The sequence below is a fragment of the Lampris incognitus genome, chromosome 3 (genome assembly GCF_029633865.1).
Source record: "Lampris incognitus isolate fLamInc1 chromosome 3, fLamInc1.hap2, whole genome shotgun sequence".
NCBI lineage: Eukaryota > Metazoa > Chordata > Actinopteri > Lampriformes > Lampridae > Lampris > Lampris incognitus.
Genome location: NC_079213.1, coordinates 92802208 through 92874296, shown reverse-complemented (window position 1 = coordinate 92874296; position 72089 = coordinate 92802208). Strand labels below are relative to the sequence as shown.

The window sequence follows — 72089 nt, the reverse complement described above, 5'->3', positions numbered from 1 at the left end:
TTTAAGATATAGTCCACCTGTGTGCACATTCCTCCACTCTTGTACATCACCCTGTTTTCCTCCCTCTTCTTGAAATATGTATTCACCACAGCCATTTCCATCCTTTTTGCAAAATCCACCACCATGTCCTTCCACATTTCTCCCCTTGACACCATACCTACCCATCACCTCCTCATCACCTGTGTTCCCTTCACCAACATGCCCATTTGAAGTTCGCTCCAATCGCCACTCTCTTCCCCTTTGGTATCCTCTCCATCACGTCATCCAACTCACTCCAGAATTCTTCTTTCTCTTCTATCTCACACCCAACTTGCGGGGCATATGCACTGATAACATTCAGCAATACACCTTCGATTTCCAGCATCATACTCATCAATCTGTCTGACACTCTCTTCACCTCCAGCACACTCTTGACATAGACTTCCTCCAGAATTACTCCTACCCAATTTCTCCTCCCATTCGCACCATGGTAGAAGAGTTTGAACCCACCTCCGATACTCCTAGCCTTACTCCCCTTCCACCTGGTCTCTTGCACACACAGTATGCCTACCTTTCTTCTTTCCATCATGTCAGCCAGCTCTCTCCCTTTACCAGTCATAGTGCCAACATTCAAAGTTCCAACTCTCACCTCCACATGCCTACCCTTCCTCCTCTCTAGCTGCCTCTGGACATGCTTTCCCCCTCTCCTTCTCCTTCGCCCAAAAGTAGCATAGTTTCCACCAGCACCCTGCTGGTTAACAGTACCGGTGGCGGTCGTTGGTAACCCGGGCCTCGACCGATCCGGTATGGAAATCTTATTTATGACCCGCATATTTGATTTGGCAAAGATTTTACGCTGGATGCCCTTCCTGACGCAACCCTCCCCATTTATCCGGGCTTGGGACCAGCACTAAGAGTGCATTGGCTTGTGCATCCTGAGTGGCTGGGTTTGTCACCAGAACTAACTATACATACAGAATTTTTTTTAAAAGAATAGTAGGCAGTCTCCTGCACTTAGTAGTTTTTTTTAATGTATGTCGCCAGAACTAACTACGTACATAAAAAAAACCAAAACCTACGAAGTGCAGGAGACTGCCCACTATTCTTAACTAAAAAAGAAGTATCAGGGATTTTAAAGCCGCGAACTGCGAATTTTCTTATTATTCTATTCATCTGGAACTTGACAATATGACAGTGCTGCTAGACAATCAATATTACAGTAGATCAATGTTCTAATACATTTCGATGTAGGAGGCAGAGAGAAATATGCCTGTTGCAACTGATTTTCTTGAACTACAAACAAGGTGTAGCAGCTATTGTTGCTCCTCAGCCATAAACCCACCAGTAAATAACCCGCACCTATGTAAACATGGGATCCTCGGACCAAAACTAATGCAGGGTTTTATAAACTTCTTGATACTTCTTGTAGATGTTGGAGAGGTGGGTTTGTTGAGAGAATGGAATGGAGAGAACTGTGGTTGTTTGGGACGACTGGTAAAGTGAAAGGATCTAGCATTAATTTATTATGCAAGCTTTGCTGTCAAGCTATAAGGAGGAATATAGTCCATTAATATTGTAGCGAATTCGGGGGACAACGCAACCACAGTAATTGCCGCGGCCGGGAAGCGAACCCGTATCGCCCGTACCGCAGGAGGCATCGCTAACCGCTCGACTAAAGGGTCACACCCGCCAGTTGGCGTGTCTACTTATCCATCCACGTTACACTACCCCCCTCCTTCGGAAAGCGCGTCCCCGCGCTTAAACATATAAGCTTCTTCACGCCTCATACGATTCCGATGGTCTTACGGTCGCCCCATCCCACTTCTGACGTCAGTGTAGCGAATTTGGGGGGCAACGCAACCACAGGAACTGCCGCGGCCGGGAAGCGAACCCGTATCGCCCGCACCGCAGGGGACATCGCTAACCGCTCGTCTGAAGGGTCAGACCCGCCAGCCAACGGCCAGCGTGTCTGCATATCCATGCACGTTACACTATGTTGTATAGTTATGTTAGAGAAGATGAGTTTATTCGAGGATTTGTGGAGGGGAGCACTTTTATTGTGATTGGGGAAGGAGGGAGGGTGATGTTGGATTTTGGTTAAATAGCATAGTGTGTATGGTATATGTGTATTTTTGGTTTTGGTTTTTTTTTAAATTATTATTTGGTGGGAGGTCTGTAGGCTGGAAGCCATGCCAAAGCCTAGTTACCTCACTATTTTCTGTCTTGTCTACCTGTGTTTTGTTGTGGATTTTCCTTTATCCTTTTAATGGGCTCTTGCCCCAGCAACCTCTGGGGAGAATAATCATCGGACAAATATTAAAGCAAACAGAGAATCTTTAATGCATCTGCAGATGGAGAGACATAAGGCCACACAGAGGTTCGTCTGTGAGGATATGCTTTGCCCCTGAGCTGGAGATAGTGGTTTTTTATAGAACAGTCCGTCGCGTCATACACTATGTTTCCTGCATCAACTAAGGTGTAATCTTACAAAGGAATGCAGGAAACATCTACGTTAATCACGTTCTGTGCCTCGTGAGTGTCTGTAAGTTCGTTACACTTATCTTTGCTGTACCAGGCCGTTCCAGGGATGCGGCAACGGGGAGGCAAGCATGATGACAGTTGCTATGTGGCCCCATGGAAGGTACGCATGAGAACAATGGGTATGTGTGTCTGCAGTGAGTGAGAAGTTTTATACACACAGAGAAGTGGAAAACTACAGAGTACATACAGAGTGCATATGGAGTACATTTTGTACTCCACAGTTTTAATTTTAATTCTTATCCTCACTGATTCTATAGAGTTCGATGGGTGTGTGAAATATTTTATTTCTCAGTTGGTTTAATATATGTATGCTGTATTTTAAATGTTTTTTTCTATAAAATCAAAGAAAAAAAAAAAAGCTTCTTCAAAACACATCGTAAAACTGTTCTGCGGTAATATTAAATTGTTTGTCCAACAAAAGCAAGGCATCATGTTTCAATCATTTTTCCTGCTGGAGTTGTTTCCAACATGAATGTGTTTGCCACTGCACCAAGTGTTTGTCCAACCCAGTCAACAAAATTCAAAAGTGTAATACGGAAATTGGGAAGTGTCTTCAACCATGGCAAAGATGCTGGTTAGTATTATGTAAACCTGACTCCATAATCATGATGGATAAAATAACAATTTATCAAGGGTCAGCTTAAATATCATACAGGTATTATGATATAATATCAAATTTCAGCTTTAATTTCATACTGGTATTATGATATAATATTGAATTTCAGCTTAAATATCATACATGTATTATGATATAATATCAAATTTCAGCTTTAATATCACACCTGGTCTGGTGTCTGAGCCAGAGGCAACTTTCTGGACCTTCCTGACTGGTTTGGATAGCTTCCTTTCTTTGGACCGGTCTGCTGGCCTCTGTTCTCTCTGCTGTTGGTGCCTGGATCTGGGGCTTTCTGTACACAAATCAAACATAGGAATGAGCCACCGGCATCAGCGGGATAACCATGAATGTAAATAGAGGGATAGTAAACAAATACTTCTGCGTGGTATAAACAAATGAAATCAAACCAGAGCTGTTGGATGAAACACAGACTTTAAGCTCCGTTTAAAAAAGGCCCTGAAATTGGAAGCCAAATGATATGTGCAAGACATTTTTGTAAATGTAATTCTTGGCATGCTCAATTCTTCAATATAAAACAGCTGCTGATGGATTTGGCCACTGACACACAAATTTTGTGGGCTCCGGGCTGATTTACTATGGTGAACCAGCAGGACTTCGTTTTTTGTTTTTTGTTTTGCTCCCAAGACTTAAATCAGTAAGGCTACCAAAAAACAAACAAACAAACAAACAAACAAACAAAAAACACAATATGTACAAGATGGGCATGAATATTTTATGTTGTTTTGAGAGAAAACTTTTTTCATTTTGTTTTACAAGTTACAGAAATAAAATATAAAATCTTTTTTTCCATTGTCCCTCAGTGTTATTTGAGTTATAACTCAGCCACTGAGGACTCACAAGCCAGTGCATTCTTAGTGCTAGTCCCAAGCCCGAATAAATGGGGAGGGTTGCTTCAGGAAGGGCATCCGGCATAAAATCTTTGCCAAATCAAATATGCGGATCATAAATAGGATTTCCATAATGGATCGGTCGATTGCCTTCTCGTGCCGGATCCCACCTTTCATTACATCTGTCCAAAAATTAAATAACCTAATTAAATCAAGAAATATGGCTGACATCTGGAGACTACAACACCCAACGGACAGAGACTATTCGTTTTTCTCTCACGTTCATAAGTCATACGAGAATTGATTATTCTCTAGTGGACGCAAAATTAGTATCTAATATTGATCACACTAAGTATCACAACATATTAATATCAGATCATAGTCCAGTATCACTAAAACTGAAGCTGGATTTGCCCAAACAAAGTTATTATTGGCGCTTTAACCCATGGTTGCTCACAGACCAAGGATTTATTAAGTATATGACTGCATGATTCAAGGAGTTCCTTGACACTAATGATAGTGGGGAGGTGTCAGGTTCCATACTCTGGGAGACCCTCAAAGTAGTAGTGAGGGGTTATATAATTTCGTTTGAAGCCTCCAAAAAAAGGGAACAGTGTCATCAGTTGGTGGAGATTGAGAATATACTCCAAACTCTTGAACAGTCCTACAGGAACTCTCTTCTAAAAGATTATAATAAGATCTTGAAGTTAAAATACGAGTGGAACTGTATTCTCAGTGCAAACATTAGCAAACTCTTACTCAAGCTCAGACAGAGACATTTTGAGTTGGGTGACAAACTGGAGAGGTTGTTGGCCAGACAATTAAAGGGGGCGCAGGTGAGCCATGCAATTCACAAAATTAAATCCAAAACAGGTGATTTGTTAATTAACCGTAGAGAAATAAACAACCGATTTAAAGAATTTTATTCAGAATTATACACCGCTAAGTCTCAGGTCACTAGTGCAGACTTTGCCGGCTTCTTCGACTCTCTTAATTTGCCAAAACTGGATGAGTCAGCTAGGTTAGAATTAGATTCAAATTTTTCAGAGAGTGAATTAATAGAGGCAATTAAAACGTTTCCCTCTGGTAAAGCACCAGGCCCAGATGGGTTTAGTTGTGAATTTTACAAGGCATTTCATAAGACACGTGCCCCACTTTTACTCAGGATGATTAGCGACTCCATTAAAAATAATAGATTGCCTAAGTCCCTATACGAGGCAAATATATGTATTTTGTTAAAAAAAAGGTAAGGAGGAAACAGAACCCGGAAGTTACACACCCATCACTCTCCTCAACTTTGGTCAAAAGTTGGTTACAAAAATACCAGCCAACAGATTGGGGAGGCATATTTCATCAATTATACACCCTGATCAAACAGGGTTTATCCCAGGTAGATTCTGATTTTGCAGTGTACGTAGGCTTCTGAACAATTTATACACCAACCAGGTCGGGGACTCTGGAGCGGCCATCTTGTCCCTCAATGCTGAAAAGGGATTTGATCAGATAGAGTGGCCCTATATGTTTGAAACACTTCAAAGATTTAGGTTTGGGTATTCCTTTATTGCATGGGTCAAAATGCTGTATCTCTGCCTATCATCCTGTATCCTTAGCAATAGTGACAGATCTGGGCCTTTTGACTTACAATGTGGGGTCAGACAGGGGGATCCTCTCTCTCCCTTACTTTTTGACATAGCCCTTGAGCCCCTTGCAATAGGAATTAGGAATCATTCCAGTATCAGAGGTATTCAGATAGGAAACCTGAAAAGCCGCGTGAGCCTTTATGCTGGTGATACATTGGTATCTCACTGACCCAGAAACTTCTGTTCCTCCCTTGTTAGATTTTGTTAAATAATTTGGCAAACTCTCTGGTTACACAATTAATTGGGGTAAGAGTGAGTTCATGCCACTATCGGACAGTATAGATTCAGATTTCCTTAATGCTTTACCATTTAAACTAAAGCATGATCATGTGACATATCTAGGGCTCATAATACCACGAAATCCCAAACTGTTATTTAAACTCAATTATGCCGATATGCTCACAAAGCTTAAATTGAACATGGAGAAGTGGAGGATTCTGCCATTGTCTATGGTGGGGCGTATCAATGCAATTAAGATGGTGTCTCTCCCCAGATTTTTGTACTTATTTCAGAATCTGCCAATCTTTCTGATGTCATACTTATTTAAGAAACTGGACTCTATTATCTTTCCATTTGTTTGGGGATATAAAGCTCATCGCATAGCTAAAGCACATCTGCAAAAGCCAATAAGGGGGGGAGGCTTAGGCCTTCCTGTATTTAAGAACTATTATTGGGCAGCCAATGTAAGGGCTTTGATTTATTGGCAATGGGGATTCCCAGATAAGGCATCTCAGAAAGGAGACAATTCCCCCTTGTGGCTAAGCATCAAAACTATAGCAGTAAAAAACTCTTCTCTTTGTACTCTGCTTTTTTCCAAGACAGAATGCCCTGATAAACTGATTGGTAATAATTTTATTCTAAGAAACTCTCTTAGGATTCTGAATCAGATCAGAAGTGTTAGCAAACTGCCTAATGTCTCAATATACACTCCTATATGTAATAACAATTTCTTTTTGCCATCTCAGACGGATGGGGCATTTGCAGTCTGGAGGGACAGGGGTATTGTGACCCTTGGAGATTTATATATAGATAAAAAGTTTGGATCATTTAATCAGTTGAAAACAAATTTTAACATTCTTAACTCCCACTTCTTTCATTATCTCCAAATTAGGCATTATGTCAAAGACAAAATTCCAAATTTTGAAAACAGGCCAGAGAGTTGCCCATTCTATGACCTCCTGCAACTTCCTCCGGACTCCAAACATCTGATATCTCGCTTTGTGTGTCTTTCTACCACCTCTGTATCTACTAACCATCTGAAGGAAGCCTGGTCCACTGGGCTGAATCTTGGAAGTGTCTGACGACATTTGGAATAAAGGTTTGACTAGAATTCAAACTTGCTCGATCAATGTCAGATATAAACTGATCCGACTCAAAGTCATCCATAGATTCCACTATTCAAAGACCAAACTACACAAAATTTACCCATCTGTTTCTCCATTGTGTGATAGATGCATAGTTGAAGAAGGTTCTCTTGCACATCTTTTTTGGCTCTGTCCTCACTTATACAAATTTTGGTGTGAAATATTCCAGTAGTTCTCCAGAGTCTATGAATGGGACATTCCTCCTCATCCAGAACTGGCCCTCTTTGGATGCTCAGAGTCTGTGTTAAGCTATACACATGAGGAACAATCGCCATTGATGGTTGGCATGGTAGCTGCCAAGAAAATGATCCTAACAGATTGAAAATCACCTACACCCCCCTGCTTTCAGAAATGGCTCAATGCAACATGTCTGTGAATGTTCTCATTCATCCAGGTCATTGTTATCCAAAAGAATTGAATCAAGTGCAACTGGACTTGGTATATATCCGTGAAGACGTTTCGCCTCTCATCCAAGAGGCTTCATCAGTTGGCCACGCATATCAATAGCTTTGATAACAACTCCAAAGAGGATAAATATCAGAGTTTCCTCACCAGCCAGTCAGACTAGCTTGGTCTAGTCAGAAAGGCACGAACTGATAAAGGACAGACGTCTTCGTGGATATATAGCAAGTCCAGTTGCACTTGATTCAATTCTTTTGGATAGCTCAATACAACGTTGTCTTCGGGAGAGGGGCGGAGTCAGCTTGTGTTCGTCACATGAACACGTCTCTGTGTGTGTCGGAAAAAACAGTGGTTCGGCCTGGAGTCGCCTTGTCACGAAAGTGGGGAGGCGTCTCCTTCGAGACTGCCGGCCGGGGAGATGCAGTTGGCGAACGCACACAGTACGAGGGTGGGAGTTTCAACTAAAAATAGGGATCGATTGGCCACTAAATTGGGAGAAAAAGGGAAAAATCAGAAATAAATGTATAAGAAAAAAAGAGAAAAGAAATGGCTCAATGAAATGATCATAATCATGCAGATGGAGAGAATACGCTTCCATAAATCTAAAGCACCCAATAGATTCCTGAGCATATGGGGTCCATTCATTGACTATCTAAAAGAAAAATAATTTTTAATTACAGTCTGTAATGATGCAACCCGGTACTCTTTACCTTTTATCTGTACTCTTGTAATACCTGTGTGATTTCTTGAAAACTGCTGTGAACCAAGTTATATTATATACCTATATAAGCCTGCAGCTTTTTTTTCTCCTCCTTTTTGTTGTTTTTGTTTTTTGTCTGTTATCTTTTGTTTTGTTTTATCTTGTGTATGTCTTGAATATAGAACCGAAAAACTGAAAGAAAAAATCCATTGTTTTGCTGTAATATTCATCAAGGGCACACTAACGTTAAGAGTTTGGATAGGGTGCAACAGCCAGGATAACTCTGTATTCTGGTCCAGGTGACGCTACTGCTTCTTTCTGGATTTTAGCTGTAGGCATATTGGCAGTAACACCACTGTGTATTCCAGTACACGTAACAAAAAATGTCCTGATGCATGCTCAATAATCCAGGTACGGAATTCACAGAAAGTTGAATCAGTTCATCTGGACACAACGTTTTATTAGGAGAAATGTTTCATCACTCATCTAAGTCACTTCTTCAGTCTAAACTGACTGTGGGTATCCGCACCCTTATAAATATTACAGTTACATAATGACCGAACCAACGATCAGTGTCACATGAAAATGACCATGACCATTAACTAGAGTTACAATGGCCATGTGTACTATTCACAGAGGATTGGGGAATAGTTGCAATCACAGCATTGTAAGATGGCAACAGATGTACTCTTACCCCCAACCCCCCCCCACAGTTCAGGGATGGTCGTTCCCTCTTCACATAGATGGCCTCTTTGACTCCCTGTTCCAACCAGCGTTCCTTCATTTCAAGGATGATTCCTATGTGTGAACGAAGGGGTCGCCCCAAAGTTCTACAAGCCATGGCCAGTTCCATACACCATTAGAAAGAAAGTGGAGACTGAGTTGGAAAGGCTCACAAAGCAGGGCATAACTGAGCCTGTTAAATTTGCAGAATGGGCAGTACCCATTGTGCCCATACTTAAGCCTGACCATTCAGTGCGTATCTGTGGAGACTACAAGCTCACGGTCAATATAGTCTTCCAGACTTAAACAATATCCAATACCAAAATTGGAAGATTTGTTTGAAAAGCTGTCAGGGGGTAAACATTTAGCAAACTGGGCTGTTAAGACAGGCACTGGGTGGTAGTGAAGAGTTGCCGGATGGCTGGGCAAGCACTGCAGAAATAGTGAGGGAGACAGCTAGGAAGGTACTTGGTGTGTCATCAGCACTGAGGAAGAAAGACAAGGAGACTTGGTGGTGGAATGAGGAAGTACAGCAAATTATACAGAGGAAGAGGTTGGCAAAGAAGAAGTGGGATAATCAGAGAGATGAAGAAAGCAGACGGGAGTACAAGAAGACGCAGCATAAAGCAAAGAGGGAGGCGGCAAAGGTAAAGGAAAAGGCGTAGGGTGAGTTGTATGAGATGTTAGACACTAGGGAAGGCGAAAAGGACTTGTACCGATTGGCTAGACAGAGGCACCGAGCTGCGAAGGATGTGCAGCAAGTTAGATAGAGATGGAAATGTGCTGACGAGCGAAGAGAGTGTGCTGAGAAGGTGGAAGGAGTACTTTGAGGGACTGATGAATGAAGAAAATGAGAGAGAGAGAGAAGGTTGGACGATGTAAGGATAGTGAATCAGGAAGTGCAGTGGATTAGCAAGGAGGAAGTGAGGGAAGCTATGAAGAGGATGAAGAGTGGAAAGGCAGTTGGTCCTGATGACATACCTGTGGAGGCATGGAGATGTTTAGGAGAGATGGCAGTGGGGTTTTTAACTAGATTGTTTAACACAATCTTGGAAAGCGAGAGGATACCTGAGGAGTGGAGAAGAAGCACCCTGGTACCAACTTCGAGAACAAGGGCGATGTGCAGAACTGTAGCAACTACAGAGGTGTAAAGTTGACCAGCCACAGCATGAAGATATGGGAAAGAGTAATATAAGCTAGGTTAAGAGGAGAGGTGATGATTAGCGAGCAGCAGTATGGTTTCATGCCACGAAAGAGCACCACAGATGTGATGTTTGCTTTGAGAATGTTGATTGAGAAGTATAGAGAAGGCCAGATGGAGTTACATTGTGTCTTTGTGGATTTAGAGAAAGCATATGACAGGGTGCCGAGAGAGGAGGTGTGGTATTGTATGAGGAAGTCGGGAGTTGCAGAGAAGTATGTAGGAGTGGTACAGGATATGTGTGAGGGAAGTGTGACAATGGTGACATGTGCGGTTGGAATGACAGATGGATTCAAGGTGGAGGTGGGATTACTTCAAGGATCGGCTCTCAGCCCTTTCTTGTTTGCAATGGTGATGGACAGGTTGACGGACGAGATCAGGCAGGAGTCTCCGTGGACTATGAGGTTCGCGGATGACATTGTGATCTGTAGCAAGAGTAGGGTGCAGGTTGAGGAGAGCCTGGAGAGGTCGAGGGATGCACTAGAGAGAGGAGGAATGAAAGTCAGTAGGAACAAGATGGAATACCTATGTGTGAATGAGAGGGAGGACAGCAGAATGGTGAGGATGCAAGGAGTAGAGGTGACGAAGGCACATGAGTTTAAATACTTAGGGTCAACTGTCCAAAGTAACGGGGAGTGCAGAAGAGAGGTGAAGAAGAGAGTGCAGGCAGGGTGGAGTGGGTGGAGAAGAGTGTCAGGAGTGATTTGCAACAGAAGGGTACCAGCAAGAGTTAAAGGGAAGCTTTACAAGATGGTTGTGAGACCAGCTATGTTATATGGTTTAGAGACAGTGGCACTGATGAAAAGACAAGGAGGCAGAGCTGGAGGTGGCAGAGTTGAAGATGCTAAGATTTTCACAGAGTGACGAAGATGGACAAGATTAGGAACGATTATATTGGAGGGACTGCTCAGGTTGGACAATTTGGAGACAAAGCAAGAAAGGCAAGATTGAGATGGCTTGGGCATGTGTGGAGGAGAGATGCTGAGTTTATTGGGAGAAGGATGCTGAATATGGAGCGGCCAGGGAAGAGGAAAAGAGGAAGGCCAAAGAGGAGGTTTATGGATGTGGTGAAGGAGGACATGCAGGTGGCTGGTGTGACAGAGGAAGATGCAGAAGACAGGGAGAAATGGAAATGGATGATCCGCTGTGGCGACCCCTAACGGGAGCAGCCGAAAGTAGTAGTAGTAGATACTTAAATGTTCAATGTTGAGACATTTGGCTCATACTGGAAGCTTTTTCTCCTCCCTTACGAAATATATTGACTTTATGTCCTTGTCAGTCACAGTCCTCTTGCTCCTCTGACGTGTAACAGGGACCCTACAAAACAAGTGAATCACATCATTTACACTACGACAACTATAATTATCATCATTGTCAAGCTGCAGTTAATGGCTGTACAAATACATGGAGATGCAGGACATGTCATCTGAAGAGGATGTACCGTCAATACTGCATACAAACCGCTGCTGCTGCTGCAGAGCAGAGGGACTCAATTAAAGGAAGACGACAGCATATTCGACTTGGAGATAACGAAGGCTTTATTTACAATTTCAAAGTTCATTTTAGTTAACAAATATATACTATGTACACATTTGCAAAGTCGACAGTGTTTGTTTTACAACAACTGTTCAGGCTACAGTGAACTGTGAGTCAGACTGAACAGAGGACTGTTGTAACTATTTACACCCGTAAAGAATTGTACAAGTCTTCAAGCGCACTTGAACACACCGTTATAAATACTCATCAACATATTAAGAGATGGAAAAGGGACTTTTATAATCTACGTGGGTTAATTTGATTATCATCATTTGTGCACATCTTTAAAAAAAAATCAATTCCAAGGATCAAATTATACAATCTTTTGCAGGTTTAAGGTGACGCTACTTCATGGTATAGATTTAGGATACACTCTTTTTTGTCCCCCTTTCCTGGAGAAAACTGATCTCAGAGCAGCCCCACATTACATCAGAACAGGTTCAAGCTACACCGTGATTTTCTCTCTAATGTTATTTACAAACTACAGTAAAAGGCTGAGCCATTTGGTCCATACATATTCAATAATATGTATGACCAAATACTGCATAGTTACAAATGGAACCAGAACTTCCACCTACAATCAACTCAACAGGACAGTCCTACAGGGTATACAATAAAGCCTCGTGGAAAACAGTTCTTAGGTAAAAAACATGTCACCATTTACAGTTATGTACACCTACGGATCAGACACCGAGTCGTACAGCATTGGAGAGATTGGTATCAAAAGGTACATTTAAAGACCGGGTTTCACAACAGATAAGGTTACAGTTTAATCATCCAACCTAGCCGCTAGTAAAACAGACACTGGCGGGAAGACTTACTATGCCAAAAAAGAAAAGTCTCTTATTCCCACTGTTTTAAGGTCACTTGCGCTAAAAACTGACAGCACAGATTAACAAGCATTGCCACACATGCTAAAATAACTTCAAACACATCACAGTATTAATCTTGGTTCAATGTAGTGAAGACAATGGGGACCAAAACTAAGCCCTTGGACGTTGTTGACCAATCCAAATGTCTGGACAACCACATCAATCCATGACTCAAACAGGCCACGGTGTGAGCTCTGCCACTGTGTACGTATGGATTGGAGAGTTCTAGCTGTTTCTTGATACAGTCCGTCAATAACATGAATCAGCTCGAGTCTACACCGAGGCAAGAATGATGTCAATCAGAGGCAAATTAACATTTAGGGTCTGAGTCACTGGTTTGGAAACCATTAGCAATGCAAACATCTATCGGCTGAGTCAAGGAAAGGCAAATCCATCCATCCATTGTCTTAACCGCTTATTCTGCTCTCAGGGTCGCGGGGATGCTGGAGCCTATTCCAGCAGTCATTGGGCGGCAGGCGGGGAGACACCCTGGACAGGCCGCCAGGCCATCACAGGGCGCACACGCACGCACGCAAACACACACACACACACATTCATTCCTAGGGACAATTTAGTACTGCCAATTCGCCTGACTTACATGTATTTGGACTGTGGGAGGAAACCGGAGCCCCTGGAGGAAACCCATGCAGACATAGGGAGAACATGCAAACTCCACACAGAGGACGACCCGGGATAACCCACCAAGGTTGGACTACCCCAGGGCTCGAACCCAGGACCTTCTTGCTGTGAGGCGACCGTGCTAACCACGGTGCCACCGTGGGAAAGGCAAATGGGTTTTTAAAAAAAACAAAAAGAAAAATTATTCTTATACCTAAAAATAAGAGTTGGATTAATAAGGCAGAAATTGAGATTGATATAATGAATTAGAGGGAGGTGTTGTCCTTAAAGTGTCAATGACACAAAGGTAGTACATACCAGTTTAAGAAGAGACATTCAAAGGAAATAGGTCCAAAGGAAGAGGAGACATCAACTAAGGTCTTTATTACATGACCATGTGATCACTGTATGGAGTCTCTGATTCTTCATTTGACTACTAAACCTAAAAAGAGGCACTTAAACAAAGTGGTGAAAGACTACTAGCAATCATATTGCAATATATATATATATATATATATATATATATATACACACACACACACATTCTGAATGCTGTTTTGAACTGGCTGCTTGCTATTTACAGCACCAGCAGAGTGTTAAGTGTTGGGCTGACAGTAAAGCAACGCTTATACGTTGTCATTCAACTGCCAGTACGCAATGTTGCCCAAACGTTTTGCTGCAGCATTCTTTCCAACGATAACAGACATGGGAGCAAGACAACCATGGTCAACAACCAGCCAACATTTTCTGGTAGTTTCTCTAGAAATAAATGGACCACCTGTGACTGGTTTCTTGAATTTCTGGTACTGTGTAGGGGTGGCAAGTCAGGCTTGAATCCAGCATGTTGATACGAAATAATGATTCTAATACTATTAGGTAGAGCCTACTGTCATTTCAGTGGTGACTGACAGGACAATTTTAGACATAAAAAAGGAGGTTTAGAGCATAGTTTCAGTTAATTACTATTTTCATATTTAAATAATAAATAAAAAGTTAATTTGCTTTCTCTTTTCTGTTCCAATTACATTCCTCTTTCCTCCTATACAATGTATTGCTATGTCCACATACATATTTGTTTGTGCTTTAGTAATTTCATTAGGTTTGCTTTACAAAATATTAGAATATTCTTTTTCTACATGTTCTGCGAGATAACTTAGATATTTAAATGTTCATTTCTAATCTAATCAAAATTTTTTCAAACAATAAATATTACAATTCAGAAGGAAAAATTACAGTAATATGTTCTCCATGATTCCCCAACATTTTCATATGCTCTTTCATTGCCATTGTTTGGATGGCTCCATAAAAACGGACTAAAAAGCAAACCTACCCTCCTATTGCTCCAGTGGACATTACAATAGCGTTTGTCAAGGAACAATCATTTTAGCAGCATTGATGAACCTATGATGCTGTCAAGTGGCACAGTCCATTCTGTTTAAAAGTCCACTCACTCTCCAGCCAGTAGTTATTGAGGAACCAGCTCTGGAGGTAAGACTTGTAACAAGCAGATATTAAGGTGTAAGAAGGCTGGATTGATCAAGAGGTGTTTTGTGTGCAAGACAGGGTGCATGGTCACAATTCATCTGCTACCAGCTGGAGTGTACTTAGCAAATTCCACAATGACCATGTCAGAGAGAAATATTTAACTAGGAGTTATTAGCTGAGAGGTAATGGCTGGGAATGAAGGCATCTGGAGGTTGCTGTTGGCACATCAGCTATTGGAAGACCAGGTGGTGGTAGGTTGGCTGGAGGTTATAGGGATGAGAAAAGCCTGGAGATCGAGCTAGTGGCTAAGTTCAAATCCCAGGCTGAAATCTCTCATGAAAGGGCAGCTCTTTTGGCTCTCTTGTCATAGATTTGAGTCAAAACGTCTGCAGTGTCTTTCAGCAATGCATCAAAGACGCTGTTTGCAAGTTGCATCTTGACAAACAGCTCATCTTCATCATAGTTGACCCACTGAGCCTCCTCCTCATGGAGCTCCTGAACCTGAAAGCCAGAACCTGATTTGTTAATACTGTAGCAGATATGAAAAAATACTATTTGTGCAAATTACAAACACATGGAATAAAACGTTTTCAACTGACTTACTTTATAATTTTAAGTTTTAATTGTAAAATGTGCCAAACTAGGTTTAAGTGACTAGGAAAGGAAAGCAACTGCTTATAATGTGAATGCATGTCAAGTATGAGGTGCATATTTTTAAGATGAAAAATGTGTTGACTGCTGATCTTACCAGTATGTGATCCACTCGGTCTCGCTTCTTCCTGCCAAATTTGAGCATCTTCTGCCAGTCAGTCTTCTGGTTCTGGTCTTTCTTCAGACCATACAGCTTAAGTACTTCTGCTGTGATAAATTCCTGTAATAACAATGTAAAAATGTGAGTCCAGTTCACACCTTCAGCCACCAAGAAACTGTAGTTAGGCTATTTCTGATTCTGACTCTACCAGTCACCCTGGCTGGTTACCAACCATCCCTAGTTAGCTTTTAAAACACTGAGTGGCTGGTGATGTGACATTTGCTCTGTAGACAAAATTTATTTTCTTTCTTTGTTGTTGAATATCGGCCAACTGTACTTTACCTGGACTTTGGCAATATCTCTAGGTGACTTGACTCTGTGGAAGTAGGAGTTGACTCTCTGTGGTTTGACCCACTGAGGCTGATGGGCGTTGGGGTCTTCGGCATAGATCTCCTGAAGAATCTCCCAAGTGAGGTCATACACAGCCTATGGACAGAAGATAAAGTACGGTGTAAGGATTGGTTAGAGTTGATGAGTTAAAAACATGGTTTTAGACTGCTCAAGATTGAACAAATATGTAAATACAATTTTAAATAAAAAATGCATCTTTATATTAATTTCTTTGAAGTTGTCCTCCTTACTTGTCTGTAGCTGCGGATGCAGAGTGCATCGTGGTCCTGACTGTTGGCTTCTTTACCCAAGTAGACTTGTGAAGGCTTTGGGATGGGCAGCTGAGTCAGGGTCAGTGTACCTTCCTCTCCAAGCTTACAACTGTCCCAGATCTCCTGGGTGGCAGTGTGAACCAGCTTTTCCACCTCCGTGGCTGAGTGGGGCACTACCATGGCAGGCTGCTCAGGTAGTTTGGGTGGCAGGGGGAGAGGCATCTCAGGCCGGGGTGGGGTCTTGACCTGCTGCTCTCCACCTGGCGCTGTGACCAGCCCTCCCAGGGCTGTTGTGACTGATGACCCAGACCTTCCCCCTCCACCTCCCAGCTTTGCCTCCTCCTCGTCTTCTCTCTGCTTCTGTTTGAGTCTCTGTTGTTCCCGGCGTGAGCTGAGGCCAAAGTCTTCATCAAACCAGTCCTGTTCGTCACCCAAATCATCCAGTAGCTCACGACTCAGCTCTAGCTCTGCTAGACGCTTGGCAAGTTCCTCTTGACCACTGGGTCCCAACACTGGACTCTTCTATTGGTTAAAAAAAAATACAGAGGACATTCAATTTCAGATTTAGATCTAGATTAGAATTAGAATATCTATGAAATGATTATTATCTAATTGCTGAGTCACTAAAGTAGAACAAGATCCAATAGTATCTACATTATAAATCAGACATGCCTTTAATCTATGAAGGATTTCACTGATGTATAACACAGACCAGGAAAGAACATCAAATTCAATACTCTGTCAAGTTATTTGGACTTTGGATGTACACATCCTGAAATCTGGGGCTTATCAGGTCAAATCAACAAAAACTACATGTCGATATGGCTACGCAATGTGATAGCTGGTGTTTTCTATGAAATAAAGTTACATTCTCATAGCCATTTACCTCACTGTCAACGTCAATTTTGCTGAGTGATATAAACATTTCTATTTTTTGTAATTTGTTGAATATATTAAGAAAGTCGATCTATTCAATATCTAACATTTTCAATATGTTTTTGTGTTTCCATGATTTCTTATAAAACGAGTGAAAAACATGGACTCACTGGTTGGTTGCACAGCTCTGGAGAGGACAACTCATCCTTCTCTGCCTCCAAGAAGAATGGCAGACCATCCATCAGTTCCGCTGAGGAGAAAATCTCCTCATTGTCAACACCATCACCAAACATATCTCCATTCATCTGGTTGGCAGCAGCTATTTTCTGCTCTTTGGCCTTTTTAATCTCAGTGATCTGCTTCACCGCATCATTCACAAAGTTGTGGATAAGTTTGTCAGCAAAGGCATCTAGTCTTTCTTTGTCCTGTTTTTGACTCTTCACAATGTCTGTGGAGGCATCAACAGGAATGACAGAGTTTTGGTGGGAGTCTATGTCTTTCTTCTCAATGATGGTAGTAATCTCCTTCAGGCTCTGCTTCGCCCAGCCTATCTTGTCCATGTCGGAGATGATGAGAGGAGCTTGCCTTTCTTCAAACTCTAGGATGATGCCCTTCCCATTCGGCACTGGATGCCCAAGATCGCTGAGGTTATGGGTGTGGGACTTTGCCTTCAGAGTGTGCTGGTTCTTCAGATGTTCAGCTAGTTGATCAGACTCATCAGTAGGCTCTTTATCTTTGGAAGCAGAATCATTACCAAATGTTTCCTCTCTTTTACCCTGCCGGTCTCCTTGATTGCGCGCTTTCTTCTCATCAGCTTCACGTTTGTTCCCATCCTTATCTGACAGGTCGTCAAAAAATGAGTCCTCGTCCTCTGTGGTGTCCGTGTACATCTCAAACTTTTCTGGCAGGTGAGTGATCTTGTCTGGAGGAGCGAAGATACCATGCTGCTCTTCACACTCAAAGTATACCACCCCATCATAGATGCCATTGTTGCTCCCTTCAGACTTGTCCAGCTCCACACCAGCCCAGAAACCATTTGCAAACTTGGTTGGACCTTTAAATCTCAGTGTACCTGGTTGAATGTTGCTGACTAAGACCCGGTCTCCAATGTTGAAACTGGGCATCTCATCAATACTCAGAGGAGATGGAGTCTGTGAAGGGGAGATGATGGGTGAGTGGTTGGAGATGATGGTTTTTTCCTTGGTGTCATCTTTGGTATGGCTATGAAGGTCTAGCAGTCCTCCAGAGTGATGGCTACTGCCGTTAACTCCAGAGTGTTCACTTAATTCCTCAGCAATGTCCTCTTCCACCTCCTCCTCATCTTGGCGGCTGTAGAGTGGAGACTTGCTGTGGGAGCCCTCTCTTGACGCCTTCACCTCTGTGGGGGAGGGTAAAGATGTGGAGGCAGATTTGGAACTATGGTGGACCTCCCTGGGTGATGACTCCACGGAAGACTCAAAGTCATCATGGTAGCCATCTGCTAAAGGAGAGGAGGGCTCAGCATTCTTTATTGTAGCCTCTTTCTTAGAAGAGAGGGCAATAGAGTTAGGGATGTAGGAACGCCCAGGGGAAGGGGAGCTGTCATTAGGCTGCTCTAATGTTTTGGTTTCTCTTGCAACTGAATTAGACCTGTTTGAATGTGAATCAGCAGATCTGACATCCTCTCCTACTACAGATGATTCAATGGTCTTCATTTGCTCATCTGTCTCTAGACCACCAGATGGAGAATGTCTGCGCTCTTCACTCTTGGAGGATGGACCATGGTCAGTTACAGACAGCTTCGGCTGAGAGCTTGGCTTCTTTTCTTGGTCTAATTTGAAAAGACACTCAGAATGTTGATCCTCAGACTTGTCGCCCACAACAGTTCCCAACTCTTCCTTAATGTCTGATCTATGGTTTGACACAATACTCTCATTTCCTGACTCGATCTGTGGCTGAGCTTGTCCAATCAGTGGCTGGTCTTCCCTGGAAACTGGTCTGGAAAGACACTGGGGGGAGATGGATTCCCTGAGAGCGGAGGAGGGACGCTCTGGGCTGCCATATACTGGGGTTGGGGTGACTGTTGGTACATCCTCATCAGACAACCCTTCAGGCAGTGAGGTAGATCGACTGCGCCGAGGAGAAATGAAGTCATCTGCAAATGATACAATACGAGATCAGACCTTAATAGGATACAAATTAAAACAATTGTTTAAAGGATTAAAACTTAAATGTTGTGAAATCTAATTGTGGTGGGGAAAAAAACCCTACCATGGACCAATGGTGAATCAGGGCGTGTCCTCTCTGAGTCTGAGACAATCTTGAAACCTTCGCTTGAATCAGACCTGTAGAGGGGATTTTTGTTATCCCAACACTGTTAATCTCTCCTTTACATTAAAGTACAAGGCAGCTGTATTATGTAAACAATTGTGTACCTGTATGGAGGAAGTGGTTTGATTTTGGTCTTTCCTGAGGCAGCAGTGAGAGTCTTAACTTTGGCCTTATCAGCAGGTGTTGTGTCCTGCTCACTGTTAAGCTCTGCCTTGGTCTTCTGGATGAAGTCATTATAGGACTAAGAACAAAACAAATCAAAGACAAGAAAAAAAATCTATTGTGGCTTCAACTTAATGAGTGCCAGTTTTTGCTATGCCTCGACTGTGTGTGTACATTGATTGCTGCAATGGGACAAACACACAGATGCACATCCATTCCCACATTCAAATATACACATTCACACAAACATGCAAACATAAACAGAGTGATGTGCATTTGATTTGAGAAAACCCAAACAAACAATGATTAAACAACCCAAAAATTCACCCCAATCCTAAACTCACTCTCTCTGACACACACACGCACACACACACCTGTAGTTGCTTTAGTAGGCTGGCTTCCTGTGCCTTCAGCCGCTCTTTGTGCCTCTTCTTCTGCTCTTTCTTCAGCTGGTGGGCCATAGACTTGCGTTTCCTCAGCTCTTCCTTCAGGGCCCTTATACGGCTTTCTATGTCGCTTTGGTCAGACATTGTTTCTGAAACCAAATGGTAAATAACTGTAAGAATCCTAAATAAGTGCCAAAACAAATCACTTGCTAAGTGATTAGCAAAAAATAATTCAACTTAGTTACCACTGAAACCCAAGTCCAGTTCCTAATGGTATACTTTAACACGACTGTATAAAGTCCATTTTTATGCATGTTGCTTTGACTTGCAAACAATGAACGTAACAAATCCCAAGTATTAGGAAGCTTAGTATTACAGACTAAAGTGCTAAATCTGATAGCTATCCATTATTGCAACTGACCAAAAAGACTGAAAACTGAAATATGTCTAAAAACAGATGTAGAGCTAAAGGAGCCATCTAAGTAGTTAGCACCAATACTTAGATGATGTAGCTGCCTCTGCTTGTGCTGTACCTGGGTGCAATGAAAAGCTTTCTCTCCTCCTATAGCATTCTGTAGCTAAGCAGATTAGGTATCAGGTAAGTGCTCAGATAATGCATTCCTGGCAGCATCACATTATGCCTAACTACACTCTGCCAAGCAATACAGCTGCATTGTTACTCTTCCTCTCCTTTTCCCCCTCCTACCCAGGGAGCCATGATGAAGAGCTATCATCTACAATCCATTCAGAAAGTTATGGGTTTGATGTGTGTGATGAACTCACCGGTCTGTGCGGCTGTGGGGGTGTCGGTGGGCTGGGTCTGTATCTGGATGGGGCTCAGGGAGGCAGAATGGACCTGCATCTTGGTTTTTCTGCTGCTACTATCTGACTGGGAAGCAGCAGTGCTGAGGTTGCCTTTGGCTGGAGACTGGAGAGTTTGCACAGCAGGAAGAAGGGAGAGAAAAAGGAGGGTTAGTTTGGGATTTGATAAGCCATGTCAAATTGACAGGATAGAGGGCCATGCTGACTTCCATTTTACATGTTAAATAAAACAAAGTAACAAATCAGACAACCAATAAAGTTTATACAATAATCCCCTTCCTATCCATTCATGTCCTGACCTACAGAGTAAAAAGTAAAGCCCAAAAAGTTGAATCAGGCCATTTGGTCACAACATTTAGTGGGAGAAATGTTTCAACACCCATCTAACTGACTTCATCAGTCTCAACTGACTGCAGGTATACCCCCAACCTTATAAACAGCACAGTTGCATAATGACCAAAACTAACAATCGGTTTTATATGCAAATTGCCGTGACCATTAACTAGAGTTTCAATGGCCATGTGTACCATTCATAGAAGATTGGGGAATAGTTGAAATCACAGCATTGTAAAATGGTGACAGATGTACTCTTAGCCCCCCCTCAGTTCAGGGATGGTCATTCCCTCGTTACATAGATGGCCTCTTTGACTTCCCGTTCAAACCAGCGTTCCTCCATATCAAGGATGTGCACATCCTCATCCTTGAAAGAGTGGCCACTGGCCTGTAGATGGGTGTAGACTGCGGAGTCCTGGCCTGACGTGTTAGTGCTTCTGTGTTGTGCTATCCTCTTGGCCAGTGTCTGTTTGGTTTCCCCAATGTACAAGTCACTGCAATCCTCCTGGCACTTAACAGCGTACACTATATTGCTGTTTGTGCTGGGGGACCCGATCTTTGTGGTCGACCAATCTCTGGCGCATCGTGTTTTGGGGTTTGAAAGCAACTGAGATGCAGTGTTTGGAATATACACTACCGTTCAAAAGTTTGGGATCACCCAAACAATTTTGTGTTTTCCATGAAAAGTCACACTTATTCACCACCATATGTTGTGAAATGAATAGAAAATAGAGTCAAGACATTGACAAGGTTAGAAATAATGATTTGTATTTGAAATAAGATTTTTTTTACATCAAACTTTGCTTTCGTCAAAGAATCCTCCATTTGCAGCAATTACAGCATTGCAGACCTTTGGCATTCTAGCTGTTAATTTGTTGAGGTAATCTGGAGAAATTGCACCCCACGCTTCCAGAAGCAGCTCCCACAAGTTGGATTGGTTGGATGGGCACTTCTTTGAGCAGATTGAGTTTCTGGAGCATCACATTTGTGGGGTCAATTAAACGCTCAAAATGGCCAGAAAAAGAGAACTTTCATCTGAAACTCGACAGTCTATTCTTGTTCTTAGAAATGAAGGCTATTCCATGCGAGAAATTGCTAAGAAATTGAAGATTTCCTACACCGGTGTGTACTACTCCCTTCAGAGGACAGCACAAACAGGCTCTAACCAGAGTAGAAAAAGAAGTGGGAGGCCGCGTTGCACAACTGAGCAAGAAGATAAGTACATTAGAGTCTCTAGTTTGAGAAACAGACGCCTCACAGGTCCCCAACTGGCATCTTCATTAAATAGTACCTGTTAGAGCCTGTTTGTGCTGTCCTCTGAAGGGAGTAGTACACACCGGTGTAGGAAATCTTCAATTTCTTAGCAATTTCTCGCATGGAATAGCCTTCATTTCTAAGAACAAGAATAGACTGTCGAGTTTCAGATGAAAGTTCTCTTTTTCTGGCCATTTTGAGCGTTTAATTGACCCCACAAATGTGATGCTCCAGAAACTCAATCTGCTCAAAGAAGTGCCCATCCAACCAATCCAACTTGTGGGAGCTGCTTCTGGAAGCGTGGGGTGCAATTTCTCCAGATTACCTCAACAAATTAACAGCTAGAATGCCAAAGGTCTGCAATGCTGTAATTGCTGCAAATGGAGGATTCTTTGACGAAAGCAAAGTTTGATGTAAAAAAAATCTTATTTCAAATACAAATCATTATTTCTAACCTTGTCAATGTCTTGACTCTATTTTCTATTCATTTCACAACATATGGTGGTGAATAAGTGTGACTTTTCATGGAAAACACGAAATTGTTTGGGTGATCCCAAACTTTTGAACGGTAGTGTATGCATCTTAACTGTTCCGAAACTCCGCCACAGATGGAATCATCACCAGTTTATGCTTAGGCAGCTGTTGTCCTTCTCCTCTCTTCCACTGGCTGGTGCACTGTTTGGGTGTCTTCCTGGCTTTGACAAACGCTCAGTTAGGATTATCAAATGTAACCAGGGCCTGTTTAATGTGAGATTTCTTCCCTTTCCAAACAGTTGTGTCAGTGGGGACGTTGTCAGCTCAGTAGTACAGCGTCCTGATGACTCTTAGTTTGTGCTCCAGTAGATGATGAGAGTCAAACCTTAAGTACTGATCAGTATGTGTTGGCTTACAGTAAACATCAACAATCAAATGTCCCCCATCACCAATTGCAATTTAAAAGTCTAAGAAGGCTAACTTGTAATTTTTCACAACCTCCCTGGTGAACTTGATGTGGTTGTCTAGAGTTAATATGGTCGATGAAATGTGATACATCCTGAGATTTAATTTTAGACCAGGTGTCATCCACAGGTGGTGGATGACACCTGGATAGGACATCAGAGCCCTCTTTTGCATTTCCTCCATATACAAGTTGGCCACTATAGGTGAGACTGGGGAACCCATAGCACACTTATGCCTCTGCCTACAGTACTGCCCCCTGTATTTGAAGTACGTGGACTGAAGACACAGCTTCAGGAGCAGACACACTTGGTCAATATTAAGGGTGGTCCTATTGCTAAGGGTGGGTTCATTTTGTAATTTCATACAGAGAGTGATGTAACATCATAAGAGACCATTGTTTCATCCCCCTCCACAATGATGTCCCCTCACCTTATCCACAAAATCAATAGTGTTCTGAATGTGATGTTCATTATTGCCCACCAGTGGGTTAAGAATAGATGTCAGAAACGTGAGAGGTTATAGATCACTGAGTTAATCATACTAATAATAGGTCGTAATGGCACATGCTGTTTATGTATCTTAGGTTAACCATACAGACTAGGGGTAGCTTCCCCTGGGTATAATCTATGGTACAAAATTCTGTCAATAGCATTGTCCTTATCTAACAGCTTCAGACAATCTGTCACCTTTTTCTTGCCTGGATTTCGTTTCAGGGGCTCGTAAGTATTCATGTTGCCAAGTAATGTGATAACTTTCTCACGACAGTCTGTCTGGTTTAATAAAACAGTGTATCTTCCTTTGTCCACCGGAAGGATGATGATGTTGTTATTCTCACTGAGAGTTTTGAGTGCATTCCTCTCATCTCTGCTGATGTTGTTTGGTGGCGGCTTCACCTTGCTGAAGCAGACTGAAAATTTCCTCCCCAGTTATTCTGCTTCCGGGTCCTTGATATTGTTTTTACGGATCACTGATTCCGTAGCTGTGATCAGTTCCACTAGTGGGATTTGCCTCAGCGCGACAGCAAAATTTAGGCCCTTAGCAAGGATGTCTTTCTCCGCCTGGGTGAGTTGTCTGTCAGACAGGTTCTTCACCCACGTTGACATCGTCGATGTGTGCCTGGTGTCTGTCTCTCTGCTCGCCGTTGAGGGTGCTGTCCAATGTCTGCTGATGTCTCCAGCATGCAGTAAGTAGGTTGTGTATCTTTTGCTGCCTGGTTTTCGACTTTGTGTTGCGCTAGACAAGCCCTCTCCGTGAACTCAATCACACGTTGGAAAGTGGTCTCATCTAGACGCAATGTGAGTCTCTGTTGGATCTGCTCCTGTTCAGCTTTCAAAGCGTCGATGGCAAAATTAGTTTGTCTCACTTGTTCGTTCAACAGCTGGCTCTGTGCCTTCTGGAGTATCTTGTTAGCTTAGTAGCCCTCGACAGAAGATTTCATTTGCAGGCTCTTAGGTGTAATTCCGCTCTTTCTGCACCTGAGGCTGAATCTCAGGTGGTTCCTGTAGTCTGCCATCTTATGTGCTGGTTGTTCGTACTCATGTACAAGTTTAAGGCAATCCTCGCCAAAATGAGTCAAAATGTCATGATACATGCTCAATAATCCAGGTAAGGAAATCACAGAAAGTTTAATCAGTTCATCTGGACACAACATTTATTTAGAGACATGTTTCATCACTCATCTAAGGGACCTCTTCAGTTCCAACTGACTGCAGGTATCCCCATACTTATAAACAATACAGTGGCATAACGACCAATGGCAATGATCGGTTTCATATGCAAATTGCCATGATCATTAACTAGAGTTACAGTAGCAATGTGTACTATTCACAAAGGATTCCCCAATCCTCTGAGAATTTATTTTTTGCAAGGCAAAAAAAAAAAGACTAATGAAAACCAACGCAGCATTTGTACTTACTCGTTTGCTGGGTGTTAGAGAAGCAGAGGTGAAATCCTGGGGGTAGTTTGAGGGGCTGATCTGGGCTGAGGCCAAGGGTATTTTAGGGACCAAGGCAGGTGTCGCGATGGATGGACTCTCTGGGAGCTGGGACACTGAGCTCTCTGTGTGGATACTGGACACGGGTGTCACTGGGGAGGAGTCCTCCTCACTCACAAACTCTGATAAGCAAAAATGGATAAATAATATGTTGTCTTTTTTTTTAACCAAGATGAATGCTGACACATGCCCATCAAATTCATTCCAAAATGATAAATTTGCCCCATTCCATTTTAAAATCACCATTTTTCTATAATGTAATTGGGATAATTGTGTGTGTGTCTTCCTGCAGCTAATCTCGCAAACTACAGGACCTATTAGCCCAATATTTTTTGTGCATTGTTATGACTGTATGATCAACAACCTTTTGTCATTGTGGGGATTCAAAACTTTCGAAAAACATCTGTTCTCGCTATATCTGCGCCCTCTCTTCATTCATTCTCTAGCTTGCTTGACCAAAGCTACTTTCTGTCACTGCCCGAACTCAACCATGCGCATGTGCGACTCACATTTACAGTTGACTCTGATCGGGAGAGACTATTTTCCCTTGCTGGGCCTCCATAGCCAGTGTGCCTTGCCGTCCGAAGATTCCCGAGGGCCAAGCATCAAAGCAGCAGAGAAACAGGCTAACAACGGTTTTACAATTTTCGTACGCTATTTCATTATTAAATGCACTTCTGAGAATTTTTGAGGTGAGAAATCAACTGTGTAGATTTCAAATATAGGCAATTTCCGAAAATTGATGGCGAATCGAATTGCTTTAACGTTTTCGGAGTCGAGAAGCTCCACAAACTAGCAACCAGCCAGCCAATCACGTTCACAGACCCCGCTATGAGCTGGCTGGAGCTCTCTCAAGAGACCGATCTCGTAGACAAGAGGTTTTTATTTTCCCTGTTGACAGATGGTTTGTTTAGATACCATAACACAAATGACCATTGTAAAATTAATGGAACTGATTTTTAAGACAAATTACCATTTAAAAACGACATAATCTTCTTTGTTAAGTTCATCAATGATGACAAATGATAATAAGTCTATGGTTTTTGAATGTTTAGACTCAGCATTTCCTTGATACGATTTGTCTGAACTTTACAAGGTTTCCTTGATTAATCTCTCAATATTTCTTAGGGCAAACTCTTTTGTGTTCTCTGTCAATGTGTTTTTAAGCATAGGATTTCAGATATACTAAAATGAGATTGTTAAATGTGGAAAAATGAACGTGGGGTTTCAAATTCACTCTGTCAAAGTTGATCAAATAAAATATGTGCTGATAAAACCATTTGAGTTCTATCAACTTTGATTTGAAATGTAATTACTGAGTGTTAAGGGGTGCATGCATTATTCGGCAGAATTGACTGTTGCTGCTGAGTAATGCATCCCCTATTATTTAATTTTAGGTCATTATTAAATGTATAATAGAATAAGGGTGATGTGCAGAGCTATAGTAGCTACAGAGGTATAAAGTTGGTCAGCCACTGCATGAAGTTATGAGATAGAATAGTGGAAGCTAGGTTAAAAGGAGAGGTAACGCAAGCAGCAGTATGATTTCATGCCAGGAAAAAGCACTACAGATGCGATATTTACTTTGAGAGTATTGGTGGAGATGTATGGAGAAAGTCAGAAAGAGTTACAGTGTGTCTTTATGAATGTAGAGAAAGCACATGACAGGGTGCTGAGAGAGGTCTGGTATTGTATGAGGAAATCAAGAGTGGCAGAGAAGTATGTAAGAGTGGTGCGGGATATGTATGAGGGCAGTGTGACAGTGGGGAGGTGTACAGTAGGAGTGACAGATGGGTTCAAAGTGGAGGTGGGATTACATCAAAAATTGGCTCAGAGCACTTTCTTGTTTGCAATGGTGATATACAGGTTGATGGACAAGATCCAGCAGGAGTCTCCGTGGACTATGACGTTCGCGGATGACATTGTGATCTTGTAGCAAGAGTAGGGAGCAGGTTGAGGAGAGCTTAGAAAGGTGCAGGAATACACTGGAGAGAAGAGGAATGAGAGTCAGTGGGAGCAAGATGGAATACCTATGCATGAACGATAGGGGAAGACAGTGGAATGGTGAAGATGCAAGCAGTAGAGGTGGCAAAGGCGGATGAGTTTAAATACTTGGGGCCAGCTGTTCAAAGTAATGGGGAGTGTGGAGGAGAGGTGAAGAAGAGAGTGCAGGCAGGGTGGAGTGTGTGGAGAATAGTGCCAGGAGTTATTTGCGACAGAAGGGTACCAGCAAGAGTTAAAGGGAAGGCTTACAAGATGGTTGTGAGACCAGCTATGTTATATGGTTTGGAGACAGTGGCACTGACGAAAAGACAGGAGGCGGAGCTGGAGGTGGCAGAATTGAAGATGCTAAGATTTTCGTTGGGAGTGAGGAAGATGGACAGGATTAGGAATGAACACATTAGAGTTACAGCTCAGGTTGGACGGCTTGGCGACAAAGCAAGAGAGGCGAGATTGAGGTGGTTTGGACATATGTGGAGGAGAGATGCTGGGTATATCGGGAGAAGGATGCTGAAGATGGAGCTGCCAGGGAAGAGTAAAAGAGGTTATGGATGTGGTGAGGGAGGACATGCAGGTGGCTGGCATGACAGAGGAGGATGCAGAGGACAGGAAGAGATGGAAATAGATGATCCGCTGTGGTGACTCCTAATGGGAGCAGTTGAAAGAATGAGAAGATTGAGTGTATAAAATTCGCACTGTCGAGCCAAAACGGCCCAAAATATGTGCTGGAAAACCATTTGATTCATAAATCTCCGGAAATAAAGTTACAGTGTGGGTGCATTATTTGGCAGAGGTGTATTTTATTACCTGCCAAGAATGGAGAATCAGCCGCTAAATATCATTATTAATGTTTCCCTAAACTTTCTCCTTGAGCTAACTTCAGAATTGTTCCCACCATGAACTTTAAGAAATTCTAGAAATTATACCATGTCATGTTCAGCATCGGGGATGCTTCTCCTGACTGCAAAGTATACTGGGTATGAAGGCCCAGTAAGGGCATTTTAGTCTCTCCTAAAAGTTATAAAGGAACAACTTCTTCTAGGTTGCAGTCAAAACAGGAAGTGTTGTATATTCTTGTCGCCGCCCGAGTCAACTGTAGATGTGAGTCACTCATGCACGAGTCAACGGTTCACCCAGCTTTGTTATTTTATGAAAATAAAGAAAGGGTTCGGGTTAGAGCAAAATGGTTGCATAGCAAACCTTTTCTTTTTGAAGTGCAAGTTCATATTAGACTTAGTCACATTCATGCAAGGTTCCCGCCTAGGAGGCTGCACATCTACAGACAAGTAAAACGTTTTTATTAGGTAGATTTTTTTTTAGCTTTAGTGTTGCAAATAAAAAAAACGTTTTTTTCCTCCATATTTCCCGTTCAATCGACTCGGCCACTGTGCAAAAAGTCTTACAATGACAGGAAAAACTCTGGTTTTTCTGTCTGTGTGTGCTTCTATCTGCCCGCTGCTAATCTTGCATACCACTGAGCTAGCCAGCCTAATAAATTTTGTGCAGTTATGACTATGGTCAATGACCTCTCATTGTTGCAGTTATTCAACCTTTGACAAGCATGTTTTATACCACAATTGAGTGCTAACTCCTCAGTTGCCTTTTCAGCTAAGGCCGAGCACCAGAGAAGGAGAGATACATCTGGCGGGTATCTGCAATCTACTGAGTGCACTTTTCTAGTTTTAAGTACTATAATGATGTCTTTGCCAGAAATTCTTTGCGAATAAAGAGAAGAGACTCCGCCACCTTTCTCGCTGTTGGTCCTGTGTTCTGGGCTTCGGTGGTGACTAGAGCTGGGGGTGACGTCGGAGCTCTCCTTTATGCGACACTCTGAGGCCTCCCGATCTCTGTCCCAGGTGGCTAGGGCCTCCTTTTCCATTCTGCGGACCACAGCCTCCTCCTGGTCCAGCCGCTGCTTCCACTCCAGTAGCTCCTCTGCATGGCGCCGCCTCTGCATCAGCTGCTGCTCCCGCTTAGTCAGGAATCTGGGGAGAAGGGCCGCCATTATGGAGGGAGAGAGATGTAGAAAGACAAGAGTGTGGTGCATGGATGAAGAGGGGAGGGAGGGAAGAGAGGAAGGAGTAAATATGAGGGGAAGGGATGTAGGGGAGTGTTGAGGTGAAAGACAGGGTGTAATAACAGCAGCCAGGAAAAGAGAGGAGAGAGAAGGAAAAGGATAATCAACATCAGGAGGAAGAGATGGAGTGATTTTGACACTGCAGAAGCAAGCAGACCCAAACCACCTCGACAAACCATTTTCACTGCAAACGCATCCTAAAACCACTTCCCAACACACACATTCACAGGCACACATATCCACACCATGCTTGCCTTATTTATTTTAGCGGTAATAACCATTCTGGCTCCTTGTGCCCAAGTATGCTAAAAACAATCTTAAAAAGCAAAAGGTAACGATGTATCACACAAGAAATAAAAACAGCTAGAAAATTAAGCCAAGATGTTGAGGTATGAATCATGCATCAGGTTAAAACCCAAGGGTTGAACTTCAGTTGAGTACAGTCATACACACCTCACACATACAGCATCAGTCAGTTTCAGAACCACCTAGGCTGACAAAAGAAGCACCTCAAGCATCAGTCATAGCTCCATGAGTGTCTCTTTGATATGTCCTCTCCCATTCATAGTACTCTACTGACCAGGAGGCCGAATGATAAAAAGAAAAATATAGAAATATAAATAACATGTTGACTAGCCTGAGCAATTAAGCCATTACTTTCCAATGGCAATCTTAGCTACCATTTAATTCATATCACCACCTTCTTAAAATAATGGCCTAAGTCATATTTTCAAGTTTTTCAAAAAACAGAATAAACTGACAAATTTTGTTTCAGTTTGAGTTTATTCTGTATTTTGAAAAACGTGAAAATATGACTTAGGGCATTATTTTAAGAAGGTGACGAGAATAAACTGAAACTGAAACAAAATTTGTCAGTTTATTCCGTTTTTTGAAAAACTTGAAAATATGACTTAGGCCATTATTTTAAGAAGGTGATGATATGTACCTTACTGCAAACACACACATACACTATGAGCCAAAACATTATGACCACTCACAGGTGACCATCTCCAAACAAGGGCCCATGTCAATTTCTGGGTAGATTAGATAGTAAGCGAACAATCAGTTCTCGTAGTCAACGTGTTGGATGCAGGAGAAATGGGCAGGAGTTAAAACCTGAGCAACTTTGATAAGGGCCAAAGTGTTGTGGCCAGACAACTGGGTCAGAACATCGCTGAAATGGCAAGGCTTGTCGAGTTCTCCCGGTCAGCAGTGGTGAGTACCCACTGACAGTGGTCTGAGGAGGGATAAACGTCCAGGCTTATCGATGCGCTAGGGCAACGAAGGCTATCCTGTCTGGTCCAAACCGACAGAAGGTCTACTGTGGTGCAAGTCACAGAACATTTTAATGATGGTTACGGGTGAAATGTGTCACAATACAGTGCATCGCACCCTGCTGCATATGGGGCTGCATAGCAGCAGACAGGTCAGAGTACCCATGATGACCCCTATCCACTGTCGAAAGTGCCTACAATGGGCACGTGAGCATCGGATGTGGACCTTTGAGTAGTGGAAGGTCATCTGGTCTGAAGAGTCCTGTTTTTATTTAGATCAGGTAGATGGCTGTGTATGTGTGTGCTGTTTACCTGAGGAAGTGATGGCACCAGGATGCACTATGGGAAGACGACAAGCCGGTGGAGGGCATATGATGCTCTGGGCAATGTTCTACTAGGAAACCCTGGGTTCAGCCATTCACGTGGACGTCAATCTGACACGTACCACCTGCCTAAACATCATTTCAGACCAGGTACACCTCTTCACGGCAATGGTATTTCCTGATGGCAGTGGCCTCTTTCAGCAGGATAATGCACCCTGCCACACTGCAAACATTGTTAGGGAATGGTTTGAGTAATAAAGTGTTCAAGATGTCCCTGGTCTCCAAATTCTCCACATCTCAATCCGGTTGACCATCTGTGGGATGTGCTGGACCGACAAGTCCACTCCATGCTGGCTCCACCTAACAACTTATAGGACTTGAAGAGTTTGCTGCTAATGTTTTGGTGCCAGATACCACAGGACACCTTCTGGGGACTTGTAGAGTCCATACCTCGGCAGGTCAGTGTTGTTTTGGAGGCATACAAAGGACCAACAGCATTAGGCAGGTGGTTATAATGTTTTGGCTCATGAGTGTATATATCAGAAGTTCTCAAACTTATTACTCAAAGGTCCGCATCTGATTTTCATTCAGAGGTCCAGAACATTTGGTGATAGAACAACATTTAATAAACTCACTTGTAACTTTTGTTATAAGTTATTACTTTTATAATGTTCTGTGAAGACCTGCCCTGCTCTGCCTCTAATTGGCTCTAACCCTAACAAAAACTCGTGTAACGATAGACTACTTGTTATTGTAATTTATGGTCACACTAGTTTCTCTCTTCTGCTCTCTGTGTTTCAACGCGGGTGGGGCTCAGCCCCTCCTGACACACATGCGTGCACACACATACACAGAGCAGAGGCGAGACAGTGAACAAGGCGAAGTTAAGATAGCATTACTCGAACTACAATTGTTACATTACTGTAAGTGCAATAACAGCTTTGCACCACCCCCTAAGAAAATTCTCTGGTGTAACATTAATGTGTGGACTTGGTAGCAACAACACACAAAATAGAAACGTACTGTATTCATAATATGAGATACGGGCTGGATCCAGATTGGCTTGCCGTTTGGTCTGGATGCAGACCAAGCTCCAATTAAGCTATGGTTATATATATATATATATGCAATGTATTAAAATTTTTTTGCTGTATCTGTGTTGATATTCCGCTCCTCATTAGTTGAGCACATAACAACACCACTGATGGTTTCGGGAAAAAACGCTATATACATATATAGTTACAGGCATCTACCAAAAAAGTGCAGTCAGGTTCGGCTGCTGTGTAATGTGTTCTCCTACAGACCTAAAAGCCATCTGTACTTATTATCCTATCCCAAGCAATGGGAGGAGTGAAGATTTACAGAGCTAATTAAGCAGATAAAGCATTCTGTATCTGCTCTGCCCTCTGATAAAGATACTAAGTCTTTTACCTGTTAAGCCTCATGTATATGTTCACTGTTAAATACGTATGCGTTCAATCTGTCAGTACTTGTGCACGTTTTCTGAAAGCTTAAAGATACAGACCAAACGGACCAGTACCACCGAAAATCATGGGGGCAGTGTTGCCAATAGTTCAAGTGAGACCAGCAAGACACGAAGACATTTAAAAAATGGCGGAACTCCTTGAGGAGAGGTTGTGCGAGTTGGCGAGATATTTTGAACACATCTATGATGTATTTAATGGCTTCACAGACTACCGCCATCTACAACGCTGCCTCCGCTTTTGCCTCATTCTTAACAGGTACATTAAAATGACCTCCTTCATCATCGTGGTGTTTGTTGTTGTCAGAAACTTTTGACTCTGAACTGCCCTCTAGTGGATGTATTGCTTAACAATGGAGGTATGCATGGAAGTATGTGGGCAGTGATGGGTACACCTTTTGAAATGGATGTGTTCATAGTCGTACGTAAAGGGAACATATACAAGCCTTTACAAGTTTCAGTGTGGTTTACTCTCCAAACACTATCTCAATGACTGGGCTGGAGCTGAGCTGCCAGTGGCCACAATGTGAGGGACATTAAAGAGATCCACTGCAAAACACTCATACATTCTGAAAGGAGTTTAAGTCACAGAGGGAGGGAAAAAAAGAGAGGAAGAGTCACAAAGTACACACTGCATAGAAATTGGTGGTAACCCAGAATTTAGTCTGACATTCCTCTCCAATATGGAAGAGTCCTGTTAAAATGAACCTGACCTTTGATTTTGAGTACCAAGAAATGACCCCTACTCCCTCTTTTTACAGATGACCATTGTTCAAATAAAGATAGTTACCACATTTTCTTAACAATGATGTGCTTTCATGCAGACAATATTTACACTGCATGCTAAAAAAAGTCATCAAAAGTCAAATAATCAGCTCATTTTAACAAGGCTGCATTCCTTGGGTGCTTCTTGTCAAACTTTAACTCAAACGCACCCCCAATTCCTTCCCGGAAAAGGATGAAAAAAGAAAAACAAACAAATCAACAAACCCCCGCATCCCCCTCCCACATCCCAGTGGCAGTGGCTGAACAAAAGCATGCTCCATGGGGCAGGGGGTGAGGCTGGGCAAGGTAAAAGAGCAGAGAGCACTGTACAGTACCTGACCAAGTGGTTGTAGATAAAGAGCTGGAATTTGGGGTGAAGGTTGGGGAGACAGACACTGAGGGAGGCCCAGTGGTGGGCCGTGAACACAGAGAAAAAGCAGTGGACAGGAGAACAGAGTCTACAGCGCACACAGACACGGACAGAGAGAAAAGACACCAAAGTCACACACACAAACAGATGGGCATGGACATGCACACATCAAACACAGCGGAAAACAAAAGTGACACAGATAGAGGAATGACAGGACAACACACAAAGGACAGATGTGTCACAAGACGAGCAGAGAGAGAGGGAGAGAAAAGAAAAACATGAGCAAATTCTTTTTATTGCAGTGTCAAATGTCAGTATTCCAGGTTTCTGACAAAGAAGGCTGCTACTCTACCATGGCTCTGTGTTGGGACGTACCTTTATCAGCCAATCTCTTTCCAACCAGGTTGTGGTTATGATTTCTTACGAAGCTAGCCTACAGTAGGAGGGAGGGAACTAACAAATATGTGTTTCTGGATTACTTGAAATAAATGCCATGTGAATTCTCGAGGTGAGAGGGGTTAAAAAAGTGATTTGTTGCTCATTCTGATCCTAAATCAGTTGCCCTATAAGAGCAATTTCAAAAGATTACAACACTAAAAAGTGTTTAACTTGTTTGCTCATTTTGTTAATGTTCAGTCATTAGTTCTGATACTTTGCCACATACTTTGCTGTTTTGATGTTGACTCACATACTCCATGATTCTTTTAGTTTTCCCTATTTTAGAGTTTGTTCTTTGTGTTCTTTCTGTGAGCATCCCACCGAGTCAAGTTCCTTGTATGTGTAAACTTCCTTGGTTAAAAATAATACTTTAAGTGAACTAATTACATCTTCACCTTCATAAACTTTAGCTGATAAAAGACATGCATGATTACAATCTTTCCTTTAATAAAACAACGGGGACTTTGATAATCAAGAATGACAAGGGAGTGCAAGGGAGTTAGGAAAGCCATAAGGATGGATCATTAAAAGCCCAAAGCAAGTTAGCATTTCAACGGAAAACTACAGACAATGTACTGCTGCAAACAAAAACGAGTATTAACCCATTAAGATTGAGAAAGTCTTAGTATTACAAAGAGAGAATATTCAGTAGAGGGTCTAAACTGGGATTGATGTCCAAGCAGTAAATCCTAAGCCGTTGAACAATTCACCAATTGTTAACAAAGTCAAATTAAGGGAAGGGGAGAGCTGTGTGCATCACAAGAATCGCTCCAATCACCTGATCAAGCTATGAGCCAAGCTACAATTTCTCAGCAATTCCTACAGTTTGACATTTCATGCAGTTTAAAACTATTTCCATGCAATTATGTAAGTTCAACACTGCTACAGTTGTCAGCTAGATTTTGCTGTGATTGACAGGTGAGACTGAGACCTATAAAGGACAGTTTGTAGGATGTACTTGGTTGGAGCTAGAGGATGGTAGCAGAGCGATAGTATGGATGCTTGTTTGTATAAGAGGAACAACAACATGGAGCATGCTTATATTCACATCCACACTGCAGCACTTTGACACAGAGACATAGATGTTTAACACTAGGTCTCTATTGTCTTTAGTTAAAAGAGCTACTCAGCTACTTAGCCTAGTTTACTGTAGTAGCCACAGCTGAGCTAACTAATCATCGATCTATAGAAAAAAAGTTGGATGGTCAAGTTCTTTGGGATTGGTGATCGGGGGCAAGAAAACCCTGTTAGTTATTTGCAGAAGTAACTTGGGGAACACTTTCATAAAGACCCTTTAAAGAGGAGAAAATTCTTCGAGGCACTATTGCAGGATACCTGCGGCAAGCTGCAAGCTTTGTTAATAAGTCATGGTGGTCAAAAATGATGGAGGAAGAGGAGCAGAGGAAATCCAACACTAGCCAAACTTTTGAGGTCCAGCCAGGGAGAAAAGGTCAATACAAGGACAACAGAAGAAATATCGGAATGGACTGAAAATCAGTGCAAAGACTTAAAGAGGAATTACTTTTCATCCATGTGAAAGCGCATCTTCTTAAGCTTCTGCATGATGCTGCTGGTCTCGCTGCCAGAGACAGAGAGAGGAGGAGAGGGGCTACAGACATCCCTGTCTGCTAGCCTCATGCTGGGGACTGCTTCTTCACACACAGGGGTTTCTGACATGGGAGCCTCCTGAGGGATGGATGGAAAAACACAGACAGATAATGATGAGAACCATTTGCCATGTGAATGTATCGTCAAAGGGAAGACTTGTTTTTTTTTCTTCCTTGATCATATTGAGTTTACTTCTGAACAAAAGAAACCTTGACTGGATAGTGGACTGAAATCACATCATAAACCTCTCCTAACTGTGATCCGGTAAGATGAACAGGTTTTGCAGTAGATAAGTGGTTTGGTTGCTGTGATACTAACAGGTGGTGCTTCGCCTCCGACACACTTGAGACGCTCCTTGAGTCTTAGTGTGGAGTTTCTCATCCTCTCAATCTCCTGCTGCTGCTTTAGCAACAGCTGCCTCTCCTTCCTCGCTGCTTTGTTGGCTTCCTGGAGACGCTTGATCTCAGCCTGGGGACACAGACAAGGAGAAAAAACACACACGCACGTGTGTGTGCGCAGATAGTCATTAGCATACCTTATCATATAGCTTACCTTACTCTTTACCTCTCAGTGATGGAGTGTTGAAACTTGCTGACCCCCAAAATCATTCATTTAAGTGCACAAAATGAAACCTACTCCAAATACTCAATTGCACTCCCCTCTCTACAATCTGCATCTCACTTGTGTCAGAATGTAAAAATTCTTCCTTTAGTAGCCTCTCCTTGATAGACATTCCTTTCATGGCTGAAGTGGATCTGCTAGATGTAATTGATGGGATCAAAGCTTTCATCTGCAGTCATCTGGTCTGTCTCTTTAGCAGAATGAGAGCCTCTTTCAAAAACTTTATACAAGTAGTATATATGCATTACTAGTATACATGCACGTGTCCTTGCAGGTAGCTATTATTACCCATCAGTAAGCTTCTAGTCAGTTGTGTATTTGAGACTGTAAGCAGGCATGTGGAGGATACCCGCCTTGTTCACTGGGTATATAATAGGGCATACCACCTATCAGTTTAATTACCAATGCCTATACACTACAGATTCCACTGCCACCTACCTGCTCCTGCTGAAGCTTCATCAGCAAGCCCCTCTGCCTCTTCCTGATGGGTGGCATCTTGTCATCCTCACCCTTGTCTCTCAGCCTCCTCTTCTGGTGCTCCAGCCATGCTAGCTCAGTCTTGGTCTTCTCCCTGAGGGCCTTCTGGCGGAGGTGCAGCAGAGAGCTCTGGTGCTGAAGCCGCACCTCCTCGTCCTTCATGTACTGGCGCACCATGTCCATGGTGAACTGCGAGAAGCTGTCCTGGCCGCCAGAGAAGGCCATGCTCACATCCTGAGTCTGAGAGAGAAAGAAGGGGGTGACACAGATGTGGTTATGAGGTGAAGCAGTGATGGGTAAAAGTTAGGGGTCAAAGGTTATGTGATCAGGAAATAAGATGGGGATTGAGGAAAATAGGCAATAGTTAAAAAAAGAAGGAAAATGTGAAAAGAGAAGAGGGGATGGCAATGGGAGGAAGGAGGGAGGGTGGAGAAAGGCTCAGTGAGACATCAGGGCAACAAAATCTGATCAGACTACCTAGGGCTCTACCCTAACATTTTTCCCAAGGAGTACATGTGCTCCTAAAAAAATAGAAAATGACAATAAAAAAATAGGAGCACACAAAGAAATTCAGGAGCACTGTGAAAAATGTTCAAGTAACACAGAGTTCATTAATAAACAATTGATTACATAAATATTTTTACTGGGCGTGCATGCATGCGTGTGTGTGCTCTTTCTCCGTGTGTGCAATTATGATGTGAAAACCAGTGGAGGACTATGAAAAGTAGAAGACCCTAGTATCTAGATATGGGCCTTAAAATATTGAAAACATCATTGACATAGCTTTTTAAAATACTGAAATGTTGAAACACAGCTTTATCAATAAAATATTGCAAGAGCTTTTTAAAACATTTTAAAGTTTTTTAGCCCATCTCTCATCTGCCAATCAAAGCAGCCATTGACACAACACTGGTCCACCTTTCGTTTTTTACCTTGTTACACAGTGGATTTAAGAAATATGAGGTTCCAGAACTAAACATTAAAATACAAAGACCAACAGCTGCTTTATTCTATGATTCTCTCTCTTTCTTGCTCTCTCTCTCTCTCACACACACACACACACACACACACACACACACACACACACACACACACACACACACACACACACACACACACACACACTTTATTCACATTAAATTTGTATGTTCTCCCTCCTCTGGCTCCAGTGGATGTTGGGAGTAACAGTGGGGGGGTCACGGTAGCTTCGCCAATGTCGTTCTCAGCTGCTCTGTCGTTACTGGCCACCGTGAGCCACCTCAGTTAAAATTTGGGAATCCCACTCGCCGGATTCCTCTTTCTCCTCATCTTTTTTTGCTCAAAATAAGTTAATGGGGTTCATTTTTAGCGATGTCTATGCGATACTTTAAACGTATCTGTCCCTGACTGACTGAGTGACTGACTGAGTGATGAATTTACACCAATGGTGCTTGTAATCTTTACTCACAAACCGTGCTCGTAAATTATTTTTCTGGTTTGCACACATCTATTTTTAGGGGAAGTGAAATATTCATACTGCAGAGCCCTGCTGCCAGGAAAACACACACACACACACACACTCAACAAATACTGACGGAAAATTCACAATGTCGGTGGTTACAAACGCCTCCCATTGACAAACACTGACTCAGCCTGAGAGACTCAGGGAAGGGTAGATGAATTTACACAACCATCTCACCTTAGAACGGTCATGTGCTCCTGTGGCCAGTGTCCTGTCATGACTGGCTGTCTCCTCCTCCGATTCCTCATGTGGACGGGATTTCTTCTCCAAGGTACCACGGCGGTGTGCTTCAGAGGGCAGCAGAGAGCGAAATGAGCGCTCCTCAATTTCATCTTCAGTCATCGACTCGTCAAACTTCAGAGAGTACTCTGTTGCCACTGATGTACTGTCTGCTGCAGAGGCAGAAATAATGTTAGTCCCATGTTCCCTTGCGGTATATCCCATCCAGCAGCACCGACATGAAATCTTTTGACAGAGTGTATGCATGTGTGCGCTTGCGTTTCATTGTTTCTGTCTGCGATTTTTGTGTAAGTGGTGATAGGGGATAGTTTCTTATTTTTGCCCTATATCACCTTCTGTGTATTTCAATACATTTTCATTTGAGAAAATGTAGAGTTCTCCTAGACCTTAACTTCTTCAATAAGTTTGAAAGTTTGTGTTTGTAGTCAGTATGAGGTATTTTGAGAGTGGTTGGACAAAATGGAAGTCAACTACACCATATCACTCTATGGCTGAACTGTTATTCTTCACAAATAACACAGTATGTGATAGTGGGTGAACAAGTAGATGAAACGTATAGTAGTATCTGACTGAGTCGGCAATATATTTCTTTTTTTGGGGGGGGGGTCCCCCCCCTTTCTCCCCAATTGTATCTGGCCAATTACCCCACTCTTCCAAGCCATTCCAGTCGCCGCTCCACCCCCTCTGCCAAGCCGGGGAGGGCTGCAGACTACCACATGCCTCCTCCGACACATGTGGAGTTGCCAGCCGCCTCTCCTCATCTGACAGCGAAGAGCCTTGCCAGGGGGACGCAGCGTATGGGAGGACCATGCCACTCCTCCCCGTTCCCCCTCCCCCCCGAACAGGCGCCCCGACCTACCAGAGGAGGCGCCAGTGTAGCGACCAGGACATACACCCACATCCGGCTTCCCACCCGCAGACTCAGCCAATTGTATCTGTAGGGATGCCTGACCAAGCTGGAGGTAACACAGGGATTCGTACTGGCAATCCTCGTGTTGGTAGGCAATGGAATAGACCACCATGCTACCCGGATGCTCAATATATTTCTTTTTAACTCTGCAGACAATATCTGCAATTCAAAAGCTTATATCATGATATTTTGAATTAATTTCCTAGACATGAACAGACCAAGCAGACAAGTATAGGAACTGCTCGTTTTGGTAAAAGTTTGGGACCTTCTACCTGTTCTTTGCAGCTTTTCTAGTAGAGATGACTGTATTCCAGTCATCGTGGTACATCACAGCTGAATGATCATAGAGATCATAGAGTGAAACCTAGCTCAGAGCTGTGCCTTCTGTCCAGTACCTTTCTCATCCACCATGGAGGGAATGCTGTCACTGCGAAGAGAGTCGTCTGCCGCTGTGGGAGCGTCTTCCTCTATGGAGCTGCAACTTGCGACCTTCTCCCTCCTCAAAGGCATGCTCCTCTCCTGTGATCCCTCTTTCGTCCTTTTTTCTTCTGCTCCCTCCTTTCGACTTCTCTCCCTCTGGTCAGAGGAAGCCTGCAATGGGCTCAGGTGGCTGCTGCTGTCTCCATCACTGGAAAGAAAATGGGGGGAAAAATTAGTGGATTTCGTGACTGTCTCAAACTTGTCCGGTCTGTCTGAGTAACTGACATCACGTTGAAAATGAAATTTAAAATATAGCATATGTACACAGAGGGAGGTAATAAAAAGAAATGTAAGAAGTCAAGGCAGTCGCAACTCAGTTGTGAAACAGAAGTAAATTTCAACCCAGTAGATTATTTTTTGGAGAAAAAAAAGGGGATTTCCATCCAACACAAGTCTGACAATAAAGTAGCCATTTGGTACCTGAGGTTGGGTCTCCTGGAGGGCAGTGAGTCAGACTGACTGCAACTGTCCAGGGGAGAGGGGGGCTCTTCTGGCCCTGCCCTACTGCCTGACACCTCACTCCTGGAGTGGTAAGAAAGTACACAGAAGACAAGAGATATGGTTAGTGAGAATTTGGGTCGTCTCTTTGACTTCATGCATCAGTGGTCATGGTGTTAAATCCTTTCTACTTAGTTTAAGTAAATAATTGTCTGATTGAACTGTGCTAGTAGTTTGAAACACAAATAGAGGCTGGAGTAGTTGTACTCTAAATAGAGGGGGGAAAAAAAAAGACACGTTGAAGTGAATATTCTCAACAATTTGCAAAAACTGGGAAAAGCCAGTAATGTGTCAGTTTACCTTTCAGTGTCAGCTTTGGCTTGTAGTTGTTTCATGTTGTGCTGTTCTCTCTGCTGGTCCAAAAGAGATGTGACAGCCGAAGGTACAATCAATGCCCCGGCTATCTGAGACCGTGCCAACTCTGTCATCTGACAGACAAGACAACATGAAAGTTATCATCAAACACCACTTTTCTACTGCAACTGGACTTGGTATACCAAGTCCCAAGTCCAGTTGCACTCGATTCAATTCCTTTGGATAACCATGACCTGGATGAATGAGAACATTCACAGACACTTTTCTACTGATTTACCAAGTTGGATTTGCTGGTCTGTGACAATGACATCGAAGGTTGGTCCCGTCCACCTCGGTGTTCGTTTATCAATATGAATCTGCTATGGTTACAAATAAAGGTAGGGACTGTCTTCCAGGCAAAAGATAAAGTAGCGAGCACAGACCTCTTTGATGTGTCGGGCAGCATCAGCTGTGTAGCGGGCCGCCTCAACTTGTTGAGTCATCATTTTAGCCGTGGATTCTTGGAGACCACCCAAAGTCTCTTGTTGGGTCACTGCCATGCTTTCCTGCAAGTCTGCATGAGCCTGGACATAATCACACAAGCACCACACACCTTGTGTTAAAAGGCGGGGAAACAGGCTGTATGTATGGCCTTGTCCATAAGTTTGTGAACATCACTTGAAAACATCCTAAATGCTTTTGTGTATGTGTGTTTTATGTGTGTATGTACCCTGACTGCTCTGTGTCTGCTCTCCTCCAGCTGTAGCTGTGCCTCCAGAGCTTCCCTCTCAGCCTTTATTTTCAGTTCATATAGTTCACGCTCATGGCGCTGCTGCTGGGCCTGCAAGAGTCAAAGGTTAAAGAGCAGGTCAGAGCAAAGTATAAATATAGACAGACCTATTAAAGAAATATGTCATTGAAACTTATGGGGGAAAATCAGCCGGTAAAATTATTTATAGAATATTGAAGACACAAAGAAACAAAAATTATGTTAAATTAAATCCAAAACAGCCCCTCTAAAAAAAATAAAAAAATAAATAAATAAAATGCAGATTTTTTTTTTGTATTCGATTGTTTTTGAGCACAGTTCACACCACCGAAGTACATTATCTTGCAAAATATTGGAAAAAAAAACCACAGTCATAATCCATTGAAAAGATAATATATCCTTGTTGGATGCTGCTACCACCCAGCTGCCCATTGTGTTGTTCATCATGCTGTAATGCTCGCCTATGATCAGCCCCACTGTCCACATCTGCAACCCTTCTTTCACCTTCAGTATCTGGGCCAATGATACACTCTCCTGCTGGGCCATGGACACACCCCTCAGCCTTTCCACATCCCCCAACTGTCGGAGAGACTCCTCAACGGATTCCAAGTAGGTGAGCTCCGCTGTCATACGCTGCTGCAATACAGTGGGGGCATACTGCAGCTCACCTGGAAGAGGAAGAGTGAGAGGGGAGAAAGGGAAGGTGAGCGGGGAATGAGAAATAGCAGAAGGGAGGTTGGTTGAGCAGATTACTGCCGTTAACCTCACTAGGAATATACAGTGCATCCGGAAAGTATTCACACCCCTTCACTTTCCCCACATTTTGTTATGTTACAGCCTTATTCCAAAATGGATTAAATTCCTTTTTTTCTCATCAATCTCCACACAATACGCCATAATGACAAAGTGAAAAAGGTTTTGTAGAAATTTTTGCAAATTTATTAAAAATAAAAAACTGAAATATTGCATGTACATAAGTATTCACACCCTTTACTCAGTACTTGGTTGAGGCACCCTTGGCAGCGATTACAGCCTCAAGTCTTCTTGGGTATGAAGCCACAAGCTTGGCACACCTATATTTGGAGTATTTCTCCCATTCTTCTCTGCAGATCCTCTCGAGCTCTGTTAGATGGGGAGCGTCGCTGCACAGCTATTTTCAGGTCTTTCCAGAGATGTTCAATGGGGTTCAAGTCTGGGCTCTGGCTGGGCCACTCAAGGACATTCACAGACTTGTCCCGAAGCCACTTCTTCGTTGTCTTGGCTTTGTGCTTAGGGTCGTTGTCGTGTTGAAAGGTAAACCTTCGTGCCAGTCTGAGGTCCTGAGCGCCCCAGAGCAGGTTTTCATCAAGGATCTCTCTGTACTTTGCTCCATTCATCTTTCCCTCGATCCTGACTAGTCTCCCAGTTCCTGCTGCTGAAAAACATCCCCAGAGCATGATGCTGCCACCACCACGCTTCACTGTAGGGATGGTATTAGCAAGGTGATGAGAGGTGCCTGGTTTCCTCCAGATGTGACGTTTGGCATTCAGGCCAAAGAGTTCAATCTTGGTTTCATCAGACCAGAGAATCTTGTTTCTCATGGTCTGATAGTCCTTTGGGTGCTTTCTGGCAAACTCCAAGCGGGCTGTCATGTATGTACCTTTTACTGAGCAGAGGCTTCCGTCTGGCCACTCTACCATAAAGGCCTGATTGGTGGAGTGCTGCAGAGATGGTTGTCCTTCTGGAAGGTTCTCCCATCTCCACAGAGGAACGCTGGAGCTCTGTCAGAGTGACCATTGGGTTCTTGGTCACCTCCCTGACCAAGGCCCTTCTCCCCCGATTGCTCAGTTTGGCTGGGCGGCCAGCTCTAGGAAGAGTCCTGGTAGATCCAAACTTCTTCCATTTACGAATGATGGAGACCACTGTGCTCTTCGGGACCTTCAAAGCTGTAGAAATTTTTTTTTACCCTTCCCCAGATCTGTGCCTCAATACAAACCTGTCTTGGAGGTCCACAGACAATTCCTTTGACTTCATGGCTTGGTTTCTGCTCTGACAGGCACTGTCAACAGTGGGACCTTGTACAGACAGGTGTGTGCCTTTCCAAATCATGTCCAATCAATTGAATTTACTACGGGTGGACTCCAATCAAGATGTAGAAACATCTCAAGGATGATCAGTGGAAACAGGATGAACCTAAGCTCAATTTTGAGTGTCATAGCAAAGGGTGTGAATACTTATGTACATGCAATATTCCAGTTTTTTATTTTTAATAAATTTGCAAAAATTTCTACAAAACCTTTTTCACTTTGTCATTGTGGGGTATTGTGTGTAGCTTAATGAGAAAAAAAAGGAATTTAATCCATTTTGGAATACGGCTGTAACATAACAAAATGTGCGGAAAGTGAAGGGGTGTGAATACTTTCCGGATGCACTATATAAATATGTGAGAACAAAAACATAGAGGAAGAGAGAGGTGCTCAAGACATTAATAGTTCATTGTGTCCGTAAAAGCTGTACTTACTTGTGGTTTCTGCTCTACCACTGGGTCTGGGAATGTGTGTTCCAGGAACAGCAGCCGGTCTACCCTCGGGTGTTACTGGAGATCCACTTCTTAAACCCAGGCCTATATTTGGGATGTCTGCCCCCACTGAGGAGCCACTTCTTACAGACACGTCAGGAGAGTCTGCCCCTGGAGGAGAGCCGGAAGGGGATGCCTGACTAGGGCTGTCCACTGGAGACTTATTACCATCCAACCCAAAACTAGAGAAAAAGATTTAAAAAAGAGAAAAACATGAATGAAAGCTGTTACACATGAGGCAGTCAAATGTATACTTGAAACAATATGAAGGTGCTGCACTACAATAATCATAGCAGGTAGTAAGTTAGATTGGATACACTGGATCACGTGGATATATTTATGGTTTTCAGGCAATGATTTTTTTGTTTGACCATTCGATAATGACTTCCTTTGTATGATGAAAACATCCCGTATATCAAACAGAAGTGTATTTTAGGTCAGTTCACACTATGCATATTTCAAGATCTAGTAGAGAAGACACATAGAGGACTGACTTTGTTGAACAACAAATAACAGGGGGACCCCGGCCCAGGTCTACTGCTGAGTGGAGCAATGTAACCATACTATGTGAAGGGCAGAGACCCTCCATCAATAGATATATTGTCCTGCTCGGAGCGGGACCACAGGCCAAGGACGCCATCTTAAGAGATTGAGAAAACACTCTGTTCCCTCAATAGGGCCAGCAGAAGAGACAATTGCGCTTCTTTGCTCCATTGATGATCAACAGATTTAGTTATCACAACATGACAATGACCTCTGGGCTGAAATAAGTTATCCATCACACTTACACAGAGATAAACATGCAACAGAGAGCTGCAATGGATACTTCATCAAGCAAAAGCATGGCACATTCATCATGAATGTGCCATGCAAGATGATATCTTTGTAGTCGTTTCCATCCCAGTCGACAGGCAATGAGTTTCAACACAAGGAAAAGAACTTGTGTTGTAAATGACATTAAAGGACATTTAGTTATGTTTGAAATCGCATTGTCTTCCAGTCATCTTGGAAAACAGACAGTCCCCTTCAAAGATATGGCAAGAATCTCCCACCTGGATTTCAGAAACATGCCACTGGAGAGCTCAAATGTCATTACTGTGAGGGGGGAGGACCCAACACCCCCCCTCCCTTGGAGACATGCCCAAACTGTGGTGAAGCTGGCTGTCCTGACCCACCACCTCTCAGGCCCCACAAACAAAAGGGCTAGTGTTCTGTCCCTTTACGAGCTGCAGTGTGACACTTCTGCAGAGCACTGCTTAAATCCTTGAGTCCTCTACAGAGCGGAAAGCCGCAAGATGGGTTGTTCTGGCAGCCCTAACTAGAGTTCCCTATGCACAGTTTAACAATTATCACTTGGTCATCATGTTCGGATAAATGAACCTTAGGGGAATTAAGTGCTGGACAAGCTGAGGTGATGAAGGGCGTTGAGTGTTTCAGGATAGGAACAAGGGGGACGTCCTATTACTAAATACTAATGGCAGTGGTGAAAAGATCCCATTCATCCCAAACTGGGCCCAAACACAGGTTTTCAACTTCCATTTTATTTTGGCTTGGAAATACTAAGCGAAGGAAACAGTGCGGCTGGTGTCACCTTCCAAGTTCATTTAGTTTCTCCCTTAACAGAATTAACATTGTGGGGTTGAGTCATTTTGGAACAAGAAAAGTAAGTTTCATCACTGTCACAGCGACACATCACCACAACACTAGGAAATAAAAGTTCCTGTATGATGACTTTGTATAAATAAATATAAAAAATAAATCAAATAAAATCCCATTGTTAACCTATACTAACCGATTCATGGACAATATGATAAGCATTAATTTGTATGTCCACAGCACTACCATTTTACACAGAAAGCAGTACCACTCGAAAGGTTTAAGAAAACAAAAGAGGAAGGAAATATTAAAGGCCACACTGGAGTTGAACCAAACTGGGAATCTCAGACAGGAGGAACTTTTTGATAGTTCTAAGAACTGTTGGAGAACTATCCCTTTTTATTGTGTCCACACTGCAGGAACTGGGAACGATCGTAGTTCTTAGAATGCCATTTTGAGGGACTTTTTAACTCCTACTTCAGGGTAGGCACTTACCCGGCACAAGAGGAACCTTGACTGACAAGTTTGCATGACTGATCGAACATGAGACAATGGAGCAGCGGCAACCACCATTTTTAAAAACCTGCGTAAAACGTTAGCCATGTACACAAAAGCTCTTAACGTTAGCCTTTAAAAATGGAACAAAACACAGACCAATGGACCGACAGTGAAGTCCAGGCTTTATCGTGCGTCAACATGAAAACACACAGTCTAAATTTGCATGTCCCCTTTACAACTCTGTTATCATGAATCCCATGGCACACAACAAACACACAGCTCTGATCATGGCATCCTCCATGTTGTTGTTGCATCATGCACAGAATAAGATAAACGTTTGTATTCATACACATTTGACATTGGTATACTAACCGCGCAGAAATGACATTGGTATACTAACCACTGGTTTGGTATACTAACCACTGGTTTAAGTCATTTCAGAGTCCCTGGTGGTGCGAATGCAAACACTAAAAAAGCCCTGGAAGGATCATAGCTCTCAGGGAACCTCCCCAGCGGGTAGTTCCTGTCAAAAAAGTCCCTAGAACTGCTTGGTCCAAAAGCACTTTATAATATACTTGAAGGGCTCTTAATTGAAAAAAGCCTTATGGGAAGAAAACAACACTTTTGCAGATGACAGGTTTTGAAATTTTGCTCTGGTAAACTGCACATACAAAACCCCCATACTGTTTCTCATTAAATTACCTTCGGAGGGAGTACCCCGAGGCTCCCCCCAGTGTACCATCAGAGGGGATACTCCTGGCCTGGCTGTAGACTGAGTTCTTCTCTGAGCCTCTTTTCTTGGATTCAGCAGATGGGGCTTCAGACGTTGGTGAACGGGGGCTCCTCTGCTCATCCACCACAGTGGCATCATGTCGGTCGGATGATGCACCTGCAGAAGAAGGGAGACACTATTCATTATAACACAGTATGAAGGCAGCCATCACTCTGCAAACCGGTGAATTTTCAAGAACAGTGTTTCCCGAAAAACTTGGGAGAGACAGGGAGAACATGGAAAATATGAAAGATGTTCGCAATTTTTTTTCTAAATTTTTCTCTAAATCTAGAACATACTTAATTTACAGCTCTACTTGGTGTAAAATTTGTTGTATAAATATATTTTCAACCAGACCAGTGTTGACTAGAATTGTTTCTCACCTCTCTTTCCTGTTGAGCCCCTGGAGAGGGGCGAGGAGCCAGGTGTGGAGCCACAGGACAGATGAGGGGATTGAATAGATGAATGAAGGGAGTTTAGGTCTCTCGCCCTTTTCTCATATGGGGATCTCCTCTTTAGCTCCTCAAAGTGACTGTTCACACTGAGCGAGAGGAGAGACAAGATTAAATAACCGTTTTACTTCACAGAATATGATGTAACCACCCCCTGAAATGAAAAGCTCAAGAAATAAAAAAAAACAAAACTGAAAGTCCGAAATCTACCAGCCCACCTAAATCTAATTACCAACTACTATAAGCTAATTTGCAGGCTTTGATGCATTATTGAGCTTTGATGAACTATTACTAGGCCTTTTACTATGAATGTATTTTATGTTTTGATTTTTTCTACTTTCATAATCACTATAACTTTATCATACACGATTAAACGGAAATGGATGAGCCGCTGTGGCGACCCCTAACAGGAGCAGCCAAAAGCAGTAGTAGTAGATTGAGCTTTGATGAACATGTTAGAAAAGATCTCATGTCCTTCAACAGAGAACCATTACAAACTTAGGAAATATGTGCCATCAAAGTTTCTAGACCTTGAAATAATCTGATGTGGTACTTAGGCTATCTAAATTAGCATCCATTTTTTTACTTCTTACTTCTCAACTTGTTTTTCTTACATTTATCATTCTTGGCAGCCTTTTTTATCTTAGAAAGAGCTGCCATTTTTTGCCTCGTCTTTTACTATGAATGTATTTTATGTTTTGATTTTTTCTCCTTTCATAATCACTGTAACTTTATCATACACTATTAAAGATTTTCTAAAAAGCACTACACAAAGATCCCTGATACTATTTTATTATAAACAACTAAAGACTTGTTGGAGCCTTGTGAGTGCCCATATAAAATGCCCACTGCAGATATAGCACCATTACCTTTATACTATAATTAAAGCTTAGTTAGTATCTGTATGGGACATTACACATCTAACGGTCTGAGACCCAAGTGCAAGTATGTCTGCTGAGCCGCACGTGTCATGAGTGACATCCAGTGGTAAGTTTATGAACAAGTCCAGCTTATTTCTCTAACCTGCGATTATTGTGTCCTCTCTTCGACTGCCCACTTGTTCCACTACTACGAGTTGACACAAAGTCGTTCTCATAGGTTGCTACATCACCGGGGCTAGCTCCAGACTGGACAGATCGGACAGACGGAGATCTTTTCTCCGGCTTATCCTCACCCACTATCAGATAAACATAGGGAGGAAAAAAATTGTCAGGGAGAAATTGGAAAGTTTCTCCTGTTGTGATTATCCTACTTACTGGTGAAAGGTAGATGATACACTGCAAAATTAACAAAAACAATGTACTACTGTTAAGGTAAATCATCCATTATTCATCCATTATCCAAACCGCTTATCCTGCTCTCAGGGTTGCGGGGATGCTGGAGCCTATCCCAGCAGTCATTGGTAAATCATAAGTACCTAAATTTCTCTGAATTTTAATACTCATGTACAAGTTTACCTTTCACATGGCTATGAAGGGTCTTGGTGAAAATGTTGATGACACTAAGAGGGCTCCCTTTGTTTAGCTCCTCCCAGGCTTGTTTGCTACCATCCCTTAGAGAAAAGGGAGAGTACCTCTCTGCCTCTCTTTGGAAATGGGACAGAGGCTGATAGTCCCCTCTCTGACCCACACAGAAGTCCTGAGCACCCAGACGATCTGCTAGTCCAGCTATGTGATTGTGGGAGTGGCGAGGAGGGTCTGCATCATCCTCAGAGAGACTCCCCTCGCTCAAGAGAGGACCCTCACTAATGGAGCCTCCACTTGATTCATGGTGTTCAGGCTTCTTTCCATTCATCTCCTCCCCCTCAATTGTTCCATATTCTCTCCCCTGTCCCAACCTTTCCATCTTCTCTCCCTTCTCTAGGCCATTGACCAACGTCCTCCCTTCTTGTGTTTCGTTGTTTAGGGTGTGGCCCCCAACACCAGCAGCTGTGGTTTCCAGCCTGAAGAAATTGGTTTGCAAACCATTTTTCTCTTTCTGCCTTCTAAAGGTGCCTTCTGAAGCTGCCAGGTTGCCCACAAATGGCAGATCCACTGCATTGTATGAACTCTGACCTGCACTACACAAAATCCTCTGGATCCTCAGAGCTAGGTCATCAGGATCTGTTGTGGCAGCTATGGCTGTTTCTCTGACAGGTGGGCTGAATGCCTTTGCCCAGCGTCCATCGTCGTGGTTCATTTGAGAGGGCTGAGGAGCAAAAATGGCATCGACATCCAAAGCAGTTGCTGAGCCATAGTTGATCCCCTCGCCAGCTAGTTTCCGTGCTTCACTCTCTATGCGTTGGGAGAGGGATGCGGCTGTGGCCTTTAGAGCTTCGATGCGGGACATCTTGGACTGCAACCTGTTGGGAGGTGCTGTAGTTGGCTCTGGGACCTGTCTGTGTCCTCCAGCGGATGCCCCAGCCTCCAGCCTGAGAAGCTGTGAGAGGAGATGGTCACTAGGTGGCACCAGAGCACTACTGCTGGGAGCAGAGGCTGGTCGGACTGCTGAGTTCAGGCCAGGCTGAAGCCAGGAGGGAACTCCCACACCCAGATCATTCCTATATAAGTGGAACAGAAAAATAAAAATGGGACAGGAGGGAAGGAAGTAGAGAAGGCAGGTTAATAAGGCACTGGGTTCTAAAAACACTGAACCCTAAACTGCTTGGGTCAAGTCAAGTCAAGTCAATTTTATTTGTATAGCCCAGGTGTATGTGTAGCCCTCCACTCAATGAAGCCACCTTCCCTGGCCACTGCTCCAAATGACAGAAAATACTTAGACTGGCTGACTTAATAAGAGATCATTAATTCTGTAATGTAAACTGGAAAGGGAAGGGATATTTTTAAAGTGCGAGTACTGCAGGTAAACCCAAAATAAACAGTTGAAAAAAACCCCAACATATATTTATTTATTTATTATTCGACATGAGATATCTGCAAATGTCATTTGATATGGCATGTTCTCTAAAATGCTAAATTCCTAACTAAAAGGGCAGTCAATGTGTTTTATAGATGTCATCACAAGGCATTTGCAAATGATTTTAAAATCTTTATGCTGATATACCCAATATATAACCTACTAGTTTGAATGTCATAAGTTCACAAGGTTCTAGGATAAAATCACAACAAAACATCCTACTGACAGCAACTAAAATTGAGATCTAATGGCCATGGATAGAGGAGAAATTCTAAAGGAACGCAAACTCCGTGGAAACTACAAACATGATTTACCCATTATCTAAATGAAATCATGCCCTGTTTACTTAATTCAGAGGGTCATCTGAGGCGTTATCTTTTGCATCTAAAATAGGAGTTGGGACAGTAAAAATTCCCTATTTGGAGTTCATCTGGTACTGAAAAAAAAAAGAGCTGCAAGGCTTGGGAGGCACTCATAAAACTTACTGGTGGAAAATAAGTGTCTGACGAACAAACAGTGCCTCTGTCTAATGTAGTCAGGTGATTCTCAAATAGTTAGACATTGTACATTACATATATTTGTTGAGTTTGTTTACAAGTGCCTATTAGATATTTTTGCCGTGTGTATTGGAGGTGGTGGGCAGTTGTCTGTGTGGTTGCAGGGGGAAGGGGCGATGCTGTAGAGTTGTTGCCAGCCTTTAACTCAAGGGTCATCCCGTACAAAAATACAGTGTTACAAAGCATGTGAGACACTTGCAAGGGTTGCCTATGGAAACTAAATGAAAACAAACAGTTGTTCTGTTTGATATTGTCAGGTGATTCCCTAGTAATTATGTACCACACAATATTTTCAGCAGATCAAAGAATATGAGTGGGAGAACTTATCTATGCCCATGTTTGCCCAATAAAAACTAGATCTGAAGTATCTGCTGTTATCGATAGAGGAGGTGGTGGGACAGGTGTGTGTGTGTGTGTGTGTGTGTGTGTGTGTGTGTGTGTGTGTGTGTACATGTTTAGCTATCCTTGTGTGAACCAAATGTCCTCATTAGGATAGCAAAACCTGACAGCACCTACCTTGTGTGGACATTGCAGAGGTCCTCACAAGGAATATTTTAGGGTTAGGACTTGGTTTTAGGGTTACGGTTAGAATTAGGGTTAGGTTAAGGTAAGGGTTGAAACCAGACTGTGTGTGTGTGTGTGTGTGTGTGTGTGTCCACCTTGAGAGTGGAGGAGGTGGATGTTCTGACAAAGACATATCACTGCTGGAGGGACTTTGGGGTGGTTCGAGTCTCTTATTCTCCTTGTCCGACTCCCCTGAAGGCTGGTACACTGGCTTCTGCAACTGAACACATACATACATACATATATATATGCATGCACACACAACTCAGAAGCTTGTGGTTCTTCATATACTTTCTCTTTCTTCATTAATCTTGTAACCTATTATTGGGTTATTTTTATTGGATGTTGCAATGTCTCCTACCAGTTGACTAGAAGTAGGTAGTACAGTAGGTTGTGTCTGTGTTGCTTCTGCACCCAGCTGGGCCTCCTCCAGCAGCAGCTTGGTGTAGGTTTCCTGTAGCCTCTTCTGTACTGGGGCCACAGGCACCACAGGGGGATGGGCCAGTGCTTTACCTACTCCTCTTTGCTTCTTATAGAGCTCCTGCAGTCTCTGGTTCCTCCTCTCCGCCTCCTCTCTCTGTGCTCTCTTCTCCTCTGCCTGACGCCTCTTTCTCTCCTCCTGTTGCCGAACGATGTACTGGCGGACAGAATCTGCATCATAGTGACGCTTCCTCTGCCCTGTCTCTGTAGTGTGGACAGGCTCTGGTTGGTGTTTGGCTGGGCTGGTGCTGCGGGAGCCTCGCAGATAGTTGCCAGCTGCAGCAATAGACCCCAAGGCAGAGACTGAGGCCCTTGTTAGAGACCCCGATCCCCCTCTCCCTCTTCTACTTCGATCCCCTCTCCGGGACCTCTGCCGTGCCCTCTCCTCTTCCTCCTCAGCTGCTCGGCACTCCAGCTGCAGGTCATCCAGTATGCCCTGGATGTCTGCTGACAACAGATCTGTGCTCACAGCCACTGGGGCCTTGTCCTGAGCTGCAGCTGAAGAAATGGGTGTGGGCATGGAGTGGGAGTTGCTCCGCCCTTGGCTACTGCTGTGAGACCTCTCTCTGCTGTTGCGGTGCGACTGCCGGTTTGATTCAGAGCGGGGATCAGAACTGGAGCGGTGAAAGGGACCTGAGGACATTTACAGAAAGGTACGTTTGGTAACTGGTGGTCAGCGTAACACTGGAAACAAACACACAGCAGCATTAATGAAGTGCAGGCAGATGGAAAGAAGGTGAGGGGGAGAAAAAGCAGAAATGTTTGTCACATGCTAGCACTTCGAATGCAAAGATATGAATTTAAATGTGTGTTATGCAGTGAAAGCATCAGCAATTTCTATCTAGCAACTACATTGCCTTTATTCTCATCAGAGACATAGTGGCGCAATAAAGCATTCTACAGTTATCAGAAAATTAAGAAACCATTATTTTGTAAAGCACAGCTGTTCATGAAGAGTTTATAGCAGAAAATTAAGTGGATTCTGATTTGCATCAGTGATGCATAGCATGACATAACATTTGACTGGATCTGACAAACAAATGCAAAGGTGTAAGTAGCCTCAATGCAATCCACACTCAAAAATGCCCAACTAGATATTTCCACTAGAATATGCAACTCTGCAAAAATGAGTGAGTTAGATAAAAAAAAAAAAATCAAAAAAATTAAACCCCCCCCCCCTCTCTGCCTCCTCCTTCCATCCCTTAAACCCCCCCTCCAAACCAGGTTCATGTGCTTGCATGATTTTGCCCTTCATTAACAGGCAAAACTCAATTGCCGTTGAAAATATACACATGTAAAAACTATTTTTTCCAGCAAATCTCTTAGTTATACCAACATTGTATGAAACTTGGTCACAGTAAACTGAGTCAGTGTATCCATGTATGTTTCAGAGTGAAATTCAAACAAAAAAATCTTACATACCTAAGTATTAACTATGAATATCAGACAGGGCATGTAAAGTGATGCTGTGCTTTCTAGGAATATGGCTGCTCTGGTTGTTATGAAGCATCTCTCCACCCTACTGTGCCACTCCCCTGAGTACAAGGCTCCTATACTTGGGGCAATCTCAGGAAATCAGACCATGTTTAATTGTGCAGCCAACCAGAAACCATCAGTCAATCTCTATTCCTTCTGGTCACTGGAAGCCAGCATGGGTTAGGCTAACAGAGACAGAGAGACTGTAGCTGTGTGGACAAGGTAGCAAACGTAGACTCTTTATTTATTGATATTCCTCTGCTGGCTCTGTTATATGGCTGGCTGTCAGAATGTGGGTCCCTTAACATGCAAAAGCACTATAACATGCACTGATAATACAGCTGCCATTTACACAAAAATAAGCTCCACTACAGGAAAACAACACTTAAGTGTATTTCTTTTACTATTCAACTGATGGTAAAATCAACGTAATGAGGAAAAGAGCAAACAAGTCTGAAGACAACGGAAGATGGCTGAAGGAGGGGGAAAACAACATTAATAATAATAATGGCAATAATACAGAAAAGTGTGGTGGTTGCTAATTTACTGATTTTGTTTCCTCAAATAATGCTGAAAATTGGCTGTTATGAGGGACTGGGGGTGTGGGTAATAAAAGAGGTTGTCAAAAAGAAATAAGAGGGCTACAGTGGCAACATCAGACAGGACTGTAGTGGTGTGTGAAGAAAAATTGAGTATGTAGGTCTCCAGGCCCACCTGTTTTACTCAGTCTGTCAGATGGCTGGGGTTTGTCCTCCTTAGGCAACCTGGGAGCTGGACCCAGCACCATCTTCACCAACTTCTGGCCCTCCCTCCATGACGAAGGACCGATCACTGCAGAAGGACAGAGAATCAACACCTATTAGCCTATCACTGTTGGGAATCACAGAATTAATCTCTTGGGTTCTAATGTTTCACAGGCCACATAAAGCCTTCATGCAAGCAGATATGCTTGTGAATGGTTGCGTTATGTTTACTTTGTTTGTAGCACACACAGAGACACACACATACACACGCATGCACAAAGTATAAGGCTGAGAGAAACTGAGACATGAAAGAAAATATGACAGTCAAGACGTATAGCTTCAATAAGACTAATCTAATAGACTTGCTGAACACAACACTCCACTGGCCTAATAAAGAGTAGCCATGCTACATTATGCAAGTGCCCATCTAAGACAAATCTGCAGGCAAAATTAATTCTTTTTAAGTTTCATGCAATTTTAATCTAACATCTCTGGTTTATGCATAACATTGTGAAATTCAGTTTGCAAAAATGACTCAAAGCATTGTAGGATTTTCTGAAGGGAAATAATAAACAATGGTACTGGCACTTTCAGATGAGGCTAAATTACCATCCACAAATAGACACCTTTAAATAAAAATGTATCAGTATTACCATCCACTAACAGACAGCTTTAAATAAAAATGTATCAGTATTCTGCTAACTAAACTTATTCAACCTCCATGTACCACCGGTCCAATTTCACATGTGTGAACCCTGCACACCAGAGCCTGGTAATGAACATCAACTATCCGGGCAACTGTTTGTACTGGGTGGATGAGCCAACAGGGCAGAACCTGATCACAGATCTCAAAGAGGCTATTAATAGAGCTGTGCCTGCTTGGATCAGAAATCAGGCTGAGAGGAGAGAAGAGCGATGACTCAGGGGCTGGAGGACAGGATAATACTACAGTGGCAAGGAATGAAGGGGATCAGGTGTGCTCAAGACAAAGAGAATGAACGACAGAGCACATTAAGCAGAGTCAAACTTGAAAGAGCAAAATAAAGCGTGAATGAGTTTGTGTGTGTGTTAACTGCCTCCATCGATGCATGTAGGAATACTTTCTACCCAGGGTCAATATTCTCAGCTGTTAATGCTCTGCCTGGGATAAAGTAGTAGGTGGCTACCATGCTGAATACCAATAGCAGCATGTCTCTAAACCACTGGCAGGTCACAGTCAGCATGTCACACATACTGGACATTTCTCCAGCGATAAGATACTTAGCACAACATGGGCTGCCAGCAATAGATTGGAACAAACAAACAGGACTGTTAAGACACAACTGAGCAGATGAACAATTACTACAGCATTCAGAAGGTGTTACCTATTGGAATTGTTTCCAAAATTAAAAAAAAGAAAAGAAAGAAAGTCCTTTCCTTATAGTCCACAACGAAATACACAATTACTGAAAATGTGTTATTAGAATGCAGAGTCCCTGTTTCCAGTGGTGAGCATGTTCCAGTGTCTGTATTGGATTATAAAGAAGTGACTACATTTCTATGCAGGCTTGACTGTATAATTTACTCCAGTTAAGCAAAAATCAGACTGCCACTTCAGATCAACTGTTTATACGCAGGAGAAAATCACCTCAGCTACCAGGTTTTCTTTAGACTATGGACAGTTAAGTTGCTGCACTGCATCCTGGTTAAAATAGCTGGAATAAGTTTAAATTTTGGATTTATAGCTTCAATTAAACACAGTTATTGATTTGTTATGAGAAAGTGTGCGCACATTCTCAGAGTGGAAGTCGTTGTGCTAACAGACCACAGTTGGATTGAAATAATGGAAGTGCTAACAGCTAAATGATGACTGCAGTGGTGTGAGTAAGAGCCCAAGGGCTGCTGTGTGAGAAAGAGAGAAAGGAGAGAAGAAATAAAGGGAGAACATGGCAGAGGATGAAAAATGAACAATGGTGGCCTAAAAGAGAGAAAGACAAAACTGGAGAGTCAGAGACAAATTGAAGATTGAGGGAGGTGGTCATAAGGTGAACTCTATGCCAAGTGATGGTGTTCTGTGAACCAACTCTGCCTGCACAACCACATGTATTACTACTGAACTGTAACCCACCCTCCCGTTTCAATTCTTCCTCTCAGCTTTACAACTATGTACATCTTCTTCTTTCGGCTTGTTTCCTTGTTTGTAAGAGTGACCACAGCGGATTTTGCAGTTTCCATCGGTACCCTGTGAGGGCACAACACCATGGCGGCCCTCAACCAATCTGGTATGGTCTTGTCAATTCGCTTAATGATTTGGCAAAATTTTACATTGGATGCCCTTCCTGACACAACCACTAACCAAGCTCTCCTCGTAGGTGATGGAAAACTTTAATCCCTGAATGCTTTTCCTTCTTTGTTTCTCGCTTTTAGTTGACCCCCCCCCCCCCAACAGCTCTTGCTGTTTGGGAGACTTTTCTTGTGAATGTGTTTGTGTGTTTTTTTTGGATGGGAATCATGACCACAAACAATGGAAAGGAACAAACGACGAATATTAAGAACAAGGACAGAAAGAAGGATACGAAGGGGAATAAAATAAACAAAAAATGGGAAAGAAAAACACAATGAGAGAGGAAACAGAAAAAACGAGCGAACAGATGGAGAACGACAGAAAAACAGTGGAGAAGAATGTGGAGAAAGGAAAGAGAAATACAGCAAAGAGTTGACAGTGGAAGTGGAGGGAGGTGAAAGAGTTACCATGATGGAAATATTGAAGGAGGTGACGAAAGAGTGTGGGGAGGTAGTTGGTTGCAGAGTAAGATGAGAGAAGATTTTTGACATCACAATGAAGGACAAGGATGGGAAATCCAAATTGATGGACGTCGTGTGAGTGAAAGCAGTGATGATTCACACCAGAGGCATCACAAGCAATGACACGGTGGTGTCCATCAACCTGCTTGTCTATCTGGAGGACTGGAAGATACTGGCAAAGCTGGAAGAATGGGGAGTGAAGGCGTTATTGCCAATTAAATGACGCACGTGGCCTGATACAGAAATAGCTGGCGGAACGAGATTTGTAAAAGTAGTTTCAACGACCAGGTCCGTTCACTCCCCTACTCCACAAAATTTGAGACTCTAAGAGGTGCAGAACATTTCAGAGCCATTCATGACAGACAAGTATGTGTGCGAAGACTCTGCATTAAACCTGGGCACATTTTTAGAGAGTGCCCAGGGTTTACTTTCTTTAAATGCAGTAAGAGAGGACACTATGCGAGAGAGTGTGACGAGCAGAGAGAGATGGAGAGAGAAGAGGAAGAGCAGCAAAGAGAAGGAGGAGGAAGTGGAGGAGAAGAGGTGAGAGCAGAGGAGAACATTGTAAGAGAAGATGATGACAGAGAGCAGATGGAGGACAATAAGCTGAGAAAGAAGAAAGGAGAGAAGAAGGAAGACAACGTGGTGGTGAGAGTGAATGAAGGGAAGAAGAACAGTGGGGAAAGCAGGGGAGGTTACTGGGGTAGAGAAGGGAGGGGGCAGTGGGTTATTTCGAACAATACAGAAAGTAAGGAGAACAACCTCAGAAAGCTGGCTACAAATAGGAAAACCCAAAAGGGAGGAAATCTGGTAGAAAATAAAGGAAAGTGGAAGAAATACACTCACTGGCCACTTTATTAGGTACACCTTGCTAGTACCGGGTTGGACCCCCTTTTGCCTTCAGAACTGCCTTAATCCTTCGTGGCATAGATTCAACAAGGTACTGGAAACATTCCTCAGAGAGTTTGGTCCATATTGACATGATAGCATCACGCAGTTGCTGCAGATTTGTCGGCTGCACATCCATGATGCGAATCTCCCGGTCCACCACATCCCAAAGGTGCTCTATTGGATTGAGATCTGTTGACTGTGGAGGCCATTTGAGTACAGTGAACTCATTGTCATGTTCAAGAAACCAGTCTGAGATGATTCCAGCTTTATGACATGGCGCGTTATCCTGCTGGAAGTAGCCATCAGAAGATGGGAACACTGTGGTCATAAAGGGATGGACATGGTCAGCAACAATACTCAGGTAGGCTGTGGCGTTGACACGATGCTCAATTGGTACTAAGGGGCCCAAAGTGTGCCAAGAAAATATCCCCCACACCATTACACCACCACCACCAGCCTGAACCGTTGATACAAGGCAGGATGGATCCATGCTTTCATGTTGTTGACGCCAAATTCTGACCCTACCATCCGAATGTCGCAGCAGAAATCGAGACTCATCAGACCAGGCAACGTTTTTCCAATCTTCTATTGTCCAATTTTGGTGAGCCTGTGCGAATTGTAGCCTCAGTTTCCTGTTTTTAGCTGACAGGAGTGGCACCCGGTGTGGTCTTCTGCTGCTGTAGCCCATCTGCCTCAAGGTTCGACGTGTTGTGCGTTCAGGGATGCTCTTCTGCATACCTCGGTTGTAATGAGTGGTTATTTGAGTTACTGTTGCCTTTCTATCAGCTCGAACCAGTCTGGCCATTCTCCTCTGACCTCTGGCATCAACAAGGCATTTTCGCCCGCAGAACTGCCGCTCACTGGATATTTTCTCTTTTTCGGACCATTCTCTGTAAACCCTAGAGATGGTTGTGCGTGAAAATCCCAGTAGATCAGCAGTTTCTGAAATACTCAGACCAGCCCGTCTGGCACCAACAACCATGCCACGTTCAAAGTCACTTAAATCACCTTTCTTCCCCATTCTGATGCTCGGTTTGAACTGCAGCAGATTGTCTTGACCATGTCTACATGCCTAAATGCATTGAGTTGCTGCCATGTGATTGGCTGATTAGAAATTTGCGTTAATGAGCAGTTGGACAGGTGTGCCTAATTAAGTGGCCGGTGAGTGTAGTTTAGATCATTAAAATGGGACATCTCTTTCCAATTATCCTCTTCATGGTTAAAATCCCCTCTTTTAATACAAATGGGCTAAAGGATAAGATTAAGAGACAGCAAACCTTCATGGTAGGTAAGTCTGACATTTTATGTTTGCAAGAGACACATTGGGATGAGGCTGGGTGTGAGACAGGTTGAGAGAGAGAATGGATGGGAGAAATGTATGTGAACAATGGTGGAGTCAGAACAAGAGAGGTTGCAATATTAGTGAAAAGAGGTGTAGTTGAGAATGTGTGGATGATAGTGAGGGGGGAGCAATAGGGATTACGTTTGAGAATTTGGGTAAAAAATTTCAATTGTTGAATGTGTATGCACCGAACGATGAGAGGGTGAGGAGAGTTTTTTTTTTTTTGAGAAATTGGGAGGGATGGTTGGTGAGAACTGTATGGTAGTGGGTGACTTTAATGTAAGGTGTGGGAGGTTGTATGTGACTGAGTGTGAGACTTAAGAGCAATTCATCGAGAGGTGTGTTGAAGGAAGTGATGAGACCAAAAGGGCTGATAGACATGTTGAGAGAGAGGAATCCAGAGGGGAGGGCTTTTTCCTGGAGACAAGGGGTGAAAGGGGTGTTAAAACAGAGTAGGACAGATTTAGTTTTGAGTACGAAGGGCATAGTAGATTAGATAGGGGAAATAGAATACAAAGACACGATAATTAGTGATCACTTGATGTTAGGTTTTAGCTTAGGCCAAAGTGTAGAGAGGAGAGGGGAGGGGGGTGTCGTGTCTGAATGGTGAATTGCTGAGAGAGGAGAAATATAAGAAGATAGTGAGAGTGTATAATTAGAAGAAACAATGAGTGTATGTATGAGGAGAACACTGGGAGGTGGTAGGAGAGTATGAAAGAACAGTTAAGATATTGAGTATAGGGCCCGCAGTGGTGTAGCGGTCTAAGCATCGGCTTTGTGTTGATGCAGTTGCCCACTGGGGACTGGGGTTCACGCCCCGGTCTCGTCAGATCCGACTATGGCCGGACTCGATGAAGCAGCAATAATTGGCAACGTTGTCTTCGGGAGGCGGGCGGAGTCGGCTTGTGTTCGTCACATGAATGAGTCTCTGTGTGTGTTGGAAAAAGCAGTGGTTGGGCCTGGATTCGCCTTGTCACGAAAGTGGTGAGGCGTCTCCTTCGAGACTGCCGGCCGGGGAGATGCAGTTGGAGAATGCATGCAGTACGAGGGTGGGTGTTTGAACTAAAATAGGGATCGATTGGCCACTAAATTGGGAGAAAAAAGGGAAAAATCAGAAATAAATGTAAAAAAAAAGAAAAGATATTGAGTATAGATTATAGCGGAGGCAGAAATAAGATAGAAAAAGAGAGAGGAGGTTAAAGGGAGAGTTAACTAAAGCGGCAAAGAGGGCAGATGGGAGGCAGGTTATGTTTTAGGAGACTATATTAGAATAAAAGATGAACTGAAGGAGATAGAACAAAAGAGGAGTATGGGAGCAATCGTTAAAAGCAGAGCTAGATATGTAGTTGAAGGAGAGAAATGTACGAGGTATTTTTTAGGGTTAGAAAAGACAAAACAAAGAAAGAATTATTTAGAAAAGTTGAAAGGAAAGGATGGTAGGGAGGTTACAGATTTTGTAGGGACAGCTGAAAGAGTAGAAGATTTTTTATGGGGATTTATTTAGGAAAGAACGGATGGATGAAGACAGCATAGGACAAGTGTTAGATAAGGTGAAGGCCAAGGTAAGTGATGATGATAGAGAGATGTGTGAGGGAGACATAGGGACAGGAGAAATAGAGGCAGCAATAGCAGGGTTACATAGGAACAAGAGTCCATGGAAAGATGGTTTAATTGGTGAATTTTACATAGAGTTTAGAGAGGAATTAATGTCAGTGTTACATAGATTATTTAGGTGGATAGAAGAAAAGAACGAGATGCCAGGTAGTATGTTAACAGGGTTAGTCAGCATTATTTACAAGAAAGGGAGTAGGACTAGATTAGAAAACTATACGCCACTTAGCATGTTAAGTAATGATTATAAAATATTAGCAAATAGAGAATATTTAGAAATAGGATTAAAAGAGAAGAAATATTATTTCAGAGTGTTAGGTGTGAATTTAGGGACCAAGGATACGGAAAGGAGAGATATACAGTATGAAGAGATATTGAATAAGATTAGGAAGACATTAGGGTTTTGGAAACTTACAGGATTGAAGCTGAAAGGGATGTTGTGAATGGATTAGTTATGAGTACGACTGTGTATGTAATGAATGTGTTGGATGTGCCTGAGAGAGTGTTGAAGGAGGTAGACAAAATGGTGAGTGAGTATCTGTGGGATGGGAAGGGAGTTAGGATAGCAAAGGAGGTGATGGAAAACTACTATGAAGATGGTGGGTTAAAGTTAATCAATTTAGGAGTGAAAAAGAAAGCACTTAGGGTGAAAATGATGGTTAGATATTTAAGAAACAAGAGGGATCATACATGGAAGGTGTTTTTAAGGGAGGCAATTTAAAAACGTGGTAGGTGTGGGGAGAGTGGAGTGTATATGCAAATGAAGAATGGTATGTTGAGTGGAGTGTCTTGAGTTTTACAAGGAGGTGCTGGAAGCATGGGGAGAGTTTGTGAAATGTGTGTAGTATGAATGTAAGAATGTGAAGCAGGTGTGGGAACAACCAGTGTTTTTAAATCCAAAAATCACATTTGAGGGAAACAATTTCTAACAGGGTGATTTGGAGAGCAGGGTTTAGAAAGATAAGGGATTTAGTGTATGAGTATATACCAGGGTTTATGAGGGCAAAGGCAATGGTAGATGAAGTGAGGGGAAGGGGTGATGAAGTGTGGTTGGGAAAGGCACGGAAGATATTTGGAAAGATCAAGGGGGGATGCTGAGAGAATGGGTCAGTATGACTGAGAGAAAGGCTGTGTTGGATGAGGAAGGAGAGATAGAAATGTAGTATGTGGGCGAAGGAGAGAGGAGAGTGAGTCTGATGAGTGTGAAAAAAAAGTGATGTATTGATGTTTAAGAGGGGAAGAAGTGAGAAGACCGGTTGTGGAGAAAGTGTGGGAGAGGGTTATGAATGAGATGGATGTAGGTAGGATATGGAGGAAACAGAATGAAGTGGAACAGTGTTGAATGTGAGAATTTTGACTTTTTATTAAGACACAATAGAGTATTCAATAATTTAATAATTAGTTTGATGTGAATGTGAAGAAATAATGTGATGTGTCTGGTGTGGGAGAGGAAACATTTTTGCATGAGTCTGTTGAATGTTGTGAGCTGGAGGGATATACATGTTGAAAATGAAGGAATTAATAAGTTGATGTTGGAGAGGTGGGTTTGTTGACAGAATGGAACTGAGAGAATTGTGGTTGTTTGGGGTGAATGGCAAAGTGAAAGGATGTAATGTTAATTTATTAAATTATGTTTTACGCCATGCAATGTTTGCTGTCAAGCTAAGGAGGAATATAGCCCATTACGAAAAGAGGAAAGCTGAGGTGTGGAATATTTTTAAGAGTATAATGGAAAGAGATGTTAATATGTTGTATAGTTATGTTAGAGAAGATGAGTTTATTAGTGGATTTGCGGAGGGGAGCACTTTTACTGTGATTGGGGAAGGAGGGAGGGTGATGTTGGATTTTGGTTAAATAGTATAGTGTCTATGGTTTATGTGTATTTTTTGTTTGATTTCTTTGATTTGGTGGGGGGTCTGTAGGCTGGAAGCCATGCCAAAGCCTACAGGTTACCTCACTGTGTTCTGTCTTGTTATGTTCTCTGTTTTAATTTTTAATTCTTATCCTCTTTGATTCTATAGAGTTCGATGGGTTTGGGAAATATTTTATTTCCCTATTGGTTTAATATACTATGTATGTTGTATTTTGAATGCTTTTTCTAAACCCTATGGACGGGGGCACAGGTGAAGCACTAGATGCCATCCCAGTATTCATGGATTTGCGCCCATGCCTGTCGCCAGAACTAACTACATACATAAAAAAACTATTAAGTGCAGAGACTGCCCACTATTCTTAACTAAAAAAAAAAATTAAAAAAACATGTCAGGGATTTTAAACCTGCAAACTGTGAGTTTTCATTATTCTATTTATTTGAAACTTAATGACAGTATGGCAGTGCTGCTAGACAATCAATAATACAGTAGATCAATGTTCCAATACATTTCGATGTAGGAGGCAGGAGACATATGCCTGTTGAAACTGATTTTCTTGAACTACAAACAAGGTGTAGTAGCTATTGTTGCTCCTGAGCCATAAACTCATCAGTAAATAACCCGCACCTAGTATGTAAACATGGGATCCTCGGACCAAAACCAATGCAGGGTTTTACAAACTTCTTCAAAACATATCGTAAAAATATACTGCAGTAATAATGTTTGTCCAACAAAAGCAAGGCCACATCAGCATCACGTTTCAATCATTTTTCCTGCTGGAGTTGTTTCCAACACAAATGTGTTTGCCACTGCACCAGTGTTTGTCCAACCCAGTCAACAAAATTCAACAGTGTAATATGGAAATTGGGAAGTGTCTTCAACCATGGTAAAGATGCTGGTTAGTATTATATAAACCTGACTCCATAATCAAGATGGATAAAATAACAATTTATTAAGGGTCAGCTTAAATATCATACAGGTATTATGATATAATATCAAATTTCAGATTTAATATCATACCTGGTCTGGTGTCTGAGCCAGAGGCAACTTTCTGGACCTTCCTGACTGGTTTGGATGGCTTCCTTTCTTTGGACCTGTCTGCTGGCCTCTGTTCTCTCTGCTGTTGGTGCCTGGATCTGGTGCTTTCTGTACACAAATCAAACATAGGAATGAGCCACAAGGCATCAGCGGGATAACCGTGAATGTAAATGGAGGGATAGCAAACAAATACTTCTGCATGGTATAAACAAATCAAATCAGAGCTGTTGGATGAAACATGGACATTAAGCTCCACTTAAAAAAGGCCCTGAAATTGGAAATCAAATGATATGTGTGAGGCATTTTTTTAAAATGTAATTCTTGGCGTGCTGAGTTCTTCAATATAAAACAGCTGCTGATGGATTTGGACACTGACACACAATTTTTTGTGGGTTCCTGGCTGATTTACTATGGTGAACCAGCAGGACCTGTTTTTTTTTCTCCCAAGACTTAAATTGGTAAGGCTACCTTAAAAAAAAAAACAGACCAATATGTACAAGATGGGCATGAATATTTTATGTTGTTTTTTCAAGAACGTTTTTCTTATTTTGTTTTATAAGTTACAGAAATAAAATATAAAACCGTTTTTTTTTTCATTGGCCCTCAGTGTTATTTGAGTGGTAATAACACTGAGAGCATTTAAACCAGGTTTGTTTTACATTTTCAATAAACTATAGTCAGACACTTTGTTGCATTCCAATACTGAGTACATTTCAGTTTAGCCGATCACTTTGATAACTGAGGAATTCACCTAATCAAAACTATACAGTAGTTATTTGGGTCAGGAGTGTCTGACATTGATTGGTGACATCAGTAAGCAGGAATGGGGTCTCCTAACCTGTATTGGAGCCCGTGAACATGCATCGACCTAAGCAGGTCAGAAAGAACGTCTCAGGAGAAATGAGTAGTTTTAAGTACAGGAGAGAACAGAGCCGCTCTGCTGTGGTTGTGGCAATATGCCTGGAAAATCTGCTACAGAGAAACCCTAACCACATACATTCCTCTCAAACATATCCCTGAATCATATGAGGACACCCAGGCCTCCACTGTCTTATTCTCATTCAAAGCTTTACTCAAATGTCCTCAAAGTGGGACACTGTTGCCTACGTAGTTAAGGGGCAACATTTCATTTTCAGTGAGAGACGTAATAGGATTTTAACATAGAGCAGTTTGCCTGTCTACTCTGAGTAGACCACAAACTACTGGGAGGCAACCAGTCCTGCTGAACCATAAGACTTCATTATAATTGTGATAATAATATAGCAATATTGGGATAATCTCAGGAAAATAAATTATACAAAATAAAGTCATCATACATAGACAGAATTTCATTCGGGTTTTTTTTTACACCCCCCCCCCCCCAGTTGTACCCGGACAATTACCCCACTCTTCCGAGCTGTCCCATTCGCTGCTCCACCCCCTCTGCTGATCTGGGGAGGGCTGCAGACTACCACATCTCCTCCAATACATGGGGAGTCACCCGCCGCTTCTTTTCACCTGACAGCGAGGACTTTCACCAGGAGAACACAGCACGTGGGACGCTCACGCTATTCCCCTCTGTTCCCCTCCCCCATGAACAGACGTCCTGACCGACCAGAGGAGGCGCTAGTGCAGCGACCGGCTTCCCACCCGCAGACACGGTCAACTGGGTCTGTAGGGACGCCCGACCAAACTGGAGGTAACACAGGGATTCGAACAGGCGATCCCCATGTTGGTAGGCAACAGAATAGACTGCTACTTCACCCGGACACCCCCGAAAGAATTAAATTCTTCTCCGTTGTTGGCAGCATTTTGCTTGCCCCTTGTTCTCCTGCTTTCGTTGGTTGCCTGATATTCGATGACAAGTGATCTGCATTACTGCAGGTCAACAGTTGAAACATTTTCAACTTTTATTATTCCTCACACTTGTACTCATTTAACACAACATGCGTTGCACCACTCAGCCAAAACCCCAAGTGTAAGCGGGGGTATTGGGTGACAGAAAAAAATGGAACACTTGAGTTTCTTTATGTTGCAATACATTTTTGTCTGAGCAGTCCCTTAGATGTCAACTAGTCTCTGTCCTTTGAAACCAGTCGATAACTAGTAATTCTCTGCATGTCCCAGGTTTTGAGCCAATGAAGAGACAGCACAGCTGGCCAAATGCACCATTTGACCGCATATATCTACTGTGACTTCTACAGCTTATTGACAAGTAGTCTACCAAGTTTGTGCTCAACTGACCACTACAAGCCAATTAATGCAGGTGACATTAAGTGTAGCATGCACAGGTTACATGAGTGACATACAGCAGCAAGCGCAACAGACAAAGAATGATGAGAATAATTAAGAGAATCTGCCAATGTGTTTGATTTCTATGCTCACCAGAAAACCGCTGTGACAGGTCTCTGTAGATCTCTCTGCTCAGGTTGTGGAACTCCTCTTCCTTCCAAACTTTTCCATCAGGAGTCTTGATCTTTGTCTCACTACTGTTGAAACCTGGGAAGACATACGAAGAGGAAAGAAACCCAATCAAAAAAACTAACTGTGGCGGTGTGTTTTGTATTGCATCACTGAAATCAATCCTCCAAAACCACCAAAATATCACTAAAAAATCAATTGTTTGGCTATAACATTCATCAAGGGCATATTAACATTAAGAGTTTGGATAGGATGCAACAGCCAGGATACCTCTGTATACCGGTGCAGGTGGCGCTGCTGCTACTTTCCGGATTTTAGCCGTGGGCATATTGGTAGTAACACCAATGCTGCTATCCACAGCTCCCAGTATAGGCTGTTCCAGGTAACCCAGCAGCCTGTCTCGCTCTGCGGCCTTCTCCAGGTGTTCTCTCTGCCTGCGAATACGTTCTTTGAGCTTCTCCAGCTTATTGTCAGGTTGCCGCCTCCGTAGGTTCTCCAGCTTCTGGGAGGCAGAAGCAGGGCTGGAGGAGGCAGAGCTCTCATCTCGCCCGATGGAGCCTGGGACTGGAGCAGGGGGAGAGGCTGCTGCTTCGCTATCCATGCTCTGGGTAAGTTGTGCTTTGGGCCTACTGCCCTCTGTGGCCCCCTCCCTGTCACAGACCTTGGTGCCAATGGGATATGACTGTACCAGAGTTCTCAGAGCATCCAGGGCTGGCCTGTCATTGAGGTAGCGGACCTCAGTGCCATCTAGAGCTGAGGAATGTGTGCTGTCCAGGTCCCTAGCTGTCTGTATGTCTCTAGTGTCTCTCTGGTAGACCAGATGACTGAGGAGTGGATCTGGGACAGACTGAGAGGATGGGTAGGATAACCCAGGCACTGACTGCCGGCTGTAGGCCTCCAGCTGTGAAGGAAGCAGTGGTGGAGGGGTGGCCTCCCTGGAGGAGAACCAGATTACATGGAATCAGGAAGAGGATGAAGATTTGCACTTAATTTACCACTTGCTGGGAGTACACTGAGAGCAAATTTATGGGTGGCTAAGAGAATATTTGCAAAGGGGCTGGTTGGCATATATTTTTTGGAGCTCAAACGTGAATCTTCTAACAGAACAATGATTGAGAGTCAGACTGCAATTCTTACATCCCCCTCATTCATGCTGAGATGCACTTCAACAGATTACTAGTGATTGTCTCTGCATAATAACACAGAAAAAAATGAAACCAGAACATCGAATTATTTTCAGTGTTTCTCAAATCTTAACAGACAATCAACTTTTCATTTGTTCCTGCTAGACGGTGCTTGAAAAATTAAACCAAATTAATTGCACAGTGAAAGGGCTTAATTTTCAGCCTTAAATTTGAGAATTACTCTAAGGAAGAAGCTTGTCACTGCTGTTAGGTGAGGAATAATCCCCATGTTACTTGCATTAATTTCTAACACATGCTGCCTGCGTAGATCCTGCACTCCGGTAGCATTGCTCTATATGCATCTTATAAAAAACACGACGAAAGCAAAATTTGCTGGATTTATATTTCTACATAAATCACAGTGTAGGCTAAGGACTCATTTGTAACCTGACTGAAAAGTTTCCAAATTTAGTAACAAGCAGAAACCTGGTGTTCAATTCGTCTTAGCAAACAATCATAACAATTATAATTGTCCTTGGACAGCTGGCAGTAATAAATATATTACTATATCAAAAGCATTATTATTAGAATGCAATAGTTGTAGTTTGATATAGGTTGTTGTTTTGAACAAAGTCTTGAAGACTTTTAGAAGACTGACCTGACCTGAAGACTGAAGACCTGAAGACTATTAATCCTTTTATTAAGGAGAACTTAAAACCCTTATTGTTGAGGCAAGTAAGCTATTCAAGCAGGGGATGTCAAGAGCATATGGTCTCTTAATGGAGTTCTGTGTACTAAAGCAGCTCAAGGCCAGCCTGTTATGTGTCTAAAACAGCTCTTTGGATTGAGGGAGAATAAACAAAAAACCAACTGAAGCAGCAAGACAAGAAACAAAAATCTCACAGCCCTGAAGAGAAATTAACAATCTTGGCAGTTCAGTGTCTCCACACCAGAGAATATAAATTCAAATCAGTCTGATAATGTCTCCAGGGAGATGTGGCTGGGGAGGTTTCGTGGCAGCGTTTTCTGTGTGTACCTGTAGGAGGCTAGTGGTTCCCTGAACTCCACATTATTGTTCCTGCGGACATTGCTGTCCTGGGTGGTGTTTCTCAGAGGACTGCGAGAGCTGCTCTTCTCTGGGCTTTGATGATCACGCCCCCTCCATTTTGGCGAGCCTCCCATGTCATCCACTTGTCGTCCTTGTGAGACAGGAAACACAGAGTTAGAACCTCATGTTCAATTCAATTCAATTTTTTTTTTTGCCATTTTCTGCCTTTATTTGATAGTAGAGCGAGACAGGAAAAGCAGGGGAGAGAGAGGAGATAACATGCAGCAAAGGGCCCGGGCCGGATTTGAACCCAGGCCGCAGCAGTCAGGACTCAGCCTTATGTGGTACGCACTCTACCAGGTGAGCCACCGGAGTGCCCCACAAACAATGGTTTTGTTAAATGCAAGTGTCAAATCTTTTTCTAGGTACTCAGTGGTGTTAGGCTTATATGACCACACTGCAGCTAATAAAGGCAATAACCAATTAAGAGTGAATCAAATGCATTTGATGAAACCACTGAGTGATGAAACTCAGTGGTTTCATCAAATGCATTTTACTCACTCTTAATTGGTTATTGCCTTTATTAGCTGCGGGCTGGTCATATAGAAGCAAAATCTTTAATTTTCTGGATTTATAACTTGTAAGCTTGTAATTTCTTTAAAATACAACGCTCCCAAATAATAATATGATCTCAGACTCTACTTTGTTTAAAATTCAAGAATACATACCCCTGCGACTAACTTTCCTGGAAGAGCCTGAGGAGCTCTTTTTGGAGTCCATCACAGAGTCCAGGAGAACCCCTGTCCCTGGAGCTACCTCCAGGTGGTTTTCTATGTGCCGCAACTTTAGAGAAGAAAATACATCAGTCACATTCCTTGGATGATTTAAAAAAAAAATGAAATGAGGTCACCTCTTTCCTCTCAGGTGTGCAGTAGAGATAGCACATTACACCCATCACTCAAAAACTAAAAAAAAAAAAAAAAAACAACAAAAACAAAACCTCATTACACAGTTAGGGTTCACTTAGTGTGTACTTACAGCAGCTTTTGACTGTGCCAGACTTTTCCATGCAGCTGTCAGCTCTGAAAAAGACATGAGAAAAACAAATCATGGCACAGATATTTAAGATCCCGCAGTGTAAATCAATTTATGCAAAGTCATTCATCTCATGCATTTCAGTTTTCTTAGAAAGTAATTTATCAGAGCATAACATAAGTTTTGTACGGCCAATCAAACAGAATCCAAAGAAATAGAAACTGTATGCACCTCCACCACTGCCCTGGCCAACAGCCTGTTGTGCAGAGCTATTAACAGAGATGTCAGTCCTCTTGCTGCTCTTCATCTCTCCTGTTGACCTGTGACCAACGTTAAAACAGCAGAGACAGTAAGCAAAAAGCCACAAACACTCTGTGACCATGTTTGATAGAACAACACATAAAAAAGTTAATTAAAGAAAGGAACATAGTACCTGAGCCCATTTCGTACTAGCTGGAAGATGCCAACAGACAAACGATTGACTGAACACTGACATTCATCTATTCTAAAGGCCATTTTGCTAGCTGGACATATGGTATTGATATGAACAATGTTATGGCTAACCCACTGACTTTTTGTTTGTTTTCATAAAGGCCATCACAGATGAGTAAGGTATGACTGCAAATTAACCCTATTCGTTGATAACGTTATTCATGTTGCTCTAGATCCTTTCGATTAGCTACAACAGTTAACCTTAAATAATTATTGCTATTCCAATCACTCGTGTGAAATTTGGCACTAATGCTAAAACCGCAGTCACTGTTATTGTTTTAGCTGGCTAGCAAGCTAATATTGACTAGCTCTAATGCTAGGCTCGTATGTGAGATTGATCGGTGATGAACATCACAGGGACAAGGAATAAGTCTCTTCGTCATATTGCTAATGAGATGGTAGATCAGACTTGGGTTGAAAACTCACCTCTTTAAGAACTACTACCCTGTTACTTGTTCTTAGCACTTATTGTATTCAATCATTTAAAAAAAAAATCTCTTTCTTGCACTTTTACTTTAGCACTGGTTTTGCTCTTAGGTGCTTGTTTAGATGCACTTATGACCTCTGACGACTAGTAGTTCTCCTGATTTCCTAAGTTAAATGCATTTATTGTAAGTCGCTTTAGATAAAAGCATCGGCTAAAGACTGTAATATAATGTATTTAAATTGCCACATTACATTACTTAGTATTTCCAAACATCATAATATTGGCTTCTAAGAGATTTTGTTTTTGCTTATTTTGAGTGGTTTGTCTACATTCCATTTAATATGTTAATATGTTTGTGATTTTCACAATTATGTGTTATCTTTTATATATCACAGTTCTGTGGTTATGTGTGTGCTGATCAATTCCGCCTACGCAAGGGTTGGGTAGGGCAAGTGTTTCATTCGTAATTTCAATTTAAATCCAGGGGGACAGCCATCTTGATTAGCAAGAAAATTCCTTTTATTTCTTCTCATGTCTCTACAGATCCTCAAGGCAGAGTTGTTCTAGTAACAGGGCATCTCTACAGTGTTCCACTTATTCTGGTTAGTATTCACGCTCCAAATTATGACGATGAGCAATTTTTCTCAGAATTCTTTGCTTCTATTCCTAATTTAAATTCACAGTTTGAATATGGGAGGTGATTTTAATTGTATTCTCAATCCAAATCTGGATAGATCATCTAAGACAATTCAGCCACTATCTAAGTCAGCTAAATTGATAGAATCTTCACTTAAGACTTACGGGATGACAGGCCCCTGGCAATTCAAAAATCCAGTCGCCCGCTCACCCCCCCCCCCCCCCCCGGTGCGTCACTCGTACTCACACATCAATTATTTTCTCACTGACAGCAAATTCCTCTCTGTAGTTAAACATTGTGATTTTGATTGTCCTCTCGGACCATGCCGCACACTTACTGCAACTAGCCTTCCAAAACAAAAATATGTCTACAACATGGTATTTAAACAATCTATTACTATCTGATAAATCATTAACCGATTTCATTTTGGCTCAGATAGAATTTTTTTATTTCAACAAATAATGGGGAAGTATCCAAATGCACCCTTTGGGAGGCTTTAAAAGCTTATATTCATGGCCAAATTATATCCTATAATGCATCTAATCAAACACAACTCAAAAAAGTCTATCTGAAATCAAAGACCAGATTCTAGACATAGACCATGAATATTCTTCCTCCAAACTGAATTTGAGCTCCTCACCACAGGAGAAACTGCAAAATTGCTATTGCAGGCTAAACATAAATATTATAAACAGGAAGAAAGACCAGGAAGATTACTGGCCCTTCAGATTTGGCAATCAGTCACATCTAAACTGATAACTGAAATATGTACATCAGCAATCAATCAATCAAGTTGCAAAACAACTGATCAAGAAGAGATTAATAATGAATTCAAATAATTTTACTCATAACTTTATTCTTCAGAGTTAAAGGGAGATCCTGTGGTAATTAATGCTTCCCTTAAAAAAACGAATATTCCTGCAATAGATGAGATAAAACTTGTCTTGAAGAGCCCATATCTCTAGAATAATTAAATCAGGAGTATGCAGAGTTCCAAAGCACCAGGACCTGATGGTTTCACCTCAAAGTTCGACAAGACATTTCAAAGCTACTCTCACCTTTATTACTTGATGCCCTTAATTAAGCTTATGAGTCCAAGACCATTCCCACTACCTACCGACAGCCATTCCAACATGTACCCTGGCTCTGCCGAATAACAGAAGCTAAGCAGGTATGGACTTGGCTAGTACCTTGATGGAAGACCTCTGTGAAAACTGAGTTGCTGCTGAAAGTGGCCAGTAGGGGGCAGTCTTCCCCCTGGTCCTAATAAAACAACAACAACAACAAAAAAACAAACAAACAAAAAATTCCCAGGAGTAGGAGGTCCCCCGGTGTCCTGGCAAAATTCCTAACCTGGCTCTCTCCATCTGGCCACCCCCCTGTGTAATTTGCTCAATGATTCCTCCCTGGTCACCTCAAGCTAATGTATGGTGAGCATTCTGGTGCAAAATGGCTGCCATGTATCACCCAGGTGGGTGCTACAAATTAGTAGTGGTTGACGTGAGTTTCCCCCTTCTCTGTGAAGCACTTTGGGTGTCTAGATAAATAGCTATATAAATGTAATCCATTACATTATAGATCTTATCAAGCCTCTATCTCACTTTTGCTTGGAGGAGGACAGGGACCAACTCGATCCAGGTTCTTACAGAGAGATCAG

The 72089-nt window shown here is 42.6% G+C and overlaps 1 protein-coding gene across 1 annotated transcript; it reads right to left on the bottom strand.

Annotated features, from left to right (window-relative positions):
• Positions 1-14858: 14858 nt before the first annotated feature.
• On the bottom strand, positions 14859-69319 carry cep350 (centrosomal protein 350). The gene is made up of 38 exons (XM_056276861.1): positions 69310-69319; positions 68880-68923; positions 68570-68684; positions 67830-67992; positions 66353-66604; positions 65940-66295; positions 65634-65747; positions 63252-63377; positions 53704-53820; positions 51395-52146; positions 51129-51253; positions 48475-49556; positions 48041-48194; positions 46949-47106; positions 46496-46682; positions 43643-43881; positions 41647-41810; positions 41104-41214; positions 40817-40957; positions 40380-40507; positions 40002-40103; positions 39497-39729; positions 38129-38343; positions 36412-36690; positions 35671-35820; positions 35267-35430; positions 33272-33394; positions 28761-28999; positions 24936-25135; positions 20456-20600; positions 19661-19821; positions 19229-19365; positions 19065-19138; positions 16985-18948; positions 15918-16460; positions 15619-15762; positions 15274-15396; positions 14859-15026 (listed from the first exon to the last, which is right to left on the bottom strand). Exons 1-38 carry the CDS (start codon positions 69317-69319, stop codon positions 14859-14861), a joined length of 9702 nt encoding a protein of 3233 aa, XP_056132836.1.
• Positions 69320-72089: the final 2770 nt, after the last annotated feature.

Coding starts and splice junctions, on each gene's coding strand:
- cep350 (XM_056276861.1), bottom strand. Junction 40,508..40,816: donor CTGCCCGACACATCAAAGAG/GTCTGTGCTCGC, acceptor CTTGTCTGTCAG/ATGACAGAGTTGGCACGGTC. Junction 15,763..15,917: donor GCATCCGCAGCTACAGACAA/GTAAGGAGGACA, acceptor TTCTGTCCATAG/GCTGTGTATGACCTCACTTG.